General features: G+C 41.9%; 1 protein-coding gene across 3 annotated transcripts; it reads left to right on the forward strand.

Moving 5' to 3' along the window:
- Positions 1–10,309: 10,309 nt before the first annotated feature.
- Positions 10,310–35,544, forward strand: RHOBTB3 (Rho related BTB domain containing 3). 3 transcript variants are annotated; one of them, XM_021546204.4, is made up of 12 exons: positions 10,310–10,874; positions 11,020–11,236; positions 19,224–19,416; positions 21,233–21,384; positions 22,194–22,305; positions 23,073–23,441; positions 25,718–25,830; positions 27,367–27,478; positions 29,852–30,025; positions 31,199–31,365; positions 32,462–32,558; positions 35,188–35,544. In XM_021546204.4, the coding sequence occupies exons 1-12, from the start codon at positions 10,471–10,473 to the stop codon at positions 35,301–35,303; spliced, it is 2,226 nt and encodes a 741-aa protein (XP_021401879.2). In that variant the 5' UTR covers positions 10,310–10,470; the 3' UTR covers positions 35,304–35,544. The 3 variants fall into 3 exon arrangements, with proteins under 3 accessions (XP_021401879.2, XP_085423849.1, XP_021401880.2); XM_021546205.3 differs by having other exon boundaries at positions 10,777–10,913; XM_085567723.1 differs by lacking the exon at positions 32,462–32,558 and having other exon boundaries at positions 10,329–10,874.
- The last annotated feature ends 36,545 nt before the right edge of the window (positions 35,545–72,089 follow it).

Raw genomic sequence — 72,089 nt, forward strand, 5'->3', positions numbered from 1 at the left:
GACAAGGCCCAGACACAGGTGCCCAGAGAAGCTGTGGCTGCCCCAACCCTGGAAATGTTCAAGGCCAGCATGGATGGGGCTTTGTATGAGCAGGTCTAGTGGGTGACATCCCTGCCCGTGGTAGAGTTATTGGAACTAGATACTCTATAAGAGTCCCTTAAAGAGGGACACTTTCTGTGATTTTGTGATTTTATGTGATGTGATATTCTGGTTACTTTTCCTATTGTTTTTTAATAGCCTGATGTCTGTGAAACTGAAGCAGAAATAAACATTTGAAATGTTTCCTTGTTTTGGTATAGAATATTATTCTTCTATTTAAAAAAGTGCCAATTCTCTAAATGAAACAATAAAAATACTAAATGTGGTTTTGACATTTACCCAAACACTCTCCCCACACCTCCCTACTGCAAAACAGAAACAAGAAGGAACCTAAAATTTCCCTAAGGCTAAAGAAAATAAATCTTGACTTCTTGTCTTTTGAAGTTCAAATGGGACAAAACCAGAGCTGTTCTAAGTTTCCTTCCTGAGATGACAGATAAACAATGAAGCACATGGTGGCTGCCCCTTTTGCAGAGCAGCAGTTCTGCTCTCCCACAGTGGTGACAGGCTGTCTTGTTACCACAGCTGTGACATATTTACCCTCTCCTTACCTGTATAAGGCAGCTTTTTAGAAAGCTCCCCAGGCCTCCCTGTCCCTGGCTTTGCAGAACTCACCCCACCGCTTGGTCTGCTGTTGCCTTCATGGAAGACAACGGAGACCTGGTTGTAAGGAACAGCACGGCAGCCCAGTCTCCCCTGGGCCACTCGGGCTAACGACACACGCAGGACACCAATGTGGTGGACAGTCGAAAACCTGTATTATCTTATCTCATGGGTTTAAATAGTCTTGGGGGACTCTGCTACGTCAGGGGGGGTTGGCAGGGTCTCTAGGGTTAGTCAGGAGTGGAAGACTACTTGGTTAGGTGTGGTTACATTCTTTGGGGTAATGGATGACATGTTGAAGGGTGAGAGGGAGATGGGGGTCTTTCTTTTCGTCACATCCCGAAATCTTCCGTTCGCCTGTCCCTATCTACTACAGTCTGCTAAGTCTCAGATTTGCTTGACAGCTGTGTCTAAAGGGTTTTTGTACCAGCAGGTTCAGCTGCAAACACAGGTTTACAGTCTTTGGCCTTGTGGAATGCACAATAACAAAGGAACAAAGCACCTATGGAGACACTTTAAGGGGTTTTGTCTCTATTCTGGCATTCTTAGTGGGTGGGGGGTGGTGGTATGAGAATCCATTCAGTACATTCAGAAGCTGCCTGCAACTTCATGATTCCAGTTGTCCCACCCTCCAACAGCATTTTACACACTTTTGCAGGCAGATCTGCACCAAAGCCAAACATCTCTGCTCTCCCATCTCTGGAATGCATTAGTTGCCCATCAAAGATGGTGGAGGAAAGGAGGAAGGAATATCATTTGTCACTGTCATACTCCTCCAAGTCCCTTTCTACAAGAGTTGCAGGTGGGAAGAACATCAATTTATTTAGACAGAATTGTTCCAGCTGAAATTAAAAAAAAAAAATAAATGCAACTTCACATTGACAAACTTCTGATGTTTAGTTTTAAACTGCTGGATGACATGCTCTGCAATGTCATCTCTATACCTCAGGAGTGATATAAACATTAATTATGAGTGAATACTGCTAACAGAAATCACTCTCAAGATCTTTCATGTATCACCCATCTCCAAGTTTCCTCACATCCAGAGAAATGGAATAATGGAGAATTGAGTTTCCAAAACAAGCTTCTCTTCCTCCTTGTAAGGTCTTTTCTAGCCCAGCAGTGCACATCTGAGCTGACTGCAGCTGTGTCCCATCCTGCTGAGTGTGGGGCATATGTGATGCTTACTGCTGAGAAGGGATCTTGGCATGGCACCCTGTGCTACCTGGGAATGCACAATAGTCATGGGTTTATTTTTTTTAGGATTAAGGGGAGCTATGTTACATGGCTATGCATATATATGCAAATTAGGCAAGGTTTCTGAGTAAACAAAGGTCTGTCTGCCAGGAGGCAGTGAGTGGTGAATTGTAAATGAGGTATCTTCCAGATCCTGTCTTCCTTCAGATATTCGTCCTTTTCAGAGCTTGATAATCTAGATTCCAATGGAAAACAAAAAAAAAAACCAAACAAACAAAACAAAACAAAACAAAAAAAAACCCAAACAAACAACAAAAACCCCAGAAGTTTTAGGATGAGGAGTATTGTAGCACATGTAAATCAGTGGTTCAGCGGAGCTGCTGCCTCCCCCTTGCCTCGTGCCACTTTCAAATAGGGAGTTGCACATGGACAACTTGTTGACCCTGTGTTCCTGCTCTCTCTGGATGGCTGAGGAGTTGCTTGTGGCCAATCTCTTCCTTCTCAAGTGGCTGTTGGCCCTTGTCCAGCACACTGGTCACAAAGCAGCCACCAGCAGGGAGATCTCAGCAACCCAGCCATCTGTGTGGAGCCAAACCTGCTGATCCCAGCCAGTATGATGAGGCCTCCTATTGAAAGCCATATGGAGTTGATGGAAAAGATGTCTCCACACAAACCCCCTGCAGTCTTTCTGTCCCACCAGAATCTGGGTGCTCAGCAGTCCCTGGCAGCCTCTTCTCTCCAGTGAGTGCTGCTGGGAAAGAAGAAGCTGCTGGAAGAGCATCTCCACACCTACAGTCTTCTGTGTAGGGGACTGCTTCACAAATTTTCAGGCTTTTGGGCTGAGAACAAGGTTTTGATGTGAGCAGGTGAAGATGCTGGAATCTGTCCTTAAGAGCAGAGGACTTGATCAGAGCTGGCAACTCTTTTAAGAGACTATTCTTGAAGCAGAAGACCTTTCCAAGCTAACATGTAAAGAACCAAGCAAGATGGATAACCACAGATAAGCAAGGATCTTCTCCTGAAACTGAGGAGTAAGAGGAAGACACTGCCAGTGGGAGCAGGAACTGGTGACCTGGGGAGGGTACAGGGATACTGTTTGGATATGTAAGGATGGGCTCAGGAAAGACAAGGTAAAAATGAAACAGGGCTTGGAAAGGGGTGTGAAGCATGACAAAAAGGGATTCATAAGGATATCAGCTGGGAAAAACAGCCAAGGACAGTGTACCCCCGATAAATGAGAAGAGAGAACTGGCAACAGCAGATAGAGAGAAGGCTGAGGTTCTCAGTGAGTTCTTTGCCTCCCACTTCACCGGCTATCAGGTTTCCTGTGTCTCTTGATACCCTAAGGCTGCAGGTGGGAGTTGGTGAAGTGAAATCACCCCCATTGCCAGCCAAAAGCAGGTTCAAGACCACCTGATTGAAATGAATGGCCATAAGCCTATGGGACCTGGTGAGATCCATCCCAGTGCTGATTATGATATTGTTGCCAGGACACTTTTGTGATGTTTGTAAAGTCACAGCAGCCAGGCAAAGTCCCCAGTGACTGTGATAATGAAAGCATCATTTCTATTTTTAAAAAGGGAATAAAGGGACTACTGACCAATCTGGTGGCCTTCTGTCATGTAGTGACTGCAAGGACTGACAAGGGAAGACTGACTAGTGTCATCTCCCTAAACTTCTGTAAGGCCTTTAACACAGTCCCACATGGCATCCTCATGTCCAGATTAGGGAGATATGCAACTGGTGGGCATGGGTGGACTGCTTGATGGATAAGGAATTGGCTGAGTGGATGCAGACAGAGTTGTGGTCCATGGCCCAGTGTCCAGGTGGAGGCTGATAACAAGTTGCACTCCTCAAGGTTGTGTCTTGGAGCCAGTGCACTTTAGTGCTTTTGTTGTTTTGACATAGACAGTGGGATTTAGTGGACCCTCAGCACTTTTGCAGATGACACCAAACAGGTTGGTACAGTTGGCACAACAGAAGGATGGGACCCACCCAGAGGCACCTGTTCAAACTTGATTACTGGGCCCATGACAACCTCATGAGGTTCAACAAGGCCAGCTGCTGGTGCTGCACCTGCGCCAGGGCAAACCCAGGTGTGAGCACAGACGTGGGGAAGAAATCCTTGGAAGAAGCCCTGTGGAGAATGATGGATGCTGATAGATGCTGGTGGATGAAAAGCTGAACATGAATAACTCATTTACAAAGACACATTTATTTATGTGCTTTCTTAGGAAGTTACATATCATACCACATAGAGAATTATGATGCAGCAAAGGCTTAAGCAGCCAAACACCTCTGAGAGAGGCTGCCCCTCTGAAGTAAGTAATATGAGGGTGCAGGATAATTCAAGAGGCTACAAAGCTAAAATTAAGTTAATTTCTCAAAGCAGTAAGGATAACATTCAAATCCATGAAGAATATTCAGTTCTCACAACACACTTTTCATCCTCTTTTGCTGAAACCTAGAAAATAGCAGTGAAATCATAACAGAAAGGAAAATAAGAAATTAGGAAAATAAATTTAAAAGGGAACAGCTGATTGAAAGACTAACTCTGAAATGGCTCTGTGAAGTTTAGTAAATTGAAGGGCTTTCTTAATTTTTTTTAACTATGAAACGATCATCCAATGGCAGATGTTTAACACCTGTATAATGAAAGTTAATTAACCATGTACTATGTCTTTTGATTCTGGAAAAGTGCAGTTGTACAAAAATTAAGATTATGATTCATTGAGACCTACAACTTTGGTAAGTGAATAACTGTTTTTAATGCATAGAGGCTATGGCAGATATTTGTAAATCTATGTATAGTCTTTGTTCTTTACTTTTCTCTTTAGTTTTCTCTTCTTAAAATGGATATTTACTCATGTGTTTTGCTGACATTATTAGATAATTTTCATTTACCATAGCTAATGAACATTATCTGCAATGTTTTTAGTAAGAAAAAGTGGAAACATGATTTTAGTAAGAAAAACTAGAAACTTATACATTATTGAAAAAGCATGTAGGCAGACAAAGGGCTGAGCTTCTGCAGGAGCACATTAAAGCAGTTTGAGCACTTCTCCCTGTAAAATTATTGTGCTGGGTCACTCAGTCTTAAGTGCTTCTCCAGGGGATTAAAATAGCTCAGAACTTTCAAAAAATGCTGAGTGAATGCCATCCCTTCCTTGGCCCCAAATAACAGCAGCATCTCTGGCCAGGGTGGTACTTCTCTAAGTGCCTTTTTGGAGAGGACACTCAGGCAGCAGAGATTTGTTGAAGGGGTTTGATCAGAATGTCTGGCCAGGCAGCCCCAGAAGGGATCCTTCCCTGCTCTCTAGTGAGGATCATGTGCCACTTCCCCATTCTTTGTGGTGTTTGCTCCATGCCCACCTCTCCCTGCAGCTCAGCCTCAGCTCAAGTCCAAGTCAAGGCATGGGGAGGGGTAGCAGGGCAAGCTGGGGTCAGGTGATGCTCCTCTGCATGACATAATGGTGTATGTCTGCCTTGTGGCAATGGCTTCCCTTTCTAGAATAGCAGAAACAATATATGAACTACTTTTTTTTTTTTTTTGATCCTTTGACCTTTACTGTAATGCAATTTGTAACACTTATTAAATTATGACATAAGAACTGCAAGGTGCAACTCTGCATCTGCTGGGGATTTTCACCAGTGTGAGAGGGGTTTCTTCTGCAGCATGTTGTACTTTCAGCCCTTCACCTCTGAAGAAGGTTGGGACATTTAGGCACCCCATGAGATGGGTCCCCACCTCATAGCACAGGACCTTGTTTCTTTCACTGCCAAAATCAACAAGATTGTCAAGCAATTCTTGTGTGGGACATCTGCAGCAGCAGACCTGGCTCTTGTTTTCCACATCTCACCCTCACAGGGTTAGCAGCTTTCCACAGCTTATTAGTTGCTTGCACAGCTCTGTTCTGCCACAAAATGGATCTGGTTTTAAATTTAAAAGTGTCATATATTTTTCTTTCTCTTTCTCCTCTTATAGATAATTTCCCACTCCCTTCATATTTCTGTTTCAATGTTGTACTGATGCTTATTCCTTGGTACTAAAATTAAGAGCCAGACATGGTTAAGGGATACAGGGTTTTTACTTTGGTATTGAATAAGGATTTTTATGGTGTGACACGCCTCCAAGGTGGAATACTCAGAAATGCACACACAGAGTAGATCTCATATACAACTTTATACACCTTGTAAATTAGCATATCTATCAAAGATGCTCTAATGAGAGACTTGAATGAATAGCATGATATCTCCTTGTCCTGAAGTATTCCCACAATGGCCCTAATCCTAGTTTACAGGATGTATTCTAGAGGGGACCTAGATTTCTCAAGATAGTGTAGGATTTCTGGCCTCCAACTCTGAGTCCTTTAGGATGTTTGGTCTTGTGGCCCAACAGAATACCAGGACTATGCTAAATTATCAGATTTAAAGAATTACAAGTATGCATGCTAAGGGCACTGAGAATAATAAAAACTATATAAAAGAAAAGACAAAAAATTGTAGTGGCATCAGCACTGGTATTACTTGATCTCATTCACTAAGTTTAGAAAAAAAAGTAGTAAAAATATATGTTAATTAATGGACAGGATCAGATAAAATTTTTGAGAGCAGTCATAAGAAACTGGCAAGAAAAAAAATTGTGTCTGGGGTCTGGGTATCATAGGAGGCCACCATATATTCAAAAACTCTTTTAGCAAGCTCTGGGTAATGCCAAAGCAGTGGAAGCAGCTACCACTCCTGGTGAGATGACACAGTCTTTGAGAAAATGAGATCCAGGGATAAACACAGTCTCTTGGGAAGCTGTTGGAGAGGCTCCAGTGAAGTTCAGCATCACTGGCTTCTGGAGGGAGGGTGGTAAGTATGCCAATAAAGGAGGTCATGTGAGCAAAATAATCCTCTTGCACTTTCAAAAAGCTTTGAGAAGCTTTTTGCAAAGCTTATTAAACTTTGTAAAGAAAATAAGTTGCCACAAGATTGGATGAGAGGTTGGTTTTGGAGTTGAAAGCTGGTATAAGAAGAGGAAGTGAGGGACAGGGCTTAGTGGTCACTCTCCAGGAAGGAGGAGATTTATGCAGTCAGGGGATAATTCAGGTCAGAAGGGACCTCTGGAGGCCATCTAACTGAACCTCCTCTCCAAACATGTCTAAAGGGCTAAGGTTATGCAAGGACTTCTTTAGTGAAATTTGAATATGACCAAGGATAGCCTTTCCACAACTTGATGCAAAAGTCTTAGAATTTGAGCTGTTTTTTCTTGATGCCTCCATCTGTGACCTCTACAAAGCAGTGAAACCTGTTGGGCTGGAGAGGTATTGGGCTCTGACTGTAAGTGCCTGTGCCATCCCTGAAACAGACTTGAATGTGCAGGGTGGGGTAGAGCTTGGTGGTCCTCAAGGTCCTTTTTAAATCAAACCATTCTGTGATTTATGTGTGAAATTTTTTTTAAAAAATTGCTTCCAAGTTTGAACAACACTACATGATTTTTCTGGCATAGTTATGCTGAGAAATACTACTGGTCCTGAGCACTGTCCTTCCATTCATTTCCCATACACACACAGAGATGTCTTTTATTAGTGGGGATGTGGCAGATGGCTACAACAGAAAACCTTATTTTTGTTTGCTGGTGCTTTGTCAGAGCAGATCTTGGCTGGCAGATCCTGCAGCAGCCGTGTCTACTCTGGACAAGCACCAGTAAAACCAAGCCTATTGCAGGATTTTTTTTTCCCAGTATTAGGAGAAATAGGTCTATACAGCAAAGTGTATTAGTGTTATTTGGAATTATATTCTATCTTTGAAAAAAAAAAAACTGGAAATTTACCTGTTCTAGAGCAACACATTTTCTCTTGCACCTAAAGCTGACTACACCAGCATCAGCAGCAGCAGCAGGAGCTTTGTGCAGTGTGCAATTCAGCTAATATGCAGGTTTGGCAATGACTTTGACTTCAAGTACATTAAATCTCCTCACTGTCCTGAAAATATAGGCTAGATAATTCTGGATCAATGCAAGTAAGGCTACAGATTCCACTAGGGAAAAATCCTCCTCCTTGACTTGCTTGCACTTTACTCCTTGCACTAGCAAATATCATTTCCCTTTGTCATTAACAACTGTGTATTTGTTTTCAGTGCTTTATCTGAGGTACTCACCAGAAAGCTACAACGAGAATGGTTTGAAAAAAAAATGTTCCAGTGCAAACTACACAGGACCGAATAGGTGATTGTTTCCTGGACCTTGTCAAAGACTCCCTTCTCTGCAGTTTAGTCTTTGTTAGCAACAATGGCAAATGTCTGCTGGATAAAAGGTTTGCTGATCACAGGAGGGGATTCAGCTTTCTGATTGCCAAAGAGAGAACAGTCAAGCAATCCTCTGTAATCCTCTCAGTTAAACAATCTTTTACGGCTTTCCCTTGCATTGCCCGTATAACTTGTAGAATGCATCTAGGGTAGGGGTGCCAAGCAACTTCCCTATTTGTGGTATTTATTATCCTGCCAAGTTTAAATAATTTCCTTTCCTGTTTTGTTTTGTTTGTTTATTTGAAATGCATTGCACAACCCCTGAGCAATGCAAGCAAAAACAGTTTACCTACTTTGACAGCAGAACAGACAGCATTCTCCAATTTTAATGCTTGCTTTTTAAATATTGTTTTCAGGCATCTGATTGCTGGAAAACTGTTACTAAAACAGTTCTGTGTATTTTAGTATGCAAGCTTTAAGTGCTGTTCATCAGCCGAGATGTATCTTGCATCCACAATCTGCACACTTTGCCAAAGCTGATACTTCTGTCAGTCCTAAGTAGTTTCCTGGGTGGTTGAAGGAAGTGAGAGGAAAACAAAAATGTTTTCTGTGACCCTCCATCTCAGTTGGTACTCCTACCCATGTCACCCCTGGGCAGGACTAGGTCTGAAGCAATGAATAAGCTATGTTAATTGGAGTTTGGGTTAATTGGGTCACTCCTCATTAGTACTGCCTTATTTACCAGTTCAGTTTTTCTTGGTATTACATCTATATATGTGTCCACATCTGCACATGTGGGTGTGTTGCATTTATAATATGCATGCATGTATTTTAAACATATGCCTACATGAATCTGTGTATGCATATTTATGTCTGTATATGCATGTTCACATTTATTTATGTATTTAACTATCTATGCATTTAGTTATACCAGGTCAGGCTCATTAGTGATGTGAAGAACTTTTCTTGCAAAGGTTTCCTCATTTTCGATAGGTAGATTGCTACAAGCATAAATTTAAGAATTCCAAGGGATCTTCAGTGACCTTTAAAAAGCACACAAATAGTCATGGTTGAAAAATGTTGAATGCTCTGTTGACTCACAACATCATGTACCCAGGGTTTGGGCACCACTGAGACTTTGGATATGGACAGTGGTACTTCACAGTCAGAGGATCATCTGGGGAAAAAAACAGTGGTTTACTGTGATACTTTTTAAAACTTACCTATGAAATATGCATTCTAACTATTTTCCAGGATGAAATAAAACCACAACTTCAACTTGTCATTTGTCTTTTAGTTTTCTAGAGCAAAGCTAGATTGAAAAGCAGAAGCTAGGATGGGATAAAATGTGCAAAAACAAACAGGTTAGGAAATTATCTGTTGTTTTGTTCTTTGGGTTTTTTTCTTTTTCAGTAGTCCCTGTAGAATTTATAATAAAAGTAAAAGTAATAAATTAGCATTCATTAGCAGATAATAATATTTTTTTATCAAAACAGTCTTGCCATTCAGTACTATACCGATATAAAACTTTGTTAGTGACATCAAATGGCATCTCCTAAATTTGCAAATAGTGGAATAGTACTTTTCTCAAAGTATGGATTGTTGCAAGTAAAGCTCTATTAATTATTCTGTTGATAATAGTATCAAGTCCTGTTTTGAATGAGTTCTTGCCCATGGGATTAACAACAGCATGTGTTCACATAACACAGAGTCTTGTGTACTATCTAGTATGCCTAAAATATTTTTACTCTTTTTTTATTATTTTAGTGTATACAGTGGTATGTGACAGCAAATAGTATTTTTAGAATGGATTTGGTATATTTCCTGTGTAACTCCTTTAGGTAACCCTGCGTTTTGGGTTTTGGGCTAGGTGATCTTCAGAGGTCCCTTGCAACTTAAACCATTCTGTGATTTGTGTTTGTTTTACTACAATGGAAGAGCATCCTTTTGGAAAACTGTGCTTTAAACATCACATGAACACTAAAAGGCGTGAGTGGCATTTTAGAAATTGTATTACTAATCAGCCTACTATTGAAAAGATAGATATTATTTAAATAGTAATGGAAAAAAAAGTTTAAATACTTTAAAAGAGAAAGTTTACACTGTTCTCTCCTTTTTTTGCGGCAGTCCCAGGTCCCTCCCCTGGTGCAGAGAAGCGGTGGCACCGTCCCCTGCTGAGCGGATGTTGGTCCTGTTCCTGCGGGGCGGCAACAGAAGGCGTGCGGGGTGGGACACGGCTCTGCCCCATCGCCTTTCCCTGCCCCTGCTCACCTGGCTGTACCTGCCCTCGAGACGTCATGTCGCTCTGCCATAGCGTCTGCGGGGCTGGCTGACGTCAGGATGCGATGGCCGGGACCGCCCGGCCGGACGCGACATCGCCTTCCGCGACAGCGCCGGAGCACCGCGGCTACCGCAGCCTGCGGTGCTGCTCATCTGCTGCTGCTGCAGATCCCGATCCTGCTGCAGATCCCGATCCTGCTGCAGATTCCGATCCTGCTTTTGCCGCTGCTGCTGATCCTGCTGCTTCTGCTGCTGTGGCTCCGGCGTGCGGCTGCAGTCCATCGCCCGGAGCAACCAGCACCGAGTTATCCAGCCTGGCCACAGCCGGGGGAATGTGGCAGGAGTCCCCGAGGTCACCGCAGCGAGGCTGAACAAGCCAAACCCGCTGGGGATTTGCAATGCAATCAGCCTTTCCAGGTTTCTTTTCCGCTTTGCTCCCACCCTGCTGTTGGATTTGAGATCATGTATGTGTTTTGCTGTTGATTACAGGAGGGTGTTAAAATGTAAGGAGGGAAAAGGATTCAGAAGGATTAATATATTAGTTTTGATTTTATTTTCTTTCCCTTCATCTTTGTTAACACAACTTTGTCTTTATTATTTATATTTTAGGTCGGTTAATATTGTAGCTTTTGGGAATGAAAGAGATGGTTTTTCTGAGGACAATCAGCAGCCGAGTCTCATCTGGAGCTATCTCGGGAGAAGTGCTCTCATTTCCCAGATCGACAGCAGCTTGTCTGCCAGTCACGTTGGAAATCCAGTTTTTACTGAGTATCAAGCCTGCGTATTTGGAAATGTCAGACTGGTGGTACACGACTGTCCTGTCTGGGTAAAAGATCCATCTCACTCTTTTTAACTACACTTAAAAGTGTGAGCTGTTTTAGTAAAATGAAAGCATATCCTAATTTTAAATGGTTGCCATTGTTGTGGGATTTTTTTTTTTTTTTGTAGTTTTATTATTGCATTTAGTAATAAATCTTCAAAAATGTAACCAGGCAAATGCTGGGAAATCTCAAAGGTGCTATAAAAAGGTTCTCATAAACAAACCTCTGCTGGGCCTTCCCTGTAAGAAGGTGGTTTTTTCAACTTCTTGCTTAGTGGAAATTTTGTGAAAGATAATCTAGAGGTAAACAAGAATGCCTTCTTTGTGACACTTCATCATAAACTCTCTCTCCAAATATTTGTCAAAAATAAAATGACATTTTATTTTTCTGTAAAAAAAAGGCAATAAGTTTTCCAGCTGTGAAAAACGACAGATTAAAAGTTTCGATAGGTTGCAAATACCATGTAGGGAGTAATTTTACTCCTCTTACAAAGAATACTCACGTATTAACATTATTGCCTTTATCTGATAGTAAATAAAAAAGATTCTGGCACTGTTGCAAGTTGTTGGCACTTGTGTTAGTAAGTGAGAAAACTTACTTTTGTAAGTAAGTTTGGAGTGTGAGCAGATCAATGATTATGTAAGAAATTATACTGATAATCTAAATTAAAACATATTTAATGACTACTTAGTAGACTTAAAAAAAACCCTCAGCTTACCAGCTTTTAGAAATTAAAACAATAATCAGTTTCAGCACTATAATTCTATCCTTTGAGTGATTTTTCTACTCCTGTAAGGGAAACCTTTTGTAGAATCTGCAGGAGCCATAACAGCTCCATGAAATTATCAGAAGCCAGCAATCTTAAAATGAAACAATCCAGTTTAGCTGCTCTTTATTTCTTTTTTGCCAGAATGGACTGGGGATCCTGTTTCTAATCTGTGAAACTGCACGTGACCTACACATGCAGTTTGCTGGAGTCACTGGAGTGCAGCAAAGAGTAAAATCTGAATATAAATGAAGTCTGTAGGGCTTCAAAGGCTGTTTCAAAGGGATGAAAGGAGGTGGGTAAGGCAGTGGGGGCAGCTGGAGAAGGAGAAGCAAGAACATAGACTGGAGACAAAGTTGATGAGTTTTTACATTGCTTTAATTGCATTTGGCTTTCTGCAGAACAAGGTTGTTCCGTTCTGAAGACCTTGTAATTTCTGCCCTTCAAAAGTTAGCTTGTTATTATCTGAGTTATTGCATTTCTGAGGCCTTCAGTTTTTTCCCCTCTATCAGCTAAAGGAGGCAGGATATACATTACTGAGAATGTTGAGGACAAATTAGCATTTTTCTCTTCATGGAAGACATGTCAGATAGCAGGACTGGACTCTGCAGCAGGTTGTCATGCATAAAGCAGTGTCCTTGGTAGGGTAAGGCAGAGCAGGACCATTTCCCGCAGCCTGGGTGCTTGAGATTCACTATGTCACAGTGGCTCGTTCAGGGCTGCTAGCCTGGAGAAACAGCACAGAACAATTCAAAAGGTTGACAGATGTTGCTTCAAGCCATATTCTGCATAGAAAAAGGATTGATGTTTCATGTTACCAAAGCACAGAGGTGGTGGTATGGGGGGGCCTTGCAGTATTTCACCATCTGAGCACAAGGCAGATTTGCATTTTACCTGGGATTTGTACCTTATCTAGATTAAATGCATATGATCAAGACAAGAAGGTCCTAGATATGAACTTGGCAGCTGAATGCACTGATAGCTGTGAGTCTCAAAACTCAAGGGTGCCCAGCTGCTCTTTGTCCTCCACAGCCATCAGTCTGGAAATGCAGTGTTGATGTGGTTTTACTGAGTACAGCTCCACAGTGAGTGGGGGGATCCTTTTGCATAGTAGATTGTGGTGCAGTTTAATTTTCTTCCATTTCAGTCTGCACCTGTCTGTCAGCCCAGGACACTATTCAGCCTTCTGAGTCTGCAGAAGGGTCAGCAAGACAGGTGTCTTTGGGAAATTACAAAGATAAATTAATGATTGCCAGCATGCAAACTAGCATGTTGTGAGGAGCTCTCCTTCCCCTGGCAATTGCAGGGTGCAGGATGTAAATGCTGACTTTGGGGACCTTATAATATCACAGGGCTGTAGAGATAGCAGTGGAACACCACACTTTTCAAAATCTGAAGGCAAAATGTCAGAGTTTCCAAGGACAGATTGCTCTTTAGTGTGAAGTGCTCAGTAGACAGTGTGTCACTCTCTGGGTGTACCAGTATGTCTTGCTCTGGCAGAGCTGTGTACTGTGTGCAGGGGACAGGCTCACAGTGCACCAACATTGTTGCAAATCACCCGGCCTCAAAACGTTTCCTCAAAAATGCAAACCTAGGGTAGAGAAGGCATCAGGAACTAAGCAACTAGGGAAGACACATGTGTGCTAACATCTCTGCTAAATATTGTGGTTTTAACAGCTGATCAGTTGCTAATGCATGCTTAAGCTACTCTATAATAAGGCATATTGAGAATGTCCCCGTTTTTCTAATTTTGGAGGGGTAAACCTCTGTATGGAGCGAGTAACTCATAAGGAGAAATTTGCAAGATTAATTTTAAGACTAGCTTTGAAAAAGACTGCTTTAATTGACAATCTGTGTTAGATTTGATAGTCTTCAGGTCTGACATGCCATTTTGTTGACTTGCCTGTATTTTACAATTCCACTTGACCCTAAATTTTTTTAGGCTTCTGCAGAAAAAATGCAGACAGAATTTTTAATATCTAATGGCAAGTGCATCTTCCTCAAGTCCAGAATTAAGCATAGCATAGAAGCCGTAATTCATGTTTTGATTCATTTAATTACAGTGCTAGAAAATAAATGGCAAAATAAAAAGTCCTTTGTAAGTGTTCCCTACTTGAAGTAACTCTTGTTCTCCCCTCTCTTACTTGGAGCAATCCCCTTAGGATATGGGAGTGTTTCTGTCCTAGCCTGGGGGTCTTATTGTCCTTTTTAACTTTTTCTACTAAGACCCACCTGGTTTTGTTTGTTTGTTTCAGTTTTGTGGCTTTTGTTCGGTTTGTTTGGGTTTATTTTCCCTTATGAGAAACAATACCCCCAGAATTTTTTTAGCTTTCCCCTATTTTATAAAAACTGCTCAGTTTCTAGAGAATTACTGACATTATCAAGTACAGAAATGTTAAAAAATACAATACATATAGAGCAACTGGGTTTTGGAGATTGCCTTATACTGGGTGAGATACTTGAAGAAGGGTGGATGCTCTGCTGTGTCTGCTCAGAGCCTTGCACAGAGCTGCAGACCTCCATGAGGTTCACTAGTACACAAATATATTAACTGCTACTTAAATATATTAACTACAATTTTAAGAAGCTGTTCTGTGAATTTTTTTTCTAATTCTGCCTTACAAAAATCTCTTTCCCTGAATATTTTAGTTTTTTTTTTTCTTGTTATTTACTGTACCAACAGGAGTAATCCCTCAAACACTGTGAGTTTTCTTATGTCACCGATATCACCAATAGTGTTGTTCTCTGGATTTTTCCTCTTATCATAAATCTTGTGCTCCTTGTTCTGCCAAGGCTGGCCAGTCTTTATCATGTCTAAAGGTACAGGAATCTGAGCCACTTTCAGATTTTATTTGCTATTTTTAGAAATCTAGACATATTTATTGCTTCAGTAAAAAATGACAGCTAGTAACTTTTCATTTTTCAGTATGTCATCCCTTCTCATTTTTAAGCTTGAGTGCCTGAAGTGGCAATTTACAACAAATGATCATATCCTGGTGAAAAATAGTTTTAAATTCATTTATGAGAGGATATTAAAGGCCAATATGAGCTTACTTTGTTTCATGAGGGGGATGTTGAGGAGGATTTCTGAAGGGCACACTTCCATCTGTGCTGCAGATTACTTATCTGAGTAAGTTCAGGGGCCTAGTAAGTTATGGAGAGTACACCCAAAAAATTTGCCCTGCTGCAGACTGATAAGAAATTGCAGAGGAATCTTGAAAAAAAACGAGGAAGGTTCTTGTATGTGGTGTGGAGAACATCAGTGTGATGGAAAGGGAAACAGGTCTGTAAATGGATCATAGAGAGGAATAATATCGCTGGTTGGGGGGTTATGTATGAATTATGAATAGGACAGGACTGTTAAGGAATGTGTCTCAAGCTGTTTATTTTTTAGCATTAGTCTCATTACATGCTTATGACAATGGGAAGATGCCAGTAGCTCACATCTTAGGCAGCAGACTAAGAACCTCATGTTGCAATTTATTTTAAAAGCTTTTTGACTAATCACACAAAGCAAAAGCATAATGACAGTTTTACCTAACCACCATATGTACACATACCTTTGGTTAAAACAATACTTGCTTGTTTCAAGTACAATACTTGTTTGTAAGCCTTAAGATGCAATGCATAGAGCTCCATTATTCAGCTTAAAACTTCTTAATATCTCACTAGATATACTTTTTTGCAACTTAGGGAGTTATTCTACCCAAGCGTTAATACACAGACCATTGTTCTATTTGTCCTTTCTCTCTACTTCTTGTATAATTTTTCTGCTGACAAATCTTATAGCTGCTGCTCAGCTCTAATCACCATCCTGCTGTCTCTGAGGCCTGCCTTTGCAACATGCCCAAACACTCTGATTTTAAGGAATCCCACAGGATAACTCTCCAATGTTCGCAATGCAGTTCTCTTGGATACTGGGGAAATCCCCAGAGAACATTCCTACGGGGTGTCCAGGCACCATTTTCCCCACAGAGTAGTTGGCATTGCTGCTGCCTCAGACCCAGGGCTGGGATGGTTGGACATGGGGACACTTATGAGCAGCTTTCAGAAAGAATGTGGGCATTGCAAGGGCACTTGTGTGAGAAATTTCATTGCCATTGAGAAAGACAGTCATAAATCATTTTTGACAAAGCAAGTATTGTTGTCTTAAGGGATCATGTGATTTTTTTGGAAAATCATATCTTAAGTGCCTCTGAAAGCTTTATTTTCAACATTTAATCTTGAGAAGTATAATTTACTAACAGCAAGAATATGTTATGAGACACTTAGAATGAAGGCGTGCAAGGAAAGAATGAAGATTTTTCCTAATATGTCCTGAGTGGAACAGCAACAGAAATATAATTAAAATTATAGTAATAAGATCATAATAAAATAACCTTAGCTGTGCAGATACTTCTTCCTTTTGCCAATGTCTGACTTGTGAAATAGAGCAGGAAGCATGATGAGGAGTAGCTGTTATAAAAATTTCATAGATGGAACCTGAAATTAAGGTTATTCCTGCATCTGAATGGCTGTTCTTCATCTGATGACATTCCCTCTATCATTTTTGCATGAAAGAGTCTCTAAAAGCAATAATAAAGGAGTCTCTAGATGCTTTGTTTCAGGGATGCCTTGTGCCAATAACCCACTGTCAGAGATATTTTTGGAGAATTTTCCTGGCACATGAGATTTAGTTCCACTGTACAAAGGAGTGAGTGAAAAACAATATACAAACATATCACAAAACCATTATACAAACAATATAAAATACACATAGTAAATTCCATAGGAAGTTTCCATAAGAATTTTTTATTACTCATGCTTAAAGCTGTGCAGTTACAGTGTATTTGTGCACCTGTGCTCTACTCTTTGCTTATGATACCACCCATTGTCTCCAATCTTGTAGAGATGGGCAGGTGCAAATCTGGGCTGATCTTGAAGACGGACAGGTGGAAGGAAATTGCAAAGGAACAGATGTGCTTTCTGTCTGCCAATAGAACAGAACAGAACAGATAAATATTCTATGCTATTTTTGGGGTTGTATTGTATTTTTCCTTTAAACCTGTATTGTGTTAAATGTATACAAGTCTGTTAAAAATTCTCCATTGAGATCTTCATCAACTGAAGTGTAGTAAAGCTGTCCCTTGAAAATTCTCAATTTTTGCCTGCTTGTGTGTTCAAGTTTTCCAAATGTCCTTCTAGGTGGCTGTTTTGAAGCATTGTAGCTGGTAGTCCTACTGCTAGAGGTGCTAAATGTGCATTTATGTGTAAATGTTATATTATTAACCGGGCCTAAATGATTGTATTAAGTGCTAATTGAGGCTGTCCTAAGTCTGGTATTATAATAGTTTCTGACCAAGTTGTCTCAAAAAAACAAAGATCGAGAGTGGTGCACTTGACCTACTTTATTGTCAACATGGTTAATCATGTGAGAGATATTCCTGATAAATTGTTAATTGTGGTTTACTTACTGCAGAACAAAAATTCCTCTTACAGAGATCAATGGGAATGTGTACTGTAATTTATTTCCTGAGTTATTTCTTTGTAAGGTCAAGACCTGAATTGGGAATGATGTGAACTGACACTTTAGGCAAATACTTGCTGACTTTCACTTCCAGCAAGGTCATGCTACTTCTTGTAGTTAAGAGCATTGTAGCTACCTCACCAGATTTTAAACAATGAACTTTTTGAAGTGATCAAAAATAGTTATGTTGACAACACAAGCCATACCACTTTTTGATATTACTAATCATTTATGTACTTGACTCCCATTTGTAATGCTCTTATTTCTGTGACTTGCTTTACAAAACTCAAATTGCTCCCCACTACCCAAACTTTGATTTGTGCCCTTTTGTCACTTCTCTGCTCATTTATTTCTGTTTTCACATTGTATTTATTTCATTACTGCTAATTTCCATTTTTTTTCCTCAATGTCCCAAGTTCTTCTAGTTTTGCCTCACATGCTATGCAGGGCTCCCATAGAATCTCAGAATCATTGAATGATTTGGGTTGGAAGGAACCTTAGAGGTCATCTCATTCCATCCCCTTTGCCATGGGGGATGGGTTGCACAAACATGTGCTTGAGAATTGCTAGTTCTTTCCTGCCATGGGCAGGAACACCTTCCACTAGACCAGATTGCGCAGAGCCTCATCCAACTTGCCCTAGGGATGGGGCACTCACAGCTTCTTAGGGCAAATTGTGCCAGGGCCTCATCATCCTCTGTGTAAAAAATGTCTGCCTTATGTCCAACCTAAATCTACCCTCTTTTAGTTTAAAACCATTGTCCCTTGTCCTATTACAACAGGCCCTGCTGAAAAGTTTATTCCCATCTTTCTTATAAGCCCCCTTTAAGTACCAGAAGGGCAAAAAAAGTCTCTCTGTTCTAAGAGGCAATGGCATTTTGTGTTTCCAGAGGTTTTCTTCAGTTCTCTGGACCAGTTCCAGACTTCTCTCAAGAGTTTTCAATTCAGCATACATTCAAAGCCAAGGCTTCCCCTGGTATTTATGAGCTACCTTCTGGTGAAGCAGAAATTACAGAGTCACAGTTCCATGACAAATACACAAGTAATAACCGTATATTGCTTGTGGATACAGCACAGCTGTAAATTAGCAGAATATCCAACAATTTTAGAGTTAAGTCCTCAGCACAGAGTTTTCATTTCATTCAAGTGAAAATTTGAATGTGAAGTTGAAAAAGAAAGTTTAGGTATGTGATTGAAGTGCTTATCCTGAAGACATCAACACCTGGTAAAGCTATGTGGAAGCTCTTATAATAAAAACCACTCTGAATTATTAAGTTTGTATTTAAAAGTTCATAGGTAAATAGGATAATTCTGTGTAACCCTTTCTCTAAAATGGTGTGCTTAATAAGTTTTTGTATGAGTTGCTGAAAACCTCTACCAATGAAGGTGTTTTTATTTCCTAAAGGAAACAATTTTAAATTAAGTAATTAAACCAGCAAAGCTTCTTCCTGAAAAGAATATTCCCTGACAAACCCTATTTTTAATTCTTCTTGCAGAATTCCTGAATTCATTGAAAATATTTGTGATTTATTATAACAAACAATTTGCTCTCCAAACAAGGAAATTACAAAGCTGGAAGTCTGTTCATTGTTGCATGTCTTCAAATAAGATCTAATCAGACAAAAACAATTATATAGAGTTTTGCATTAAGAATATAGAATATTTGATCTTTTTCTTTATAGACAGTAAATTCTTGACTCGTGGTTTTTTTTTCTTTTTAGGATATATTTGACAGTGACTGGTATACTTCCTGCAGGCTCATTGGAGGAGCTGATATTATTGTGATTAAATATTCTGTCAATGACAAGACTTCATTTCAAGAACTGAAGGACAGTTATGTGCCAATGGTAAAAAAAGCCTTAAATCACTGCTCAGTTCCAGTAATAATTTCTGCTATTGGTGCAAGAAAAAATGGTATGTATCCAGCCTCCTGTAACAACAGATAAAATCTCATTTGGAAGTTGGGTATAGTGCAATTTCAGTAGAAGCTGGTTGTTTTTCCAAGCTGCTAACAGAAACAATTAGTCTGTCAGGATGACAGTAATATGCATATGTATTTTGGCCCTCTAGACTGATGTGCTGGCAAGAACACTGTGCCTAGTCAACCCCAGTGATGAAAGGCAACATATCCTTCTTCGACCTCTGTAATGACTCTTCTTGTGGAGCCACCACACATGAGGATTAAATCTAATAATTTGGATTAAGCAACATATATTTGGGTATAAAGTATCCCTAGAGTATGAGATTTAAATTATATCCTGCATTCTGAAAACAGTGGAGAGTGGGTAGGAAAAGCCTAGAAATTCTCTGGGACCTTTTTCCTAAAACAGTGACTGAAAACCACAATCCTAGCTTGTCTTTTACTTCATGATACTTTACTAAAATAAATGTTTCTGAGCATCCCTCCTTTTAATGAGTAAGAAACATGATGAGCATAGATGTAGACATTTATTTTTGTACTATACATAGAAATATTAATCCATATGAAATATACTTCCTCTGTGGATGGAATGCTCAGTGTTGCTAAGGTCTACTTATAAATCTTTTAGCTCAGTGACAGATATAGGACAATTAAAGAGCTGCATAACAGTTAAATATTTATTTTTTTCCATTTAGTAATTCAGTGATCACAACCAAAAGTTTTCATGCTCTGATTTATATAGGAGTAATAAATCTCCCATTCTAAGGGCAAGGTCTTTGTAAATTGTTTGTATTCCCCAAGCATTTCCTTACACTTTGTGTTTAAGAACAGGATGTCACCAAATTGAGTAGTTTTTTTGGTTTTTTTGGTTTTTTTTTTCCACTTAGTTTTTTCTGTGTTCCTCCCTAAATAATGTGGTCATGAGAGACATCAGGCTGGACTCTGGATTTGCCCTGGGACCTGTCAGAGCAAACTGCTGTGTATACACAGAACCTTTTTGTTTCTCGGAGGTATTTGTGAATACAGCAGTTTGCTCATACAGATTACTAAGATATTAATCCTCTGTAGTGGTAAATGCTGCTGACAAAACAAATTATTAAAAAAACAACAGAAAAAGCTGTTTCATTACGTTATCTATAGGTCTAGGCAGAGGACATTAGCGCAGAGCATGCACAGCACATTTGAAAGCACATCCATTGCTGGCATATTCTTACTGTCATTAAGCATACCTGACCCAGTGTGGCTAGAAGATTTTTAGCATTTAAATGGCATAATCTTAAAAGTACCTATTTTGTTTTTTTTAAAAATATATGTGAAATACATGTAAATTAATCAGATCCTGCAGTACATACAAACCCATCAAGGGTTTGGTCTGGAGTGAAAATTTTCTTCTTTCACTACTGTGTGTATTTCCTGCATGGACAGGCCACAATAATTCAACAGGTTTAAGGGTGACATTCATGAATGATAACACCTGAAGGCTAGTACAAGACCTGGGCATGAAAAGGTATTGAGCCAAAGCCAAATCTGGCATCCATAAGTCTGGCTGGACTCTTCCACCTTAACAAAACCAATAAAGTAATGCTAATGTAATGTATGCAGAGGTTTGTATATTGACTAGTATTTTGAATTGATTAATATGAAGCTGTGTTTTTTTTCTGTAATTATAGATTTCTTATTATAAAATTCCTATGTTTTAATTTCCCTCTTTGTTCTCCTCTAAGTAATATATCTTTACAGTTATTTAGGAATCTAAGAATTCTGCATTATTTGGCCAGAATGGTTCTTTTTCATAACTTTTTACCCCAGGAGTGTCTTGCACCTGTCCCCTGTGCACTTCAGACAGAAAGAGCTGTGTCACAACCTCCGAAGGAGTTCAACTTGCTAAAGAACTCAGAGCCACCTACCTTGAACTGCACACTCTTGATGACTTCTACATCCAGAAATATTTTGGAGGAGTGGTGAGTGAGAATCTGCAGTTTTGGAAACAGGGTGGAACATGCATGAGATGCATGACTGATGTGAGAGCTTCAGAGAGCCAAGGGAGGCACACATATGGGCCCTACCACCAAGTGCCAAGATCCCACCAATGCAAAATTCAAGTTAGATATTAGAAAGAAATTCTTCACTGTGTGGGTGGTCAGACAGTGGAACAGAATGGTCAGGGGAGCTGTATTCTTGGCAGTATTCTTAACTGCATTGGATGGGGCTTGGAGCAACCTGATCTAGTGGAAAGTGTCCCTGCCCATGGCAGGGGGATTGGAACTCAGTGGTCTTCTAGGTACTTTCCAAGCCAAACCATTCTATGATTCTATGAGTCTATGATGCTATCTGAATTAGCATTACCAAGGTTAATCTGGTTTTAAGTAGGAAGATTTAGGGAAGCCATTTGACACACTGCGGTAAGTTTTCCACTTGTATTCTTGTCCTTTTTCCTTGCTGGATAACACCCAGCTAAATGAGACCATTCCCCAAGATACAATTAGTATCTAAACAGGTTGGTAAATTTAATATCTTTGTGTCTGTCAATTCTAGGAAGATTAAATACACAAGAATTAACCACAATCATTTGAATAAATAGTCTTTTAAATTGTGCTAGTTCTATTTAAATATGGTAGCTTCTTGTTAGGAGTTTTGGGACTCTCCCAGATGACTGGTAATAATGTCAGTAGCTTTAGCCCTGCATACAGAAGCTGTTATACCCCTTAATTTGATGTATAGGTTGTTATTAAATAACAAGGGTTTTAAAAATATATATTTCTTGTCTTAGCTGGAATATTTTATAATCCAAAGTTTGAATCGGAAGTCATCTGAAAAAATGAAGAAAAGGAAAAAGATGCAGAAGTGCCATCGAGTCCAACCACCTCAGCTTGAACAGCCAGGTGATCATTGATATCTGGTCCCTAGTATAATTCCTTATGTGTGTCACTTTTTTTACACAATTAATATTTTTTCTACATATTTTAGTAACAATTGTTACTATGAGCTGTGCTATCTATTGTCAGCTGTTCTGATTATGTTGCATCATCTTTTAGTGATGATTCAATTTACTTGGGGATAATTGTATGGCAATATATAACTTTGCAATGGATTTCTAGCTTATTTTAGATATAACTAATAGGAATGGTTTTCTGCTGGACTTGATAAAAACTTTACATAAAATCTTAACAGACAAATTACAAAAGAAAGTTGTTAGCACATGAATTATTATTCTACAGTATAATCAAATAGTGTTTTTGTTTGCTGCACATAAAGCAAGGGAGAGAAGTACACACCTTTATGTGATTTCTGAGCATCTGATGCATTTGTTTAGTAAAAAAATTACTGACAAGTAGTTACCTCTAAATCTGTAGTTGTCTCTTTTTCCATGTTCTAAAAATTTGCTCAGACCTCTTAGATTTGGAATACACAGTCTAAGTTTCTTTATAGTGTAACTTTCATGAAAGGACAGACACATAGCATTAAACTGTTTCTTAATTTACTTACTGTACTAAGTATTTCCATTTTTAGAGAATTTTACTCAAGATATTCAAACAGCATATAAGAAATATTTTTACTGAATATCTCCTTTAAAAATTAAACTGACCTAATAAGGTCAATTGTCCTGTGGTTAGCACTTGCTAAGGTTGCAACCTGAGCTCTTTTGCAGAAAAGATGCCGATCCTGAAGGGCGAAGCCTCGCACTACAATGCAGACCTGCACAATCTGCTCTACTGCTGCCAGTGTGCAGATGTGGCCTTTTACCCTGAGGACCTCAGCATGGCGGTAGAGGCTCACAAGATCATCCTCTGCTCTGTCAGCCACCTCTTCATGCTACTCTTCAGGGTGAAGAGCCCATCCAACACCCATGACACCTTCATCATACAGCTGGCACAGAGCCTCTTCACAGTGGAGGTGGGGGATCTCTTCCCCTCCTCCCTCCGTGATGTACCACCCTGTGTCCCACCAGTCAGGGTAGTGGTGAAGGATTCTGTCTTCTGTTCTTGTCTCCCAGACATCCTCCACTTCATCTATTCAGGTACCTGCTGGGAACAGATCTGGCTACTCATTTCCTATTGTCTCATGAAGGAATACATGCATCACACTAAGGAACATGGCTTTGCTGTCGCTAGATGATACATCACCTTGTTTCCATACCTATTTTAACCCTTGTGATTACTATGCACAATGGAAAAAAACCATCACCTATAACAAAAACTTAAATTATTGTAATTCCAGATCTAATGGGCCTAAGTTAAATTAGTCCATAGGCTAGCATCAATAATATCCAAAATTTTGCCAAAAAAATTTGGCATTTGAGTCAGTTTCAGATCCTAGATTTTTAAAATACATGCAAATGGTTGCATGTTCTAAACACAGGGGCAAGAGTGCAGAGTTACTTAAGAAAACTCAATTTTTATTCTGAGTATGGTGCAACTGAAGAGAAAACAGTGATAAGTGGCTGGAGTGTGAAGACTTCTGATGTGTTGCATGACTTTTGCTACCAGTTGGTACAGGCTGCGACCTCATCTACCTAATGCCAGCTATTAAAATGGCACTGATATTTTTTTAGATTTTCAGATGTTGCTTAAAAGTCTTCAGCAGAAATATTTGGGGTTTTTTTCTGGAAGTAGCCAATGCCTGTTTGTTCTCCATGAAATATTTTTCAGCCTGTTAGAGAATCTTTCAGCTTTCAGTTGGAATTTGTACATCAAAGGCAGTTCTTTCCAAAATAGTAACAAACGTAAAGAACAGATGAAGAAGTTTTTCACTGAAAAAAATCCCTGAATAGATTTTTTTTTTTTGTTCTTATTTATTGCAGGAAAGGATGGGGGATTAAAACTGGATTTTCAGCAGGGGATAAATACAGTATTTTTAATTCATAGAATAATTTAATAATTTGGGTTGGAAAAGACCTTTAAGATTATCGAGTCCACCCATTAATCCATCACTGCCAACCAAGCCCATCACTTAAATCATGTCCCAGTGTGCCGCATCTTTGAAGTGCCTCCAGGGATGGTGACCCTACCACTGCCTTGGGAACTTTTTCCACTGCTTGATAATCCTTTAGGTGAAGAAGTGTTCCTGATATTGAATCTAAACCTCCCCTGTTGCAATTTGAGGCTGTTTCCTCTTGTTCTGTCACTTATTACCTGGGAGAAGAGACTGTCCCCAGCCTGGCTACAACCTCCTTCCAGGCAGTTGGCCAGAAGGTGGCAAGTTCACCCCTGAGCCTCCTTTCCTCCTGTCTAAACATCTTTGTAAATATCTTCATCTGTTACCATCTACAGCTTGTGTCTAGTGCCTTGTGTGCACTAATTTTCCCTTTTTACTTTCTTTTTTGTCAGCCAAAGAGCTGTGAAACTGTGCAGTTGTAGGCAGAGCTCTGCCTTACTCTCAGCTCCCAGCCTGAGGGTCATTGTGGCTTTTGGTGCCCCTGAGACGTGAAGGTGCTTGAGGTACAGGCTGAGAAGAGAACAAATCATGAGTTTTCAGATTGTTCAGGACTGTGACATGATGCCCATGAGGTTATAAACCCTTATCCAGTGTGGTATAGATGGGAGATAATTGAGCTGAGGATGCTGTGTGTTGTAGGGACTGATTGAGCCTCTTGACAGCAGAGCATCTTCAGGGCTGTGCTGAGTTGGGCTTGTCACTGAGCTTGATCTATTTCTGTCTCCTTTTTGTCCTGGATTAGAACTGAAAATTTCCACAAAGTCCCACGGTGCACCTGAGACTTACACCAGCAAGCTGCATGAAGATAAACTATCTTTGTTTTTACTCTCTTCATTTTTCCAAGAAAGCTTTTGAGACACTTCAGTGAATGTCATGGCTTTGTCTGGGAAAGCAAGAATAATTCTACTGCAAACTTTGTGCTGATTATAGCTATGAGGACTGAGAATGTAACTGTGCATTAAATTTTTCTAGTTCAGAACCCTGTAGAACAATGAAGCCAGCAGCACAGGCAGAAGTTAAAAAAATTCCATAAATATTGAAACATTAAGGATTTTTTTTTCTGAATCTCTACCTGCAATATGTAGTGACTGAACTGGAAGTAATTAATACACTGAGTGTGAAAGCAAGTGAGATGCTCTAGTCTGTTGGTACTTCGTTGCACTATAAAAAGTACCATGGAAATTTCATGTGCAAAAATTGCATTGTACCCTTTCCTAAAAGCAAAGGTCTGGGTGATTTATGTACAAACCCCCTACCATTTCTGCAGGATGTGTTTGGCATTGATGTCATTTTTCCTCTGCCTGCTGAGGTCTGTGCCATGCTGATTTATAATCTGAACTCCCCCTGGTTTTGTGGTAGGTGCTTTCCAGTGGGAACTATTAGAAGAGGACATAAGAAAGAAGCTGAAGGATCCAGATAAAATAGAACACGTGCTTGAGAAAGTAAAATTCATCCTGAAAACTCCAGGGAAGGTACATCTAACTCCCTTGGGTCACCATTAGTTACTTAAGTTTTTGAGGGATTGTTTTGTAGGCAAGGTTTTCTTGTCAGTCTTTGTTTTAAAGTCATTTTGGATCAAACAGCCTGTAGTATTTAATGCTTTCAGTGTGTTGTTTGCAGGCACATACACAGAGATCCACATGTAACATGCAGAATTAATGTAATTGGTAAAAATCACAATAGCAGGTATTCTAAAAGGATTACTCGTATTCACAGCTTTGAACATTGTCTGTCAATATGATTATGGGTTGCTAATTCCCATGTAATAGAGGCTGCCCAGGAAAGATTTGCTCCTGAACATAAGCCAAAAGTTAGGATTCTACAGTAGATCCACAGGGGTGGTTTCTCATGTAAGTTCTGTGTTTGGAAAACTGTCTGTAACTCAGTAGAAGATCACACAAAAAAAGTAACATATTATTATGTTAATAAAAAGTCACAATGTAGAATTAGTTTTAATATAGAATTCATTTTTACAGACATTTTTTCTTGGAGCATATACATTCCCTCATAATATAGAACTTGCTCTAATAATTTCTGTTGATTTAGAAGGGCAAATCTCTCAGATTCTCTTGGAACAATACAATATAGACATCAAAAAGTCACTGAACTGTTTTCAGCTTATGACTGCTCTGTCTTAGGCTTACCAGCCCACAGCTAAAACATTTATAGGTTTGGCCTTGGAGAGCCTGAAGACTTTTAAGATAGTGAGCCTGAACTGTTGTCATTTCTTTTATTCTTTTTTTATGCTTTCAGGGTACTCTTATTTCACATTTAAGCATTTTTTGGAGGCCAAAAGGAAGGAATTATGATTTTTCTTAGTAAAACTAAAGAATTTATAAATTTAGCATTTTAACCATAAATTCAACTTCATCTGAATTTCACTTGTCACAATCTAGCAGCATGATTAATATTGTTTCTTTTAGCAGCTTTAGATTACATTTTTAAGGTAAGAAAAACAAAACTAAGAACTAACTGAGAGTACTGGGTCTTGGAGGGTCTTAACACTACCAGGTTATTGTAAGAGGAGTCTGTGCTCCAGCCTGTGAGCTCCCCCTGCCTCTGTCAAAGCAATTCCAGGGCAATATAAACATGGAACTTCCAGCTGTCTTGCCTCTGTACATCACACTGTGGGGTGGATGTGTATCTCATCCCTACTCCTCCCTGAGCCCTCAAACCTTTTGCTGCAGCATTGGGTCTGGACAGGGAATGCATGCAAAGGTTTGGACTCCAGAAAACTGATGAAGCCCGACCTGCCTGTAGGGAGGTGGGGGAGTTTTGTCAGAGGTCAAGATTACCAAGAATAGAGCTGAGATGTGACTGTGAGGGATAAGAGACCCCTCAGAGATGCTGCACTTCCTGGAATAGGAAATTAGAAGACAAAAGGTGATTGCAGAGGAATGCACATGCCAGAAGCTGTTGTTTATTTTCCCATATGAATGATGTCCCATAATATTTAGTTCTGTGGGCATCCACACATGACAGCACTTTATTACCGATTTATTTTTCAGGTAAACACTATAAAGGACTGCAACTCTCACCAGATAAAACGTCTGTATAATACTTCTCTCAGGCTATTCTTCAACACACCTGTGCTAGCTGATGTAATCTTCAAAATACAAGGTACAGTACCTCTGCTCACTTAGCCTCCAGTCTTTATCCTTGTTCCCCTCTTCAGAAATGTAGGATATAGAGGTGACCATGTTCCATAGCATCAAAACTAAGGAAATAAGAGTGCTTTGCTGTCACTGTGGAAAGCAGGGAAAGCTTGTCACTATGGATGCCCTGTAGCAGTGTCCACTCCTAGCACTGTTCATGTGGGCTGATCCTGTAGGAATTCCCTCTCCCTGTCACGGAACATTGTCCCTCCCTGATTTACACTATTTTTTATTCTCTTTTATTATATTTTTGTTTACTCCATTGTGTTTTGCAGTATTTTATTTTATTTTATTTTAATCTCAATCCTGTTCCCAGCTGCACAAGCACTAGGACACACTAAAGGGCTCTCCCTAACATCAGACCTGGGAAAGGCTTGAGCTTTATCTCTGTGCTTGTTGCCCCCATTGAAAAGAGCAGATTTGGTGGTTATTGGCTCCTGCCAACATTGCCCTTGTCCCCTCAGAAGCTGACAGGGACTTGCTTCACTGTCGTTGCCACCAGGGTTTGGTGAACTGCAGATCTGGTGCCACTGACACCTACCACATTTCACTGCCTGATGTTCTGCAGTGTCAGGATTCAGTGTCTTGTGTGGAAATTAAATGTGTTCATTGTTGCAATGAAAGATGCAGTATGAGAAATGTGTTGCATACTTTTGTGAGAATAAAAATGAGATGGCTTTTAAAAGCTAACACTATTCTCCATCTGTCCATACTCACCCTTCATGCAGAAATGGCCTTCTAGAATTAGATAATGTTTTAATTCTTTTCAGATGTATATCTCAGGGACAAATATGAAGCATTAACTCCTCAAACATAAGCACAGAAGGACAAGCAGACTCTTTCTAGGTGTTCTGTTTAACACTTAGGAAAGACGCCACAAAAATATCTTTGTAAAGGAGAGGAAAATACTGATTTTGAGCTCAATGACATGAACAACTCACCTCAGTGTCCCTCTTCTGAGAAAGTCTTTGTGGAAAGCTGATGAAACCAGAACAACACTATATATTTTAGAGAAAGAAAACCCAAATCTCTGAATGGGTTGACAAGTATTTTTAACAAAGCATGCTTATCCACTAATAAAATGTGAACTGTTTTTCTAATAATTGATGACAAATTTTTTTCTCTAATTCGAGTAACTGTTTCAAAATTAAATAACTACTAAGAGAAAATGAAGGCAGTAATCTTAACTAGACAAACAAATTTGTACGTTTTTGAGCAATTTCTTAGATACTTAGCACTGCTTTGAGTTTTCTAGCCTAGGGAAGTATGAGAGCCAGGAAAAACAGGAGCCCATTATGTCTGTGTAAATACATAGAATGTGACTGAAGATTTTAACTAGTCGATAAATGTCCATTCACAAGCACATAGAGGACACATAGCATGCATCTTAGACATTTTGAAAGTAGAAGTACAGGGAGTAGAAACAGAACAAAAGACAAAAAATGCCAGAAGGCTTCAAAGAATTACTCAGGTGTCAATGTTGTGGTTAAAGATATAATTAACTTCTTTCTAAGTACATACAGTATATTGCATGTCACTTGATCTGTTTATTATAATTTTGATTAAAACATTTACATCCAACTCCAAATGCTTATTTTGGTTTTGGTTACTGTCCTGACTGGCACTTGCTTGGCACTTCCTTGCATACTGAGCTGGACTGCTCAGTCCAGGTGGACTCTGCAGCCTGAAAGGCCTCTGCCACCCTGGGCTTTTGGCCTCTCCAGGTCTTCCAAATGCTGTAGTAAAGCAAAGAGTTCACTTGCAAATAGTAGAAAATTAATAAATTTCTAGAAAAAAATCATCAGTGTTTTTTTCATGAGACTACAATTAATGAAATTCACTTAGGCACTGTATTTAACCTAGTTAAATTTATACTTACTTACTGAACTCAATGGAATTTCATCTGGAAAAATTTGCCTTTTTCTGCTTTGTGTGGTCATTCTGTACAAATATTAATTATCAGCAGGGTTACTGGTAAACATAAATGACTCTTCATAGAATCACTCATATTGGAAATTATTGCATAACAATTCATAACACTTCATATTATGAAGTGGGCTGGAGGTTCAGTTAGTGTGAACAGATTATTATCAGTTGGTTTAGTCTATTGCATTTTGGTTTAATTAATTTTTTTGTTTGTTGATTTTGTTTTATTTTACTATTCATTAGTCATCTTAACTAGTATGGAGTGAGTGTGTTCTTAGTTATTGCCAACTTTCAACACTTGAATCATTTTCAGTGAGATGAAAACCTCCTAAGAAGACATGAGCTTTAAAATTAAGATCTTTCTGTGTTATATAAAGTCATTGTATATTTATTTTTGTCTTGCATCCTGCAGGTTCAACTGTACCAGCCCACAGGGCAGTTCTGGTGGCTCGCTGTAAGGTTATGGCAGCTATGTTTAGTGGCAATTATCTAGAAGCAAATAGCATTCTGGTTCCAGTGTATGGGGTTTCCAAAGACACTTTCCTGTCCTTCTTAGAGTACCTTTACACTGATTCTTGCTGCCCAGGTAAGGAAACTGTAAAATATAGTTCTATATCTGTAACTTATTTTTCCATAGCAGGGCATTGATCAAGAGTAATGTAGCAGTGCCTATTTAATTGAAAAATGCCAATATTTGAATGTGCAATGTCTCAAGAAAGATAACTTTTTTGTATTGTGCAATAAAAAAAGAAATCTGTCCTATACAAGTAAAATAGAAGAAATATTTCTAATAAAATTATTTGTTTTGTGCTCACAAAACAAGACTCAAAGAAGTTGCAATTTCACTTCTGATCCATTATAGTATTTATAATTTTCTTTTTACATTACAGCATTACTGCTTTCTAGTTTGGATTCTGCATTATATTTAAAAGTTGTCACTTCTTGAACATGCATAGAGCTGAGTTTATAATAAACAAGGTTAAACTGCAGGAATACCTTACTTATACACATGGTTATCTTATGTGTATGTAAGCCCAGAAAAAATATGCCAACAGGAGTGTTTGGCAAGAAAAATTGAGCTAAAATATTCTTTATGTCCCAATCTTTATCTTTCTTATGAGAAGGAAATCTGAATACTAAATCTAAAACATAATTTAAATGTCACTAATTTTTCCTTTATATAATGAATAAAACTACATATCAAAATATGTAGTTTTGCTTTTATTTTCTTTTGAAATAGTTATTCTAGCTTGTTCTTAGATATTTCATGTTTCTCTTTTCACTCCACCTAATATTTCCTTGTTTATCAGTTTAAAAATGCAACCACTGTGCTATATTTAAAAAAAAAAATGCCTCTCTTTTTCTGTCTTTGGACTTTGGCTATATTTTCTTTTATCATAAAAGTGCTTTTCTGAAAGAGAACTTAGCAAAATCCACACATTAATTCTCAGTTACTCTAAATAGATCAGCAGCACTTGACTCATCGTCTTCAAGATCCACAATATTGACAGCAATTCTCTACATCTATCTGCCAGAAAGTTCTTAACACATTTTTCTTCTTAATTGAATATCTTATCTGGAAAAATAAGGGGATACAGCAAACAAAAATTTATGATAATAAAAAAATAAAACAAGGTGATCACAGCAGTCTGATTTTGTGTTTGTTGTTAGGTATTTAAAATTCAATGTGGTGAAAGTAGTGTTGGTCATCTTGTCAAAAAGGTAAAATACATGTAACTTTTGTTTTCTTGGTTTTCAGACAATATTCTCCAAGCGATGTCTCTGCTGATCTGTGCAGAGATGTACCAAGTGATGAGACTCCAGCACATTTGTGAGCTTTACATCATCACGCAGCTTCAGAGCATGCCTAGCAGGGAACTGGCTTCCACAAGCCTCAGTATTGTTAGCTTGCTCAAAAAAGCTAAGGTACTTATTGTATATATCAAATGAGAATATATATGTTGATTTAATAAGTTGTTTTAGAAATTTAAAAAATATTTAGAGCAATTTCTGTTTCCAAGGAAACATATTGGTATAAAATTTGTTTACTAGGGATAACTGGTGACACAAGGGTGGCCAGAAGAATCTTTTAGCCTTTAATCATAGAATTGCCTCCACTGTACACAAGCCTGCTTCAGAGCTTGACAACCTTTACCACAAAGAAATTTTTCCTACTATTCAACCTAAACCTCCCAGGCATAACCTGAGGCTGTTTCATCTTGTGCCGTCACTTTTTATCTGGGAGCAGAGACTGACCCCCACCTGTCCACAACCTCCTTTCAAGGGAGTTGTAGAGAGTGATAAGGTCGTCCAGAGCCGCTTTTTTTTTTCCCCGAATGAAATCCCCACATCCTTCAGCTACTTCCCATAAGATTTGGGCTCCAGATCCTCTAGTCACACCCTCATCTGTGGAATTTCCTTTATCATGGACACACTGCAGTAATTCAACTTAACTACAGCTTCTTCCAGAAAAGAGGGGTTTTAGGCAAGTAAAGATAACACTCGTTCTACTTTTAGTCAAAAAACTAAATTATGTGGCATGCAGGTGACAAAGGAGATCCAACTGCATAGAATATTGAGAGAAATGCAAAAGAGCAGGAAAAGAAAAGATTAGAGGCTGAAAAAATAAAAACAATAAAGGCAGATTTGAAAAACAGAAGAGGAAAACAAAAACTAAATTGCAGAATATTGCCTTAATCAAATAGGATTTTCTGCTGAAACAGGAGACCACAAAACCAACATGCCACATTCCTTCCCTCCAGTCCTGCGAAGCTCTGCCTCTGTGCAGATGTCAAAATTTCCAAGATGCATGATATCGCAGGTGTTTTTTCTATCTCTGTGAGAGGGACTTTGTTAATTTGTTCTTGGGTGTTCACCTGTTTACGTATTTCCATTAAATAACTTTTCCTTCATTATCTTCCATAGTCAACACTTTATTTAGTAAATTGCTTAAACGAAAAATATTTTTATATGTGAGATGTGGTTATGTTTTAGATGTTTTGTCTTTTCCTTCTTCCCACAGTTTCACAATTCTGATTGCCTTTCAACTTGGCTTCTTTATTTTATTGCCACTAACTACCTCATCTTCAGTCAAAAGCCTGAATTTCAAGAACTTTCAGGTATTTTTCTGTTCATTTTGAAGAGACACATGTTTTATATTTTTCCAAGATGAAAAGTGATGTTCTGGATAATACCATTTGTGCATGAGAAAATAATTAGGGTTTCTTTAGGATATTTCAGCAGGATGTTTCACCATCCTGCTGTGGGATCAGCATACAACATGACACAGCCAGCCCTGCATCACTATTTTTATGGTTCCTATTGGGATAGCCAGGTTCCCACCCATAACTGAATTTGCTGGAACAGTTTGGTCATCGTATGTCAATGTCCTCATGTTATCTTACTAATTTAAATCAAGGTAATGGGTCATTTTTGAGACTTCTTCAAGTGCTGGGGTTTTCCTTTAAAAAAATAGGATTCTTACAGTATGCTCCAGCAGATCTTATAAAATAAAAAAATGATGGCCTGTTCAAATAAATAAATACATCTTCTTCCAGGGATCTGGTATTTATATTTCCAAACATTTGTATTTGCTTCTGGTGGTGTAACTAGAAAGTTTTGTTCATTGCCTGTGTGATTTCCTTCACCCTGATGAGGGTTGCATCTCTTTGACCTGGATACATTTCTTTGACCTGTGACACCTCATCACCTTTAGGTTTAGGACAGCAACACAGCAGCAGGCAGTGGCTCTCCAGGGGCTTTCCAAGACCTGAGACCTTCACAGAAATGCAGAATTAGCTGAGTTGGAAGAACACACAAGGATCAATGAGTGCAGCTCCTGGTCCTGCACAACACCATCCCCAAGAGTGAAATCATGAGTATTTTCCAAAAGCTTCATGAACTCTGTCAGGCTGGTGCCATGATCATTGGCCTGGGGAGCCTGTTCAGTGCCCAAATACACACTGGGGAAGAATCTTTCCCTAATCCAGCCTAAACCTCCCTGACACAACTTCAGGCCATACCCTTCAATCCTCTCACAGAAAAGGAGGGGCAGACACTGATCTTTTTTCACTGGTCACCACTGAGAACAGATCAGTGTCTTCCCCTCCTTTTCTGTTCTGCTTCTCTTCTTTCCCTCACAAGGAAGTTCCAGACCCTACTGAGGTCTCTCCTCAATCTCCTCCAGGCCAAACAGACCAAGTGCCCTCAGATGCTCCTCACACAGCTTCCACTCAAAGCTCTTTACTGCCCTTCTTTGGACACACTAATAGTTTAATGTCATTCTTATACTGTAGCACCCAGTCTGCCCCAGACTTGAGGAGGTGTCATCCCAGTGGCCAGCAGAGCAGGACAGTCCCCTCCCTTGCCTGGCTGGCCATGCTGGGCCTGGTGCCCTCAGGACACAAATGTCACTCCTGGCTGCCAGGGCACTGCTGACTCAACTTGTCATCGACCAGAACCCCCAGGGCACTTTCCAGGGCACTGCTATCCAACATCTCATTCCTCAGTCTGTCCATACATCCAGGGTTGTCCCATCCCAGGTGCAGAGTCCAGCACTTTCCCTTTTTGAACTTCCTATGCTTGGTGATCACCCAGTCTTCTAATCTATTGAGGCCTCTCTGCAGGGTCTCCCTGCCTTTGAGGAAGTCAACAGTTCCTCCCAGATTTTTGGCATCTGCAAATTTGCTCAGTGTTTCCAGTCCTCCATACAGGTAATTTATGAAGATGTTGAAGAGCACAGGACCAAGGATGGAAGCCTTTGGAACCCCATTAGTGACAGGTCCCCAGTCTGATGTCACCCCAGTCATTGTAACCCTTTGTGCCTGTGAGCCAGTTGTTCACCCTTCACACGATGTGTTTATCCTACTATGGGCTGGACATTTTGTCAAGAAAGATCCCATGAGAAACAGTATCAGAAGCTTTATTGACATCCAAAAACATTACACCAACTGGCTTCACTTGATCAATTAGGTGGGTTACTTTGCCATAGAAGAAATCAGATTTGACTAGCAGGATATTCCCCTGAGGATTGAAGCCCTGCCTTGTGCCCAGGTTAGTGCAGTTTGCCTGCCCTCAGGCTCTCCCAGCTGTGAGCTTCTCTGCTGTGTCTTGGTCTGCAGCCCTCAGGAGCCAGGAGCAATGGATGCAAGCTGACTCTGGAATATCTGGGTTTAAGGGGATGAAAATGAATCTTTCTGCAAATGTAGAGGAGATTAATCTAAAAAATATTGGTAAAAGACTCATATACAACTTTGTCAGTGATAAAAAGCACATGCAATAGGACATTAATATCTTACTGAATCTTAGCTTCACTCATCACCTTGGTTTCTTCACTGATCTCAAATCAAACTATTGGTACAGGAATTTATATACCCTTTATAGCTTTATACTGCTTTATAGTTCTGCAGCTTAGAAAAATCCTTGCATACCACATATGACTATCCTCTAGGGATAAAATATGCTTGTCTTTAGAAATATCTCTTTGCTCTCCTTAATGAGTATTGTATTCCATTTTTCAAAAAAACTTTTTTATTACTAACTTACTAACAAGGAAACATTTTGTGTTAATTCTTATCTCTGTGCCGTAGCAGAGCTCAATGCAAAACAGTCAGCACTTACCTTTACTTTTGTAGCTGTATTTATATCTTGAATCATGTTTTTTATCTATTTTAAAATATTTTTTTGCAGCCTGTGCACATATGCTCTATATCTATAAATTATATATAATTCCTTTATTTCTTTTTCTAGTGGAAGAGCGCAATTTTGTAGAGATGCACCGATGGCCTTCAAATTTGTACCTGAAGCAGCTTGCTGATTACAGGAACTATATCCACTCTCAGAAATGCCACTGCACAGTAATGTAAAGAGGCTGAATACACACAAAGTGCATCTCAATTGCAAAATTTCAGATTGGGGATTATCTAGAATATAAAAACCACATAAAGAGTGAAACCTGATGCTAACCTCCTCTGGGAATTACGTTCTTTGTTTTGCTAACAAATCACTCTAATTTTTACCTTGAAGCATTGAGAAATGTATGTTGAAGATTTATTTTAAGCACAAGGACTTCATATTCATGGGGATTAAATGTATTACAGGACAGTGCTCTGACTGGTATCTGTTCCCCCTTCTAATTTCCTTTTTGTTTATTTTATTGTTTTTCATAGTTATTTGTGGCTGCTAAACTGAATCTGTTGAAAATAGACTGGTTTTGTGTATCTGTGCATAATAGAAGCATAGGGTTACAGTAACAGTGCAGGGAAGCTGAGAAGCCAGGTCATAATTTTTTCATATACTTCAGGATGCAAAAATTTTCTGTAGCATTTATTAGTTCACAATATAATGGGTAGGATTGTAGTTACTATTAATTTATTACTCCAGAGAAAGCCTGTTGTTCTGTTACAACCCTTTGATTAAGTGTTTTAATTCCAGAGGAATGCCATTGCATCACAGTATTCTCTAGAGCCTCCAAATATCTAAAGAATGACATGATTTTTCCTGCCAGTAGGTAGAAGAAAGCTTGTTTTCACAATCTTCAGAACACCATCTTTGTTAGTGTGGTCATGTTGTATTTTTCCCCATGAAGAATAAAGAGAGGGAAAACTACATATGCTCAGAGCATATCCGTATGGTACTAATGGGCAGGGAAGAAAGGCAGAGGGCTTAACAGTCTTTCTTGGGGTTTGAGCAAAAATCTCAAAAAGCCACTAGCAAAAATGGCTTTTTTTGGGAAAAGTGTGTCTAATAATCATAGTCACCACAATAGATGTTAGATGTGCTGGTCATGAAGGAGATGACCCTCACAGATTTGCAAGTGCTGCCACGGATGTTGGCTTTTGTGAGATGGAACTTTGAGATCAAACCTCCCCAGCAGGGATTAAGTTCAAGTTTAATTATCATCATGTGCTCATGAGCTACACCATGTGAGACAAACGTAGCTGTGGATCCTTTCTGAGATACGAGAGAAAAACACAGAATATTATGACTTACAAGATCCTTGCAGTTGCTATTTAGCATTTTCTTGACCAAAATAACTTGTCATGCTGCTGACTTGTGTGTACATAGTATGTGCTAATGCCAGAATGAACTGAGCCTTTTCCTGAGCATAGGTACATTTCTAGAACTAAAATCTAATCAAGGAACTAGATGCCTCATTATCATTCTTGTATTTTCAATTCTGGTTTATCATCTACCTTTGTAATGTGGTTTGTAGCCTGAGACTGTCGCATTTCTACCACATCAAATGTACCTAGAAACTGCACTTGTGAGAAGAAGGTGGAAAAACAAATTGCTGGAGCTGAATCTTTTTTTTTTTTTAAGTATAAGAATTGTTATATTTTTCAATACCATTTTATAGATAAATTGTTCTTTTCAAATTCTATTCTGGAGTCACTGAGATTTTTTTCTTTTTTTTTTGGTGATATTTTCCCTATTTTTGTATACACACAAAATAAAAAAGAGTTTATGACTCAGATGGCTGCTGCAGACTCAGAATTCCAAGGTTAGTTTTAGGCAAGAATGATTAAAAAAAAAAAAAACCAAAAACAAAAAAAAACCAAACTTTGCATCTGCAGATCCTAAAGTTATTTAAAAGATTAATATACCTATCTACATCTTGCATATAGAGCCTAAAATATACAGAATGATAATGCTTTTTCAAAATCATAAAAGAAAACTGAAATCATTTAACAAAAAAAATTAGCAGGAAAGTAATATGTATGGAACTTGCATGTGAAAAAAGTAGTTTTTATAGTCATATAGTTACCAAAAATTTAAGTAAAAATTAAATTACTGGATAGATATGAATAAAATTTCAGTAAGTTTTTTGAAGCTTAAAGTCATGGAAAAATTTGTGCATACAGTTAAACTACAGTTTGTCCAGACATCTGATAGCATCTTTGGGTGCTTCTACCAGAATCCAGCTCAATTACCAAAAGTGGGGATTAAATGCTTCATACTGACATCCTGTGTAAAAGTGACACAAAAGCTCTGTGAATGTTGGTCTAAGCTTCATGTAGTCCTGCATTTTTAATATTTTGAAAGCTTTCCCAGTTTTTTCACTAGGAAATTATTTGTGTAGAGATAATACATAAGAAAGTACTGGTTTTAATTTTCTGGAAATGTTTTATAGATTAGAATTTAAAAATTTTAAAAATAGGCTTAATGAAATTATAAAACACTTTATATCCAAACCAGAGAAATATTTTACTACTATGCATTTTAGTCAGTGATTGCTACAGGTTTTATACAGAGAAGTAATGCAGGTAAAAACATTTCGTATTTATTCAGAGATTCAGAGATTGATGCTTACCACTTTTCAGACAATAAACCAAGTTTCCATTTTACTGTGTAGCCCCATAATGCTGCCTGTATCTGGTGCAGATATGTTGTACTTGCAGATGTAGACCATCTGATAAATTTTAAGTCTTAAAAGAAATCTTACTAGACATTCTTATTTTCATTCTCTAAGATGATTTTCTGTAGAAATATATGTATCTTAGAGCTATTTTTAAACCTTTTTAGCATTTGGAAACATGACTGAAAGTAGATAATGATGTTTTGTGAGTTGCTATTCCTAGCTGGTTTTAGTGGAGGCTTTACGACTGTATCCATCACAGATAGTCAGGAATTAGGGCAGTACTGAATTAGGTATTTATTTATAATTGTGTATGGCATAAAGTAAAAACTGCTTTGATATAAACCCCCTACCTTATACTATGGTATAAAGTAAAGATCAGGAGCCAATTGGAAAAAAAAAAAGTTATTTAAGGAAGTGGTTTAGAAAAAATAAAATGTTTCTGGAATGCTTGCACTGATTCCAACACCTCCCAAACTCCCCTGGCACTGGCAGCATTGGGATCAAAGGAAGAGGTCAGTGGTGAATTTGGATGTCCCTAGGCAGTACCAATAGCATTTGACATTATATATTTAGGCTTAAGTTTAAGTAGAGATGCTACTCCTGAATCCGTCATTAGAACTAACTCTCAAAATTAACTTTTAACAAATAATTTTTTGAATAATGGATTACACTCTTAATTTTTGCTGTCCTATATGTGTTCTTGTCCCAAACTAGCACTAAACTTATAGATTAAAAAAAGTTTTCTACACTAGTAATGTTTTCCACATGATAGTCATAAAACTTTTGCTATTGTCTTTAGGCCATGGTGTGGTGGATTTGAAAACAAAACCAAACTGTTAGAAAAAAAAGTAATTATTTTATTAGGCATGTCCTGAAACTCTTGTATGTTTTTCTTTTAGTGTACCTAAATTACACATTTTTAGATTGAATATGTAAAATTTTTGATACAAAATTAAAAAAAAAATCTCTAATTGGTCTCATGTGATTACTTATGGATATGTATTAGCATAGTTGAGTGTTACACTGGTGATATTTTTTGTAGCTTATTGGTATCATAGAACCATACTGGCTTGGGTAGAGCCATTGACTTGGGTGGCAAGAGACTTAAAGATCATCTTGTTCCAACACTCCTGTCATGGGTAGGGACACTTTCCACTAGACCACGTTGGTCAGCCTCACCTTGGACACCCAGATCCTCAGCTAAGCACCCACTGAGCCACAACAGCAGCACTGAGCACTGATGGAAGATGCATGCAGTGTCCAAAAAGCCAGTGTGTTCAGGTAGCAGTGGGAGGAAGGGTTTGGTTTACAAAGCATTGAAGAAAGAGGGAAGAAAGATAACAAGGAAGGGGACATCAGACAGGAGTGGATCACCAGTCTTTAAAGGTCCAACATTGATCCAGCCAGTTCCCCACCCAGGCTCTGTGGGAATACCTTTTTATAGGTAAGTATATGTAGGCTCCCTGCATGTTTTTTTTACCTGTCAGACTTTTCCAGTGGTTCTGAAAACAGGAGGCAACAAGGACACTATTATGACTCTTATCCCATCTTCACTGACACTACTGTAAATCTGTGGGAACCTCCTCATCTCTTTCCTAAATGCTTGTCTGATGAAATTTTTACTATCTTGTGGCAAGTGCAGAATTGCAAGAAATTTACTGTGGGAAGGGATGGATAGGTGGATAATTAGAAATCATGTAGAGGATTGGCACTAACTTTGCTGTAGATGGCATCCTCATTCCAGGCTTGTGACATGGTATTCAGCCATGATGGGTTACCTCGGTTTGTGCCTGCTTCACTGCAGTGGTATTAGAGGAAGCTCTGCTGGTGGAGAGCAAGTAATGCAGTATTTGCTGTCCTTTTAAGTCCACAGCATCTCTTACAAAACACTGCAAAAAGTGGTGTCAGTACAGAGACAGACGTATCAGCTAGTCCAAGTCTGCTCCAAAAGCCTCAGATTGAAAACAAAGAAGCAAACACCTAAGGCAGCAACACTTCGCCCAAGTACAGAGGGTAGTTTGTGGTGGAAGGCTGAATTCTGGTGACAGCTTTAAGTTTAAAAGGTTTGCAGTTATTCTTCCTCTCTGGGTTAGTACTTCTCACTTTCCAGTAAAGTGATGTCCTCACAGAATTAAATTTTTACTGCATGTATTTCGCAATCAATGTTAGTATTATGAAAATAGCTATTATGAAAGCATGTATCGTATTAAGTCTTGAAGCCATTCTTAGCCTCTATATGTGGCTGTCACATTTGGAAAGGAGGAGGAGGTTCAGGTCAGGTGGTAGGGAAAAACACTCAAATCTCCAGTATTGAGATCCATCCCTTTTCTCAGTTCTGCTCCACTCCCAGCTTCTTATTCAAGGACAGCTGAAAACAATGGCTGAGCACAACAAGAATCCATTTTCATCTTGTGCAGGCTACTGGTCAAGCCCTTTGTGTCAGAGAAGCAGACTTGGTGGAGGAAAACAAGCCCTGATTATTTTGTGGCTGTAAGGGTAAAGACTGTTTTAGATTTTTTAACCTGAAAGACTTTCCACGTGACCTGAAGATTCACCTGGGAACTCCAAGCTGAAGACATTAAATTCTCACTATTCTTTGCTCAAAAGGATAAACATTGAAGGCCTCGTTATATGCTGTAAATGCAAAACAACAACTACCTACATTCCTTTATATGTTCAGCCATGCTCAGTTAACAAGTGAAATCAGCTGGACAAGCCTGGGCCATGGCAGACCCATCCTTTTGAAGACCAAGGATATTCCAGTACATATAGAAAGACTTTCTAAAGACTGGGACATCTTTTTATTCATTAACCTGATGAGTTCTGCTTTTTCCTACACCAAAATCTCTGCAGCAGCGGGTGGGGACCACTCCATGAAGCCTGCAAGCTGGGATGCTCACATCTGTTTTGAACCACAGGTTATCCCAACTGTGAGCAGGCATGGGACAGAGGAGTGGTGACAGGCTTCTGGTGAAACCAGCAGGGTTTCTGCCCTGTCCCACTCCCAGGGGTCTCAAGCATCCTTCTGGTCTTCAGGGATGCTCCTGCTTTGTTCTCCAGCTGTGAGTTTACAGAGTTGGATCCAAGCTTCACAAAGCCTCCTGAGCTCATACAGTAATTTTTAATGGCCATATAAAGCAGCTTTCCAGCAACTATAATTATTGAATTTCTCTTTAAAACTCATTGAAGTACCTTGCCTCCAACACTTCTCCCTGTGTTTGACAAAACTGTTGCAAAGATCTGAATATTCCTTGGCTCACTGACAAGCTGAGGCTGTGATTTACAAGCAGTCCTGGGAGCTGCTTCAGCTGACAGCTTAGAGCAGCCCATGTGCACTCCTCTGTAACCCTCCAAAGCAAGGTGATTTGGGGACGGGGTTGTACAAACTTCTACGCCTTTCACCACATTATGCAAAGAGCTTGCATTAAAAAGAAAGGTCAAAAACACTCCTATACTTATCATAAAGCATTTCCATTTGCTACAATATTTTCTTAAAACGTGCACAACTTCATGGTAGAGGTAGTGGGCTTCCATCCTATACTGATCAATTTATTTCAGTGGACAAACCTAAGACTTGAAGAAAAGAAGTGACCAGAAAAAACCTACTACAAATACGACACAAGCAACAATGAGAGAAGAAATTACCAATAGGGAGATTTCTTTATTGTTAACATTCAATACTATAATCTTTCAACTTCTTAAACTTACTAAACTTCTTTGAACTAATCTTACATTTTTAAGCAATTATGTACTGCTCAGTGCTAAAATAACTTACTGTCCAATACTAATCTATAAAATCCTAAACAACCTAACCTTTTAGTTGAAATAAAAATCTAGAGTTCATAGATGTTTCCTTGCTGAAGCAAGTTTCTGGTGCCAGTACTCCACTTACTGCTGATCAAATTTAGAAATGCAGCTATGAATATGGGACAGCTTTTTGTGGAGCTTCTGTTTTACTGGCACCTGCTCTTCATTTCAGAGTAGCTGGGGCTACCCTGTGAAGGAGAAAGCAAAAGAAAATTAGGGCATGCAAACACTTTTGCAAAACCTAGAATTTGATGTCCTTTGCTTTAAAAATCCTTGAGTCAGACTCAGCAGTTACCATGACCCTGCAGGTCTGGTGTCACACATACCTGTTGTAACTGCTGATAATCTGCTAGGATAAGATGATCCAGATTCTTCAAGAAAAAGATATGAAGGGAAAAAAAATGAAGAAAATATGAAGACTACCTGCATATAGTCTTGAGATTCTGGCCCACCAGCACAGCTATTTTTTCGGTGCTGGATTTTTCCAGAGGAAGAGCTGCCTCTCCTACTGCCTTTTTGGAGGAAAACTACACCCTTTTTCTACAGGATCACTACTCCAACAGAACCACACCTGACACTCCAAGAGGACTGCAGCCACAATTCCAATTGGACTGCTACCAATACCCGTCCAACAGGGTGTCAGGTTTTATTCTGTCTTTGCCAGTGTTGTTTTGGTTTACTGCATTGCTTATTTTATCTTATTATATTCTTTCCTAATTTAGAACTGTTATTCCTGCTCCCATATTTTTGTCTGAGAACTCCCCTTAATTTCAAATTTATAACAATTTGGAGGGAATGGGGTCCACACTTTTCCATTTCAGGGGAGGCTCCTGCCTTTCTTAGCAGACACCTGTCTTTCCAAACCAAGACACACAATCTTCATGGTTTTATCCTTCTTTACCTGGTAGGCTTTGGAGCCTGGAGTCAAAGACTTCCATTGTTCCTGTAACTGTCTGAACTTCTTTATGGTCTCATCAATCTGAGAATGTAAATTCCTGTATTCCTCATACTCTGCATTGAAGTCATCCTTGTAGCACTGGCATTGCTCCAAGGAGACAAAGTCTACATATTTTCTAATGGAAAAAATGAGACCATTTTTCTATGAGTGAACTCTAAGAGAACATTCCAGTTTATTTCTATACCATAAAGCACACATGTAATTTTACATCAAGCACAGGGAAATGTCAAAGTCAGTCATGCAAGCTTCAAATCCACATCATGACTGACAGATTCTACTTTCAAGCTCATGTGTTTCAAGGGAGTGTAGTCAGGTAACTGAGAATCTGCCACATCTCTATGACACTTAGTTATTAATAGTTTACATTGTAAAGGTTTTCTTTATTAGCAAGTGGAGCACATTTAGAAAAAATTTGCCCTCATTTGAAATGTCAAATGACAAACAAACACAGCAACTTCAGGAAACTAAATTATATTCTCTTCCTATGTAGGAAAAAATTAAGTTACATTTATTTGTGAAAATTCATCTGCAAAATATTTTTGTCAGGGACTGCATTAATGGAGTTGAGTGCACAGAATTTGACTTTTGAGCTACATTTTTGTCTGTCTAACAGCAAAGCAGAGTTAATGATAATTGATTCTTCTAGTGGACAGCAGTTATATCACTGACCATGGAACTGAGGCATTTGTAATACAGCCACAAAAACAAACTCTAGACAAGTCTGAAACTACAACAAGAAATACCCAAACAATATCTACTCCTGAGGAGGGCAAAACTCACTAATACTAAAAGCCACCAATGGGAGTCAAACCTTCTTCAACCCGTTCTCCCTCAAATCAACAGGTGTGAGGTTTATCAAGCTCATGATACAAATCCAAGATGAAGTGGCAATGGGAACCGTAGATGCCACATCCCAACACTGTCACACCAAATCTTCTGCTTCTCTGAGCCTGAAGATCTGGTTCTCTTTGAATAACAAAATATCCATCCACATGGAAATAAATCCTTCAAATCATCCTGAGATAAATATTTACAAGCAATAAATTTTTAACAAGTTAAAATTCAGTAGAGACAGACAACAACATATGCCAGAGATGCATCCCAGGCCAAATGAACCTGACTGTTGTGCAGGATAAGTTTGAAAACTACAGATGCCGTTCAACATTTTGAGAGGTTTCTGAGAAGCAGTAGCTTGGACTACTGGCCTCTGCCCAGTGACATTTCCTAGAAAGAGCCCTAGCACAGGCCTTACTCCAGTGCTCCCCTGCAGGGCCAGGCTTGCCCTCAGCCTTCCACAGAGCATCCCTGGCTGTATCCAGTGTGACCCAGGGCCCTGCCACATCTGCTCCAAAGGCCACAGTTGTCCCAGAGTCCCAGAGCTGCAGGAGTCCTGACTGTTCTTGCCAACATCACTGCTCTAAGACAAGCTGGGAGCAATTTCCAGTGTTTTATACCACACACACACAATTCTTCCTCCCCTCCTGCACTGCAAATACGATGAGAGGATGCAGCACCACTGTTGCAGCTGAGCCTGTGCAACTCCACTGCAGGGAGGGAGAGCCTGTCCAGGCTTAACCCACCTCAGTGTTCATTCCTGCTCTGAACCTTGGAGGCCCAACAAAACCTTCTGAAAATGATCCTTTCAGCACAGGAAAGAGCTTGACACTGCACCCCACTGAGAGTGTTAAGAGTTAATTGCTATTTTATTCACCTCAAATAGTCTGGTTGGTTGCTTGTTGCAGATCATGTGGCAGCAATGGAAGTATCTTTTCCATTTCCTGCAGAAAAGACGAATTTTGGCACTCTTCATCAGGAGATATTTAAAAAGCTAAAAGATCCCATTGGAGAGTCTTGGCAATGTCCTTCAGAGCTTTCTTCTCACAGTAAATTACTCACAAGAACCAATAACATTTAATATTAGGGCAAACACAACCTTCTCCACAGTAGCCAGTCCCAGGGTTTAGAAAGAGGGAATGGTCACTCTCTTCTACAGATTGTGCATTACCAGTATGTTAGCCCCAGCTCAGCTTTTCTTATTTGAAAGCATGAAGTGGCATCTGCACAGCCATTCAAGTCATGCAGCAACAGATGCAGCTTTACAAAAGACAACAGCTTGAGAGAGTTCAACATTGAAGTTCTAACAAGAAATAAAGAAGAAAGCTGAAATTCTTCTCATGCCATTTTTTTATCCCCACTTCCCTTCCAGTTCCAGAGGCCCAAGGTTCGGATAAGTGTCTGCACTCTTGTCAGCAGAAAGCCAGTTCCATTCTACAGGGCTTACTGGCACTAAGGCTCCAATAACCTGCAGCCAAAACTGAGTGCTCCTCAATAACAAGGCAAGATGGGGTTGGAAACAGCCCTACACTTGTTGCCTTTGCCTCTTTTCAAAAGCATTCAGGAATAATTGTGCATAAAACCTCAAAGCCCTCTTTCCAAAGAAATGTTGAAGAATTATGATCATAATAAAAAGAGCTGCCATAAGGAAAAGTGATCTAAAATAGGAAGGAGCACTCAGGATGTTGGTAATTTCTCTCTGCTTTCCATTTGAGGTTTTGAGGCAAGGATCTTCCATTGCCATTGTTTACACAAAGAAGTCCTGTTAAAACTCAGCCATCCTTGCCAATCTTTAAGCTCTCTAAGCCTTAATTCTTGAGGAAACAGCCATTGTGTCATGTTCCACTTGGTTTAGTTGATTTTAGAATTAAAATCATTTCATGATAAAGCAGAAGTATAAAAAGAAGTGTAAAAGTGGTGATAAAACTGGACATAAATACCAATAGTCACAGTATGCTTAATACAACTTGGAAGAAGAGCTTTGCTGTGAGCATTTCATTTCCAAAAGTGCTTTTGGTCTCATGGCTCCATCCACGTGAAAGCTTCAGCCTAAGCCCCAACTAAAAGCACAGAACAGATTTTTTTTCTGCGCTAGCTGGGGAGAATTTTGTTACTGGCTCCTGAAGAAAGCAGGTCATCTCTTTATAGATTCAAGCAGAAATCCTTCCAAATCTTCCCAAGGTTTGCAGGTACAATGTGTATGTTCAGAAGAAATGTGGAAAGACCATGTCAAAGCACCTGTCTTTACAAGCACACCACCACTTGTAAAAGGCATCTGCACACCTGCCTCCAAGCTAAACCCAACTTGTACTTTACAAGGTCAACCTCCAAGAGACAAACACACAGGTTTAACAAAGCAGCTGAACTCTGTTGTACTGCATGTGTCCCTGTCATCAGAAACCGGGCATTTCTATTTAGCTTTTCAATGTTGTTTTCAGTCTTCACCACTTCCACAACTTTTGAAGAAAGAAATTCTGCAGCTAGGATGCTGAGAACTCACAGCCCACTTCAAAGCAGAACTCCAGAAAACCACAGCCCAGGTTTTATAGCATTTGGAGTTTCCATAAAAAGGCTGAGTTCAATGAACAACAATGGAATCATTGAGATTTGTGGGAAATTATGGAATCCATGGGGAAGATTCCATCAATAACTTCCTTTCAATTTCCTTGAAAAGAACCTAACACAGTGTTCTGGCAACAATCACTTATTAACAACCAAGACGAAAAAATTAAATCAAGCAAAGTTTCCCATAATGACCTTATGAAATTCTCTATGAGGCTTCCTCACAGTCATTTTCTTTCAATTTCCCAATTAAATTTAAAGGATAATGACAGTGCCTAGGTATCCCAAAATCAAAACATTAGCTACCAAGGCAGGGAATTTAAGTCCAAATTAGTCTAATTAGTTTCAATAATCTAAGGTCCAAACCTTGACCTCAATGCTCCAAACTGCATCCCATCAAGCAGTATGAGAACAAGGAAGGATTGGCAGGTTTCATCCATGTTGCTGTCATTTGCACAAAGTCCAGTAATATTTCTGTTTCAATCATCACTACTGGCAGAGCTTAGGACAGTGGCTGGACAAGAAGAATAGGGAATCACCTGAACTTCACATCCTTTTGTTATATGTAGTAGATATAATTCACATCATTTCTAATATGATATATATGATATTGAATATTTGTTAGAGTATACACATTTATATTAGGATTCCCCCAACCTTCGCAGGCGAGACTGGGTGTATAGTGGAAACTAATTTACAAGTAAGAAGGTACACCTCGCCAGGAGATGGGCCATGTCTGGGGAGATACCGGAACCCCAGGTGCTGATCATAGACATCATGAAAATCCTCAGGCAGATACATGTGAATGCAGTGTTCCCAAATTCCTGTAAATTTCATCAAGGGATTCAACAAACTCCGGACACCAAATTGTTCTCCTTCATTGCAAAAAGGAAAATCTTATTAACATATAGACTCTGAATAGAAGAAAAGACTGATGGCTGAAATCTTGGCCTCAGGCAGAATTTTCCCTATCAAAACCACTTGTCCCAGGATGGAGGTGTGTGGGCATAGAGGAAAACCTCTGCTGAGGCTGACCTCTTTGTTGCACACCCAGGGCCGACCCCAGGCTTGGCTCTGTTCTTTCCTTGTGGCTGGCTAGATAGAAATTGATTGCAAAATAAATATTTTATTTTTTCATATTAATTTGGCTGGATAAATTTTCATTTATAACACTTTCATGTCACCTTAACAAATTAGTATGCTCTAAGAGCATCTGTGCATTTGATAGAAGAATGGGAAAAAATCATGTAGGTACCAAACTCATCAGCTTGGATTACTTATGCAGCTTTTCACTGCTTGTTTAGCACACTTTTTCTTTCCTAATTTATTATTTTAATTAACTTTGTCATTAATTGTTTCATTAATCATAAGCAGTATATTGATTACAAGCAGTGTATTAGTCTTAAGCATTGCAATTTTCTGTTTTAGAGAGAAGGCAGCTGAGTGTCTTTTCACAGTCTGTTGTTGGATTGTTAGATCACTCAAACTTTTAGTTTTGCTGAAGTAACCCTGATAACCTTCAATGAACAAAGCCTGAGGGTGTAAAAATTTAAAACCTTACAGAAACCTGGAATCTAGACTTTATAGCCCTCCAAGAACATGTAGCAGAAGACAAAGAAGAAGCTAATAAAGATATTTCAGCCTCAGAACTCAAAACAACTTGTCTGAGAAAAAGATAATAAACAGACTGAAAAATGTGGACTAATTAGAACATGAAAAGAGACATCAATATCCAAGACAAGATAGAATAATAATTAATGAGGAGAATGATGTAATTTAGAACCAATGAACAGTCATTTCTTTGTTTGCTAAAAATGTATCAATAAGTGGAAAAGCTTTGAAAGTGGTGTGCATGTAAGCTGGAGTTTTCCACTATGCACCAGTGCCAGGAATAAAGTGATGCCTACTCCTAATTCTAAAAAAATTACTGTTTGAGGGTTTCATTTATCCTTACACTTTTGATGACTCTGGTATAAATATAAAACAATGAGAAACACAGGCATTTTGGCCACAAGCCATTCCCAGAACATGAATTTCCTGAATGTCACAACATGGGCAACATCCCACTTCCACTGGCGCCTCCTACATGCCATGCCTGTGAATCACTTCCACATGGGCAGCTGCCTCAAAAGGGCCCTTGGAGCACCAGTGGGGCTGCAGCCCTGCCCAACAGGTCCCGTGGGGTCAGCAGCACCTGACACCAACACCATGGCCAAGACCCCCCCCGCTGGCAACCCACAGAGCCCAACACTTGCTCCTCACCTGTTGGTCCTGAGACCTCTGGGTCACCCTGATGGGCATTGTAGTGCTGTTGGGGCCCTGCAGAATGCAGTGTGGATTGGAGCCCTGTGAAACACTCTGGATCATGCCCAGGCCACTGCTCCACCATCCCTCTCAGCCTCAGGTGCTCTGGCTCCCACAGAGCCACTGATCCTGCTGAAAAATCTGCTAAATGCAAAATAGATGTTAGGAAAATGTGTTCTTTGATTTTCTGATGTTTGTCCTTTGTGGCTTTCAAGGCTCATCAACAAGAAGGGAGATGAAACAAGAAGTAGCCAACAAGCTCTAAGTTACGGCCAGGCCTTTGAAAGGCAGGTTACTTCTTGGCTGAATTGTCTTGCTGAGGTGGAGGGCTTGGCAGGCTTCAGTTACCTCAGACACAGGGGAGGTTAACAAGGCTTTGGAAGAAGGATGTACCCCTGATGGTGGACACAAAGAATGGAGACTTTATGAGCACAAGGACGTTTGGCAGAACCCCCAAGGAAACAAACTGATAAAGCAAATGCAGAAACTGTGCTGGATCACCTCCTGTGAGGTAAAAGGCCATTCCAGCAGGGGCAGACCATGGCCATCCACTCAAGAAACCATTGACATAAAAGAAGGGAGCGACTGAGCCTGCAGACTAATGAACATGAGAAGTGAGAGGATCATTACCCAACAGCAGACAGAATACTAATTATGAAGAGAACTAGGGAACTTGCAGTCAATGAACACTAATTCCTTTCTTTGCCAAAATGAATACTAAGGCACTCTGGTTCTTGTGGTGTTGGCTTTGTGAATTTGTCCCTGAGCCCTCCCTTTTCTGCACAGAACTGTAAATAATTACCTCCACTCAATGTGTGGATCGGCCTCTTGAACAACATGTGCTAGAACCAACCAAGTTGGAACAACGTTCGCTATTGCTCTGACACCTCTGCTCTTGAACCAGCCATCGAAGGGTCTGACCAGTCCTGCTGTGTGCTGGTGACAATGGCCACGTGTCCTCAGAAACAGGGAGTTCCATGCTCCAGGATGGGCAGGATGTCACTGAGGAGCAGGACGCAACACACTCGGGGCACAGGGAATGCACAATGGCACACGTGGGGAATGCCCTGCCTTATCCCATGACTGACTCAGCTCATTTCCAAGTGCAGAAAGGGGTGCTCTGGCACACAATCACTGCAGTTATTGGTATTACCAATATCATCCTTGGCTTGTGTGGCCCCTGCAGCTGAACCAAATGGCTGAGCTACCATTCATTGGCACACTGGAGGAAATGCCCCACACTCCAGGCCTGGAGCCCCGACCCAGCTTCTGAGTGGCCAAATGACCAGAAGTCCCACCTGGGGGGTTGGGTCCATGAAAGCCGAGGGGTATGTAAGGTTCAGCATGAGGCCACATGTCCTGACGCTACCTTCATCTTGAAATGTCTATCTAAACACTGTTGGAACTCAGGAGTTTTCATTTATGTGTGTGCTTTGCTGTATATTTTCTCTCTTTCTCTTCTTCTTCTAATTCCCCTCTTATTGTAACATTTTGAGTAACTTAACATCAAACTTTTAAAGTTTACGAAGTGAAATGGGTCAAGTTAATGCTCTGAGAAGTGTTTTATGTTGATTGAGTGTTATCCCAAACCTTTTGCCAAACCTCACTGATTTTCTAGTTTGCTGGTAAAGTTTTTTGTACCTCTTGAGAATATCTGTTTGGTTTTACTCCCATGCCTTTAACTCAGAGTACAAGAACCACAATAACCCCCTTCAAAAGCCCTTTCAGCAAGTGGATTGGAGCCTTACAGATGGTTGTTCTTTCTCTCAATTCAATCAAAACATGTTTTTTTGCCTTTTCTATGCCATTCCAGCCTTTGGCCCTCATTTGGTTATCTTCTTGCTAAGGACAAATTTCAGCATTAAATGCCAGCTTTGCTGGGGAAATCAGTATATACCTTCAAAACAGCTCTGACCAAGCTCCATAAGTCAAATGGCCAGGTACATTTCACCAAAAAGAATATCTCAAAAATGTAGTTATCATGCTGGCATGGTAGCGTGGAGGAAGGTTTTAGAAAGGCCTTGGGAATGGTAAACTGAGGAAAAGGATACATTCATGTATGCCCCATTGTTTTAGAAAGGCCTTGGGAATGGGAGACTGAGGGAAAAGATACTTTTATGTATGCTCCACTGTCTCAGGAAAGTCCCGCTTCAGCATTCCTCTGTAGACCCCCTTCTCCCCACCCCTGAGCAGTTCCCATTGGGCCTGGCCCCTGGGGTGGTTCTGATGTGCCTTAGCTAAACACTGTCTCTATTGTTTAAGACCTTATCTCTTAATTTTGCTGTATAAAACTGTATCTGGGCAATAGCCCAGGGCCTTTGGTCCCTGCAACGCTTCAGGCAATACAATCTATCTGGACAAGCATACCATTGGTCTCTCTTGGTCTCTTTATCTCAAATCCTAGCGGCGACTGAGGCAATCCCGCAGCTTGGACCGTGCTAACCCAGACGCTGCCTGGTAAGCCCAGGGCAGCGGGACCGCGGAAAACCCCGGCCCCAAGAGGGGACAGCTAGCCGGAGGGTCCTGGGGGGCCGGGGAGGGGCGGGGGACAGCAGCAAGTGACCCCCGAGAGCAAAGTGGCAGTTGAAAGAGAAGCAACAGTCATCCATGCCTTAATACTCCGTGGATACATCTTGGGCTGTGGGCAGGGCTTAGGGCTAAATGGGACGCCTTGCAAATCTCTCCCTATGTGCAGTTCCCAAGTGCAGCACTACAGGTGGCTAGGGAACTACCAGTAACTTTCAGATGCATTTGCTGGCAGCCAGAAGTGAGAATTCAGGACTCTGAAGCTGTAGCCCCAAAGAGCAGTGAGATGTTCAAAGGCACCACCTTTGTTTTAGCACTTGAGAGCGAGTGAGCACATCCTTCTCTGAAATGAACTGCTGCCTTTTGTGCCTTCCTTCTGGCAGCTGAGAAGGACAAAGCCTGTCCCAGGTGCAATTTGCATGCTGGCACCAGTCTGCGCTTCTTGTGCCTTTGCTGCACAGCTCTACCCAAAGCTCCAGCCCCAGCTTATCAAACCAGAGGTGAAAGCCCTTGAGTGCAGCAGAGTCTGTGGCAGCTGTTGACATTTTCCTGTCCTCCTGTGGCAGTGTCAAGTGCTCTACAAACATCTCCAAAAGTCCTACAAACAAAATAGCAGCAAAGAAAGAAGAGGCCATTTACATCTTTCAGAGAAAGACAGCCCACACAGGAGATCTCTGCTGTAAATGCCTAAGACCTGCTGGACACTGGAAGCATGGACATATTTTTGGCAATGCCTTCTGAACACACTTAAAAATTCTGATCAGCACTGACAATCTAACCCCAGTGTCTGAATATGTTTGCAGCTTGTCTGACTTCACACTTGATGGATATTCCACCATCAAACACCTGGTGCATAGTTTTGTAAAATTAACATTATTGGACTCAACCACTGCCAATATTTTCCAGTTCAATGTATTTTAAAATGGGATTTTCCATCTTCGTCATTCTCCCTGAGGGAAACAAAATGCAAGATGCGCACTTGAAAGCAGAGATCCCAGCTTCCAGGAGATACAAAAGGCAGTCCCACTGTTTGAGGCTCTGAGCCCTTTATGGTAAGCTGGCTGACAACAACAGGAACAAGAACAATAACAAGAAGACAGGCAGCTCCACAGCACAAGTGGCCAGTACAGAGACTGATTTTCTAGCATCCTTTGAACAGAGAGACCTCTTGACAGCAGATACACAGGGAAGTACAGGGAGATACATTCAGAGGAGACAGAGACCAGAAGACAACAGCTACAAAGGCAAGTAAGTTTGTCATCTAGAAACATTAAGGAGAGCTGGAAATAACAGAGCCTTTGTTTTCCTGGGAATAAACACTATGAGATTCAACAAAAGGTTCCTATTCTACCTGCTAAGATTAAATGCACCTTGATATCTAGAATCATTTCCTCTGAATAGATGCCAAGTTCAGAACAGGAAGAATATTACCAAGTGTTGCTATCTTCTCCATCTTGCAGCAATTTGACAGAAGAATGCACTGGTATTTCTACCTGAGGCAGAAAGTGCAATTGCATTTCCAGCCAAAAGTCCATGAGGAGTGGGGCAGCCAGAGCATCCTGTACAGATACAGGCCTGCAGCTGTAACTTGAGAGGGTTTGGTTCCTCCCCAGTGCAGAGGGTGCAGCTTCTGTGAGTGCCCCCCCTTCCCAGGTGCCCATGGATAGGAGGTGCAGGGGTATGGAAAAAGGTGGGAATGTCTGCTGGCAATGGAGCGCAGCAGAAAGTAAAAAGTCCAGAATGTTCATGGAGTGTGTGATAGAGAACTTCTATAACACAGATGGTGGCTGAGCCAGTGAGGGAAGGCACTGCTGGACCTGCTGTTTGTGAAGAGAGAAGGGCTGATGGGTGACAGGATAGTTGGAGGTGGCCTTGGGCTCTGATCACAAAATGCTTGTGCTTGATTCCCAGAAAAGGAACTAGAGGTGTTGGGAACTAGTTTACCTGCAAAAACCTGTGAATTCTTTAAACTTTAACAGAAATTGCTTAGTCCTGCATTTCCTCACACCAGTGATTAATGTGTGCAAGTGGATATCTTAGCTTTGAGAATAAAGAGTGGGCCTACTGAGGACGTAGCTGTAATTCATTCAAGGAGAAGAAAGTGGTTTTAGGAGGCTCTGAACCATGGAAGGAGAATGTGAGGAATGGGATGTTCACCAAAAGACCACCAGAGACCCTCAAGAGACCCCTTCGCTAAATGTCAATAATTGTGGGGAATTTAAACATGTCAAATACTTTGTGGCAATGTTCGGCCTGTGAGTTTGAGCAAAGTAAGAATGTGTCTTAGTTCCATGGATAGAAACACATGGGTGTGCATGTTTCAGGGAAGTGATTCCCCACGCACTCAGCACTGAAATAAAGCAATGCCTCATTTCTAACCCTGTGCTGTGTGGATCAGGCCCTGCTTGATAACTTTCATTTTAGTCATTTGTATTGAAGCATAAAGAACGGTTAAAATGAAACCTTTTCCATCTGTTTCCATCTTGTTTACCTGTTGCTATCATGCTGGCATGGTAGTGTGGAGGATTCTTTTAGAAAGGCCTTGGGAATGGTAAACTGAGGAAAAGGATACATTCATGTATGCCCCATTGTTTTAGAAAGGCCTTGGGAATGGGAGACTGAGGGAAAAGATACTTTTATGTATGCTCCACTGTTTCGGGAAAGTCCCGCTTCAGCATTCCTCTGTAAACCCCCTTCTCCCCACCCCGGAGCAGCTCCCATTGGGCCTGGCCCCTGGGGTGGTTCTGATGTGCCTTAGCTGAACAGTATCCCCATTGTTTAGACCTTATCTCTTAATTTTGCTGTTTAATAACTGTATCTGAGCAATAGCCCGGGGTCTTTGGTCCGTGCAACCATTCAGGCAATACAATCTATCTGGACAAGCATACCATTGGTCTCTCTTGGTCTCTTTATCTCAAATCCTAGCGGCAACCGAGGCAACACCGCTGCTCGGACCATGCTAACCCAGCCGCTACCTGGTAAGCCCAGGGCAGCGGGACCGCGGAAAACCCCGGTCCCCGGAGGGGACAGCTAGCCAGAGGGCCCCGGGGGGCCGGGGAGGGGCGGGGGACAGCAGCAAGTGACCCCCAAAAGCCGCATTTACCTTTTGGGGGTCCAAGGTTCTGTGCTGCAGGTGGCCTGGATATGTGCAGAGAAAGGCAGCCCCCACAAACCCTCTGGTTTCCCCACAAGTTGTCATGCCTTGTTCCCACATGTGCCCAGCTCTGATAGGGGAAAGAGACCACAGTGCAGTGGGAACATCCAATACACATGCAAATACATGGGGAGATTTGTTAGGAATTACCTCAGCTGCTATGCCAACAGCGCTTTCTCGCCTGGTTCTGTGCAATGCTTTGGGCCATTTTTTTGGTCTAGTTTCCTTTGCTTGGGTCCCATCTGAGTGCTCAGTTGGGGTACAGGTTGTAGGTGCTTGGGGAACTCTTGTAGTTACTCTTGGATCCCTTGAACAACAGGGTTTGGCCCACAAAGTGAATTTGTGCTGCTTTGTGATAGAGGAGAACTTCCCTGGCTATTTTGCATTTGCTGTATGGAAGGTTGGTTATTGCTCTGCAAAATTCACAGGCCAATATAGAGTGCTTGCATTGTGATGTCAGGGCATGGTTGCCATGTGGTCATGGTGACATCAGAAGGTTGTCTTGGTGCACGGAAGGCCTCAGTGTCAGAGCAGCCCTAAGGCTTGCTCAGGACAGGAGTATCCTCCTGGTTGAGGCGTTTGTCAGTGGGCAGCTGCACACTGACAAGAGCCTTGTTTTTTTAGTGTTGGAGCACAGCCTGCAAACTTGCACAGCAGTACTACAATGGTTGAGGAACTCACTGCTGCACTTTTCACAGCTTATGGCATTTGTTATTCTGGCTATTACATGGCTAACCTGGCATGTAAGTAGAGATTTTCCATGGGTGTAACCAAACCTGGCTTTTATATGTGTTCCTGCTGTTTCTTAATGACTGAGTTCCTGATTTTGAAACAGAAAGAGCACTACGGTGCCACTGGTTTGGTAAAGCTCCTGTCAAGACATTCAGCTAAAAAGGGGGTGTCTGTAGCCACAGCGGCAGCCTTTGCAAGGGAACCTGTAGGGGTTCTGCTCCCTCCACGGGAGAGTCTGACGCAGCAGAGTCTGTCATTTCCTCAGTTTGCTGGGTCAAACAGGACAACTTCCAAAATGCAGAGTGGGAGGCTTTCTCAGAAGGCCTTCTAAAGACTTTGTAGTTCTCCCCAGAATTGGGGGAAAGCTTAATTTACTCTAAATTTTGTCATGAAAGGATCTGGCTGTCTAGCTTTTGACTGTCTACCTTTTAGTGAGTGCTAAAATAGTGATTCCCTTTGCAAGGAAGTGCAAACTACAAAGCAGTGAGTGTCTGCTCCAGAACACTGGAGCTCTTCCACAATACAACTAACAGGGCTCAGGGGGATTCTGGGGAAGCTTTTCTGGGCAACTGTTTCTAGCAAGTTAATGAGAAGTAGTGTGTTGCTACTGCGCTGGCCTGGTGGGGGAAGGGCTTTAGAAGGGCTTTGGGAATGAGAAACTGAGAAAATATTAATTTCTGTATTTCCCCACTGTTTTGAGAAAGTTTCACTTCAGCATTTTTCTGTAACCCCCATCTCCCCACCCCTGAGCAATTCCCATTGGACTTAACCCATGGGGTGATTCTGATGTGCCCAGGCTGGACACTGTCTCTATTGTTTGGACCTTATCTCTTAATTTTGCTGTATAAAAACTGTATCTGGGTAGCAGCCCAGGGTCTTCTGTCCCTGAACCGTTCAGGCAAGACAATCTTTCTGGACTGCATACAAACTGACCTCTCTTTGTCTCTTTATCCTGAGTCCTTGTGGCGACTGTGGCACCCCGCTGCTTGGATCACACCAACCCAGACACTGCCTGGTAAGCCCAGAGCAGTGGGATCGCAGCAAACCCCAGTCTCCTGCGGGGACAGCTAGCTGGAGGGGTCCCAGGGGGATGGGGAGGGACGGGGGACAGCCACAAGTGGCCCCCAAAAGCCACACCTGCCTTTCACAATTTGCCCAAAACCCTCTGATTAAGGATTCCCACACCAAGTAGTATTTAGCCAAAAAGGAATGTCTCCAATATATTGTCTTCAATTGCAAGTGACCTAGAAAAAAACTTAACTGTAGTTTTTTTCATAAGGTATTTCAGCTGTGTATATTCTTCTCTAGGCCATTTTTTTCTTCTTTCACCTCCCTTGTTGATGAGGATCTCCAGCTGGTGATGCAAAATGTGGACAAAGGCACTTCAGAGGATATTGTTGAAGACACTTGTGTGGCTGAAGGAGAGGTCCTGGTTTCAGCCAGGACAGGGTTAATTTTTGCAGTATCCAGGATGGGGCTTGGTTGGGTCCCAGATGTTAATCAGTAACACCTTACTTTCAGGACCACCTCATGTCCTTGCCAGAAGTGGGGGACATGACTCTCTCTCTTCTTGGGGAGGAAGTCCCTTCTGGCTGAGAAAATGTAGTGGACAGAGCAGTCCTGCATGTATTTATTGTCAGGGCATTTCTGTGTAATTAATTTATTTTCTTACACCTTTAGTTATTATATCAGTGCTATTACTGGTAATTTTCTTACCTCGTTGCTGTTTCCTGTAAACTGTCCTTATCTCGACCTGTGATCTTCACCTTTTGTGCTTTCAGCTGGAGGAGGGAAGGGATGTGGAAGTGATGTGGCAGTGTTTTTAGTGGGAGTACTAAACTGGAGAGCACCATTTGTAAACTACACAGCCTTAATTGATACCCAGCATGCACTAGGTGTTGAGATAATAACAGATCTGCCCAGAACAGGTTTGACACCAATTTGATTTAAGCATTTGTTGTGATAGGTAGAGAGCCACTAGTTTCTGAGAGAGAGGATAATTCAGATCCTCCCGAAATCTGTAATGTGTTGCAAGATGGTGCTTATGTGGGAACTTTCATGTGGGCTGAGTTGTGTCGACAAATGCACTTCTGGAAATGAAACACTCTTAGTAAAGTTTTTCTTACAAGTTACACCGAATATACTGTGACTATTGATATTCCAGCCATGCTCTAGGTCTAAAACCAGGGACAGACAACTATAGAGAAGCTCATGTGAGCCCTATTATTAATATATGCAGCTCTTCCAAGTACTTTATTCTGTGAACAAAACTCTGTAGGACTTTTTCAACCCCACACAGTTGGTGTTCTTTGGTTTTTTAAAGATCTACTTGCAGCAGTGCGGCAGAAGCTGCTGCCTTCCCAAGAGCATCTCCTCTAGGAAAGGGATAGCTCAGCAAGCGCCAGACACTCACACTACATGTTGTATCTTGAAAGTTGACTGCTAAAAAACAGGGGGGAGGGTTCTTTCTTTGTAGTTCCAGTTGCGATTTATTGGCCAACATCCTGAAAGGCTTCAGGGAAAAAAGAACTAAGAAAAAAGAAGGATCTAGATTTTTTTATGGGACAAGGGAGGCAGAAAATCAGATCTGAGGGTCAATGGGTAGAGGGAATAGGGGTGGTAAAAAGGCGGGGTTTCAAAGGGACAACTAGCTGGGATTCAGCGGAGGAGTTGTAAGGAATGGGGACGAATAGGAAAAGCAGGAATGGGAAACATTCTAGAACTGGGGAGGCGAACAGGGATGATGTAGCTTAATGAACATATAATGGCAAAGGAATTGTGGGAGAGCATCTTTTTGTCTCACTCTGACCTAAAGGGGTGTCTCCTCCCAAGGCATCCCTGCTTTAGCATCTGTGTTCTAGGATGCAACATCTGCTTATCACAAGTGTCAAAATTCTGCCTTTTTGCAGGACTTAAAGCAACTTGTACTGCCTCCATACAACCTGTACCATCAAGGGAACAACCAGACCATTCAAGTAAAATAGCAGTTAACTCTTGCCCACTTTACAACGGGGAGTAGTCGCAAGCTCTTTTCTGTGTTGGAAGTGTGTGGAAGACCACATTCTGAAAAGACAGTATCTGTGAAGGAGACAGAGCCGTCCTGGACTTTTTTCAAGTAAAGGGAGAGAGGCAGCCATCAGAGCAGGGAAGGAAGATGACCTCTCCTTTCTTTACACATGTTGGCCCTCCTCTTACCTGCTGGAGGGCACAAAGCCACTAGAGTGGATTCTTCAGGTGCAGGCATTGTTGGAGGGATGAAGCTTCTGTTTTGTTCTTTGGGGAGCATTGCTGGGACTTCATCTGGAGTGTCTCTTCCTCTCATAAGGACAGACAGCTGGAACAACAGAGTTTGGAGGTGCAGGAGCAGCTGGAGCAACAGGCAAACTTCCTGGCAGAGGTACAGAAGGGACAGGAGAAAAGGCTGCTTGAGATGAAGCAGTAAATTGCCATCATGCAACCTGAATGAGAAAAGATAAGAACCAGAGACAGTCAAGAGGCACAGAGTGTGAAAAGAGGGTTTGTGTGTTGTTTTGGACTCCTCTGGGCTCCTTATGGGCACTGCTTCTCTGGACACTGTCTGTCTGTCTGGGATTGTCTCTTAGCTGATCCTTGGTAAATACAGGAATGAGAACAAACTGCTTTTGGAAAGCGTCAGCACGTCAATCTTGGTTGCCACACAAGTGGTGTGTGTGACCTTCAAAGCCATCCTCTCTTTGTTTCTGTGCAGCTCCAGTGCCAGAATGTTGCTCTGTTTGATAAGGTGTGCCGGCTGCAGGGAGATCTAAACAAAAGCCAGCAGCAGCTACAGCAGCTGAGGCAGGAGCTGAATGAGAAGCAGTAGAATGGGCAGGTGAGCCTGACTAGCCAGGTAGCAGAGGGAAGGGCAGTGATGGGGGCATGAACTGGGAATGTCAGGAAAGGGGAAGGCAAGGATGATTGCAGGCAATGAAAGTACAGAGCTTGGCAGGCTCCAGCACTGAGCACCAGGAAGAATAGCTAGGATGGAAGGGTTAGAGCTGAGTAGAGAAGCAGAAGGAAGTGGCTGAACACCAGTGCTTTTAAGAGTGCAGAATAGGAAACCTGAGCGAGACTGCAGATGCCAGTAGGATTCCTCTTGACAGAATACCAAGGACAAGCTGCAGGCAGAGCACAAAGAAGAAATGGAAAGGATGCACAAGGTCCTGCTGCAGTACAGGCTGGCTGAACAAAAGCAGGTGAGTGAAAGAGGAGGAGACACTGCAGTCATGCAACAAGTGGTCTCTGCTTTTGTTGCCTTTCCCCTGAAGAGCAGCAGGTGGATGGGGTCAATGTGTCTGACCATGATGCTCTGTGGTCTCCATGGCAGCTGATCAGAATAACACATACAGGGCTGCTGAATCTCAGCTGCTGCCCTGGGCAGCAGGGCTAGTGCTTTGGCCGGTGGGCCAGCAATCCTCTGAATGTATTTCTATTGGCCTCTTAGTGCTCTCCTTGTTTTTTGATGGGTTTGTTCAGACGAGCATGGTGACTCACAAAGATTCTGAAGAAGTCGTCCCTGTCCATGGTGAATGCAGTCCTCAGAATGGAGTGAAGTGTAAAGTTGTTTGTTCCCTTTTGCAGTCTCTACTATGGCTGACTGTGACAAGCTGTAGCCTCTGACTGCTTGTTTGGGTTTGACTGGAGGCGGAAGAGTTGACAGCTCCGCTTGTGGCCTAACACCATTGCTGTTCCTAAGGGCTTGCCTTTGAAACACTGTCTGGGGCATCTCTGCCAGGCACCTTTCTGACACAAACAAATTTCTTGTCCCAGATGGAAGCAGGATCTGCCATCAAAGCTGTTGCTGCAGCAGTATTCTCCAAAGAAGCCTCCTCTCTGCAGCCTGAAAACCTGAGCATGAGCAGTTCGCCCTGCTCAAGCCAGGAGAGACAGAAGCAGTTCCTGAAGCTGCTGAGTACATCCTGGGGATTTCTTGTGCAATCGAGCAGTGTATTACAGTGTGTGTGCCTCAGCATCAGCTGTAGCACATGTTCCTCCTCACTTTGGTGTTAGACAGACATTTTGGACTCCCTATAGGAGCCACTGTAGTGCTTGGATGCACCAGGGAGTGCTTGAAGCATTCCTTTTGCCTTTGAGGGCAGCTGGGCATGGGTGGGCTTTGCCTGAGCTTCTCTGTACAATAAAGACAAAAGCAGGGATTGTGTCCTGAGCAGCAGTAGCCTGCAACCCAGCCAATGACCAAGGGAACATGTGTGTGCTAGTCTAGCCAAAATGATCAGAACAGTTGGCTTCCTAGATTCCCTTTAGACTCCTGACTTGTCACCAGCTATTGGAGACTAAATACTTCAGTGAAATTGATTGGCTGTGGGGCTGGTTTAATGCTGGTGTTGTTTTTATGACTCAGTACTTCTATTCCTTCTACAGCTGGTTTTGATAAGAATCCTACACTTTGGTTAGCCTGACCTCCTTGAAAAGAACATCAGGTGAAAACGCAAATAAGAGAGGAAGAGGTATTTTCAGTATGCCCTAAAAGTTAAAAAATTATATTCTTAGAACAATCTCAAGAAATCAGAGAGGAAGAGTTCTTTCCAAAGTGCCCCAAAAGAAGAAAAACAGAATACATTTTTTACAATCCCTGTTTGATATTTTAGTTGTATCCTTAGGAAGGTGCATTAAAGAGACACATCTATGTGGCACAATCAAATAGAACTGCCCTGCAGGCAATTCTCAGGATGAAGCCTGCAGCCCCTCTGCTGCATGTTCCTCTGGTACCAGGCATGTTGTCACTGCTAATGCCCAGCTGGTAAATACTCCTGGAATACTAAGCATTGGCCTCAATCTCTGCACAGATCGTACTCTAGGAAAACACACCAAGGCCTTGCTGATTCTGCAGTACAACTGAGTTGCTTCTTGCAACTGGTAATAGCTGCCAGTGCAGTGTAGTCAGAGAATAACCAGTCATGTACAGAACAGAGCCCTGTTTACTCAGTGTCTGCCATCAGCTGTTGGGACAAAAGATGGATTGATCTACTCCTCCATAGGTCTGAAGTCAAAGACAATCATGTTCTGTCTTGAGTGGGGTCAACACCTTGTAACAGGGCTCAGTCTGGCTCTGGTTTCTTCATAGTGGCTGTCAGTGGCCATTTGTGGGCTTTGCCAAGCTTTTTGTCATACCTCCCCTGCCACTGACAGCTGGTGTGACTGCAGAGACTGGAGCCTTCCTGAGCAGTGAGGATTCAGCTGCTGTCCTGTTGCTGCAGTTTCGCCTGGACTCGTGAAAGGATCAGCATCTCATTTGTACAGGTGTCTCTGTCACGGCAGAACCTGAGGAGTGGCGTTGTCCTTGTTACCCATCTTGGCTGTACCTATTTAGGAAGATGGGGCACATGAGTGGTGTTCAAGGGATTGAGTCCAGTTACTAGTGACTGCTGCACCCCAGGCTGAAGACAAGGACTTGTAGTTCTTCACTAAATGGGGAATGGGCAAAGTCGTCTCCAGAACTTAGCCTGCTCATAAATGAAGAGGGTCCTAATTCTTAGAGCCATTGTTCTTGGTTATAGGTCTCTAAAAATGTCAAGGCATTCTTTTGGCAAATTGCTGAGAGGTAGAGAAGGTCCACTCCTGTCCTTTGCAATATTCTTTCTGCTCTGAAAAAAGCAGCTGTTGATAAAAATTAATCCAGATCCCAGGGTACATTGAAACTTTGGAAGTATGAAACCTTTTGTTGAATCTCACAAGAGAGTGTTTCTTCCCAAGAAAATGAAGTGTCCTGATTTTTCAGCACACCTTCCCATTTGTAGATGACAACGACTTGCTTGGTGCCTGTTCTTTTCTGGTCTCTGTTCTGATGGTTTTTCCATGGGCTTAGTTTCCCCTCAAGGCAACCCTTCAAAGGAATGTGGAGAATCAGACTCTGTGCAGGCCAGGACTTGCTGGGGCTGCTGTTGTTGTTGTTCTTGTTGATTTTATTGTTAGCCAAATTGCTCAGAGCCCCAGAGAGTGGAACTGCGTTTCAAATCTCCTGGAAGTCAGGATCTCTGTTTTGAAGTTTGCTTCTTGCGTTTTGTTTCTTTCAGGGCGTGTGGTGAGTGTGGGAGATCCAGAGAAGAAGTACACTGGATGGAAACATATTAGCAGTGGGTGAGTGCAGCCATGTTTACTTCTACAGAACCATGGGCCAGGTATTTTGGTGGTGCAGTATCACATAGGAAGTCAGGCAAACTACAAGCATCTTCAGGCCCTGGCTTTAAATTGTCCCTGTCTCAGTGCTGAGGCAGTACAAGACATCATGAAAGATAATTGGATGCTGACAATGTCTTGCCTGCCTCAAGCAGCAGGACCTAAAAGCCCTCCTGCTAGCCCTCAAACAGGTGGCACCAGTTTGCCTATTTTCCCAAGAGACATGGTTTTGTATGATTCAAAGATATATTGCCACACTCATGAAGGAAGAAAAACCTGAGAGAGCAGTTTCCCACCTGACAGCTGTCAGATAACAGCTCTCAGTAGCATTTCTTTCCAGTAGCATTTCTTTACAGTAGTTTGCTGAAAACAATTTTCAGTGGTCAGGAAAATAAGAAAGGCTGTTTGGTGTTGCCTGAGTTTGACAGGTAGGATTAAAAGAGAGCAGTGAGAAGACCCAGCAGGACTGTATGTTTCATTGCCTGGAAAGGCACCCCACAGGCACAGACACAACAAGAGAACAGCAAAGAAAACCCCCGCATGCATAATCTAGTGTGTACATTTCAGATTTGTAGCAGCCCTTTTTCTTCCTGTTGCAGCCAGCTTTTCTCTTGGACACTCTGCATGGCAGAAGGCTGCTGGGCTGCTGTGCCATTGGCTGAAGAGTAGACAACTCCTGGTGTTTTAGAGACACTGCAGGCAGTAGAGAGCTCCTGCATGGGTTGCTTTTTGCTTCTCAGCACTGAACAACTTCTCTGTTCTTGACACTGTTCTGTTTCAAGGGGGTTTGGAACCATTTATAAGGCCTTTGATGCTGCCACAGGATGAGCAGTTAGTGCCAACAGCCCATGCAGATTTTGCAGTTCTTGAATGCTTTCCCTTCTGATATGATCTGTGGCCAAAGCTTTGGGCTGACTGACTTTGCTGCAAAGGCTGTTCCACAGAAGCAGCCTGTTCAGAGGCAGGCTGCAAAATGCATTTTGGACAGAATTTGTCCTTCATCCCTACCTGAATGAATGCAAAGAAGGTGGTGTGTCTTTCAGAGAACGATGTGCTGGCTTGGACTTTCTGCATAAATATACATAGATTAGCTGATGGCAGGAGCCTTCATTCCAGCCCAGTTCCTCTTAAGCCCAGGTTCAGACACAGAAAGGATTTTCCATTGTTTCCCATCACATGGTTCAGTTTGAAAATATAATGCAAGACCTAAAGTAGTAGAGATCTTGTCTGGAGCACAGTTTTGCCTTTCAGTCCTAGGGAACCTAGTTCACACACACATACACATATGCACAGACCAATGAGAAGAAATTGATGAAGAGCCTTAAATAATACAACCTTGTGTTGATCCTGTGTCAGAGACATTCCACTACAGAGATGCTATTTGTACGGAACAGACATGGTGGTGTCTTGGAGAGTCCTGCTGCTCTTTGGGGCTGTAAGTTCAAAGTCCTTAATTCTCATATTTGGCTCTCAGCAAATACAACTCCATCTTCCTCCTAGTTCTTTATCCACCTGCAGTGCTGCTCTCAGGAACTGCACTTGGAAAGAGGTCGAGGTGGTGTCCGAAACCCCTAAGCCTGGGGCACATCCATAGCGTACCACAGAAAGGGTTATTCATTTTGAAATCCACTAAATGATTTCAAGTCTAAACCATGTTCAAGATTGTTCTTCAGAGTTGCAAAACCCAAACTGAAGAACTTAGGATGTGCTAGGATTGTAACTTTACTTTGAGTCGCCTTGGAGTTCTTTTTTGGACAGATTTTCCCCATCATGTATGTGTGTATTTATTTTGGCACACAATCAAGAATGGCAGCCATCTCTGAAATGCAGGTCAAAGCCCCTAGAAATGCTAATGTATTTCCAGTTTCAAGTTATCTTCACAGGAGCAAAATCAAGTTTGGCTTGCAAAACATGTGTAAATGATGATAGTAGTGATAAACAAAGTCTGTTTGAGAAGTCTGCAGGTGCAGAGAGTGCTATTAGAATTTTTTGGTTGATGGTTTAGAGTCCATTTCTACCAAGCTGACAAGGCATCCAGGCCCATGAGTTCACGGAGAAAGAGACTCTTGTAATGTCTGCTCCTAATGGCTTTTAATGTCATTGCAGGTGGCCATAAAGCAACTTAATCTCCAGTGCCAGGGCTGCAAGGATGTGTTGAAGGAAATCCTGGTCATGAATGAAAATAAGAACCCCAATATTGTCACCTACCTGTGGCTGCCCTGGACCTTTGTCCCACAGGGAGGACCACTGTAAGGACAGTCAACAGGAGCCCTCGATAGCTTAATTCACTGTTCCACCGAAGGACGGGATGACACTTGGATAGCTTCAATTCAAATTCAAGGGTTTATTGAAGGGTGAGGCAAACCAAGAAAGTGACAGACAACCACAAAAGAGGAGAGCTGGCTCCAAGAGCACCTTCAGGGGAGGGGTCAAGGTATAGAACCAGAAAAGGACAGGAGGAGTCAGGGTACATGTGGACCCTGGGAAGAGACTTGGAGGAGGAGCAGGCATGAGGTGACATGAACAGACCCAATGAGAACAAGGGGAAGGAGTAGTTAACTGGAGGGAACCAATGGGAAAACAGAGAACAGGATACTTTCCACAACTGAGGGATGGCATAAAAAATGATTGACATGAACTAGGGAAGACACCACATGTGATGGACATTGGAGAGGCAGGAATCCTAAAGCAGACTCCTTCACACAACTGTGGTCTCCCAAGGGGAGCTATTCTCGGGACCACCTCCCACACCTACCTAGAAGGGTAAGTATTCTAGCAGAAAATTGATCTCTCAATTAGCATCAATCTAGTCCTGTACAAGGCATGGGAGGAGATTGTATTTTGTCCCCATGAATGCTTCCTGGCAGAAATAACTTGAAGATTGATCTCAGAAACCTGGCTCTCTTACTAAGCCAGCAGCATGTATGTTCACTCGCTGCATGTTGTTTTGCTGTTTTGGGGCGTGATTTTTTCTAAGTGTTGGAGGAGAAGTGCCAAGAAAACATCACAGAAATTATTTCCCTTGCACTGTTCCCACTGTTTTACATTGCCTTGCATGCCAAAAGACTAGGCTAGGAGAGACATAATTTGCCAGGTTTGAAATTGTTTTTCCTCTTTGTGACTGTCCTCTCTGCAAGGTTTTCCAAAGGGTGTTGGCAGTACAGCGCACCCACCTGCTCTGAGTAAAAGCTGTGAAAACTGTGCCTCCTTGCTGCTGAAGTTAATGGGGCAATTGGTATATGAAGATGATGAAGCAGCTGCTGGGATGTGTCCGCTTCCAGATTTATCTTTGCCATCACAAAACTGCCATTTTCCCCTGCTTGCCACCTAAGCTGTCTCCTTTTCCACAGATGTGCCTTCCTCATTTACATGATACAGATTGCAAGCACTGGATAGCCTAGGTGGAGTGTGTCTTCACATGATTCCATCTTCATTTACCAGTGACCTGGAAACAAAACTCAGCTGTAGTCTTTTCTTCCATACAGCAATTTAGCTGTGCACATTCAGCTCCGCTCAGTTGCTTTCAATCTTGTAGCTACCTTGTTAATTAGACTGTCCTGCTGGTGTTGGAGTATATGGAAGGAGGCTCCTTAGCTGATGTGGTCAGCATGAAAAGGATGGCTGTGTCGGGAGGTAAGGGGTACTGCTTGTGTTTGGGATGGCTTGGACAGGCTTGTCCTTTGAAAACGCTGCAAAGTGAGTGATTCCATGTTCCATGTTCAGAGCTTTCTTTCTGTGTTGCTCTTATGCTTCAGAGAAGAAAGAGCATCTGGACTGATCTGCCTGCTAGTGTCCCTGCCCCTACTATAGTCTGTTCTTTACTCTTATATACCATTGTTGAAATCTGTCTAAATTTCATTTATATTTTCTGTTCTGCACTTTGCCTCTCCAAGCCTTTGCCCAAAACCTTTCTGCAATACCTTCTTTGCCTGTAAGCACAAAGATGATGGTGTCCAAATTTTAAACCAGCAGCAAAGCCAAAGAGAAACTCATCTGTCACCGTCTCAACTTGAAAGTATGGCATGGCACCCACCATAGTGCTTGCTACTGAAAACTGATAAATGAGCTACTTCCAAGTCTGCTGTCAAGGAAGCCCTATAACCCTTGTCCTCCAATCTCTCACCTGACTGATCCCCTTGTTACCCAAGGCAGGGACTTTTTCTCTTTTGGCAAACAATTATTTGTCCTCCAGACGGGGAGAGCATGTCCACTGCAGCAGGGATCATTCTGACTGGATTTGCAGAGGACAGTCTCAAGCAATGACTGATGTTTCTCCCTCAAGTGTTAATATACCTTCCCTTGGAAAGATCCTGCTCTCCTAGTGTCACAGCAGCAAGCTCTTCCTCTTGCCAGCACTCACTGCTCCTTTGAGATCTGTGAATCTTCAGGAGCAATCTCCTTTTCTGTGTGATGGAATAAGATCAGACTAACTTTTGGCCTCCTGTTTCTTTTTCCTCACCCAGTGCCTGCAAGGCCTGGCTTTCCTTCATGGCAACCAGGTGATCCACAGAGACATCAAAAGTGACAACATCATTCTGAGCCAGGATGGCTCCATCAAGCTGGGTGGGCATTCTTGGTCAGGCGCAGCACTCTGGGGAGGCAGTGTGGGGATGCTTTTGAGTGGTTGCCAGATGCCCAGCAGTGGCACTGGTGAGAGGGCCGGGAGCACTCTGTAAGCCCAGGGCGCAGCTGTAAGATGCTGAGTGGCCTAGAGAGCAACAAGGTAGCAAGAGTAACTTTGGTTTGTGTGTGTGTTCCCTCCAAAGGGAGAGAGTTTCAGTGTAAAGGTTCCGGTAACTGAAGAAAAGCCATGGTGGGAATCATGGAGGGGTTGCTAAGTGGACAATTGCCCATGTCCTTGGCTGCAGTCCTGAGGAAAGAGAGCCCTGCTGCTTTTCCAGCTCAGTTCGGCACTGCATTTTGAGATGAAGCGTGAGGAAGCCTCTTCCTTGGTTTCCTACTTGAAGCAGTGTTTGTTTTTCTCAGCTGATTTTGGCCTCTGTGCTCTGCTCAGCCTCCTGAACAGAGGTCGATGGTCGGTATCACTTGCTGGATGGCAACTGAGGTGGTGAGAAGAGAGCCATATGGCCCCAAAGTGGACACCTGGTCCCTTGGCATTGTGGGAATAGAAATGGCCAAAGGAGAGGCTCCCTATATTCGAGAAACCAGTGACAGGGAAAGGTGCAAATCTTCTCAGAGAGAGGCGTCCTTAAGGTCTGTGTCCGTTAGACAAATTCCCATGCCCACAGCTTGGAGTGCTTCCACCAAGATCCACTTCTAAAAACATCCCCGGGGCTCACATCAGCTGTCAAGGGAAGATATGTTGCAGCTTGGAATAGCTGGGGCTGCACTGGAGCCTTTTCTCCTTTGGGAGAGAAGGCTCATCTCTAACCATCTGCTAGGCAAGAAATTGACACCGCAGACTAGAGCTTAAAAGATGGTTTCTAGGTGAGCACTGAAGGATATGGAAGAATCACATAGTCTCATGTATCCTTTTGCTTCAGGCTAACTACCTGATAGGCAAGCAAGGGGTACCAGATCTGCACAAGCTCAGGCTGCCCTCTGGCTTGTGTGAATTTCTGGGCTGCTGCCTGCAGATGGACATGGACAGGCAAGGCTCTGCTGAGGAACTTCTGCAGGTACAAGGCAAAGTGGCTGCAACCCAAACAGCTGTTCCATGTTAGGGTTTGTTCCTTGGCCAAACTCCATGGCTGCAGATAGGTTCCCCCATAATATCCACTCTGGGTGCTTTTGCAATGAAAACCAAGTAGGACCCAAGACTGGTTGAGGTTAGAAGAGACCAGTGAAGGTCATCTGGTCCAAAACCCCAGCCACTGGCAAAGACATCTTTAAGTGGGTCAGGTTGCTCAGAGACCCATCCTTGAATGTTGCCAGGCTTGGGGCTTCTCCCAGCTCTCTGGGAGCCTGTGCCAGTGTTTCAGCACTCTTCTCACAAGCAGTTTCTTCCTTAGGGCCAATCTGAATGGAGTCTTTTAGCTTAAACCATTCACCCTTGTCCTCTTAAAATTGGCCCACTAAAAGGTATGTCCCCATCTTTCTTAGAATACCCTATAGATACTGAAAGGTCTCCCTGGGGCTTGCTCTTCTCCAGGCTAAACAAGTACAACTCTCACAGCCATTCCTCAGAGGACAGCCCCTTCCTTCTTGTCATTTCTGTGGCCCTCTTTTGCTCTCAGGTGGTGTGAGTTTGCAGGCCCCAAGCTGGGCAACTCTCTGGGGACAGAAGGCAAAAAGTCCCACCAAAGCAATTCACTAGAAAGAGAACAGAAGAAATAATTGCTTTTGTGAAGTGTTTTAGCAGGAGCAAGAACCTCTTGCCCTGACTCGGCTTTTCTCTATAAAGAGCTTTTTTATTTTTACCTTTTATTAATACTTTTTATTTCCAACAGTGTCATAGGAGCCATCCTGCTTATTTTATGCCACCTGAGATAGCTGAGATATCAAGGGTATAATGCTTATCTCTGAGAGCTTATAAGACCTGGCTTGAAGAAAAACATTAAACAATCTCTTGTTAAAGGACTTTTAAGTCTAATCAAAAACTAAGCTACCCAATTAAGAAGTGACACCTAGAATATTTCTCTTTCTAACCCAATAACTAACCCCTAAAGACCCGCAATGTGGATTTTTCTACCCCATTACAAAATACCACCTAAACCCAAGAAGAAAGAGGAAGAAGAAGAAGAAAGGAACTCGAGACAACACCCTGTACCCTCCATCTTGTACCCATCTATAACATACTAAAAATCCTAAAACCTAAATGTCTCACCCATGTGACATACTACATTACTATCTACAATCTCTACAATCTATTTCACACTTTTGTGCTTTTTAGTTTACCTCGAGGCTTTGGAAGTTTTATCCATGATTCAGAGTCAAAGTCAAAGCTCCCCTGGGGGTCAGGACACCCTAGACCAGACAGAGAAATATTCCCAGTGCCCTGGGTTTCCACAAGGTGGTGTATTCAGATTTACCTGGTAGCAAAGGAACTGAAATATTGTAATGTCAAGGAATGGGGACTTGAAGAACACAATAAAAGCAGTTCCTGCCAAGTGGTTCTAGATTGGTCTGTGAAAAGGGGGGGGGCTGTGTGGGAGCTCACAGTGAGCATCTGAAGGCACTCAGCTTGTCCCTCCTGCCACACTCTCAGAGGATTTTGCCAGCCAAACGGGGACAGCTGAGCAGTAGTTGTGCCAGATTAGATGTGCTGCCTGGCCCAGTCAAGTAGATGAGAATCGCGGCTTTGCTGCCAGGTTTTGTGGCAGACAATGCCACTTCCTTAGCTGTTCCTGCTGAGAAGGAAGATGCTAGCCAGAATGGGGCAGGGGGCCGGGGGTGTGGCGGGGGGGGGGGGCATGCCAAGGCAGAGTCTACTCTTTCTGCAAGCCCAAGCTGAGCACATCTGCGCCCTGCTGCTTGTGTCCTTGCTCCTGGCTTGCTGCTGAAAACCTGTGTGTCCAGTGGTCCTGAGAACAACACGTGGGATCAATATTTTTCAGAGCCCTTCGGAGTCTCTTGAGGAATGTCTTATGCCCCACATCTCTTTTGGATACTCAAATAGCCCATGTATGTAAAAAAGAGGAGCTGGAATAAGTCTGTTGAGTTTCCTGAAAGGAACAAATCCTTTGGACAGCAAGAAGCAATCCCACAGTGCTGTCAGAACAAAAATCCCAGCAAGTGATGACACCTTGAGGAATGGACTAGTGCAGTTCTCAGCTATGTCTGCCTGTGCTAGCAGCATCCTGGACATGAAGGCTCATGTGCTGAAGGTGCCGTCAGTCCTATGTTTGTGTATTTCTGGGTGCTACAGGAATCCAGCTCGACCCTGTTATGAACTTAATTTGGCAAATAATGGTTCATTTGTCCTTGGTCTCCTTTAATTAGGTTTGTTTTGTTTCTTTATCCCTTTGGGCAGCATGCATTACTCCAATCAGCGAAGCCTCTCTTAAGCCTCTTCTGACAGCCTGATTGCTGTCATCCCTGCAGCAAAGTCATGCAGGAAGCAAAGGAGATGTCAAGGACCACTTCAGCACTTAGAGAAACAAACCACTGAGAACAGGTAGAAATCCTAAGGCGAGAGAGGCCAGGAAACAGGCAGCCATCAGAGCAGGAAAGGAAGGTGGCATCTCCTTTTCTCCCACCTGCTGATCCTCCTTTTGAATTTCTACTTAGGACAGCATTTCTGGAGGGCACAAAGTCACTACTTATGTGCACTTTTCAGGTGGGGGATGGTGCGAGGCATGAAGCTTCCACTGATTATTTGGGGAGCTTGGCTGGCACTTCATGTAGAAGTGTCTTCCTCCCCTCACCAGGATTTGGAAGAGCAGCACTTGAGGCACAGCAGCTGCTGGCACAATGGGAAAATTTCCTGGCAGAGGTACAGAAGGAGCCACGGCCTCATGGGCAGATGTCGCCTTGAGGGTCGTCTTCCAAGAGTAAACTCCTTGGTCAGTGCGGCTAGCTCCTGCAATCCGCCAGACACTCGAGGTGCAGGTGTAGTAATGCAGCTTCCTCCCGGTCTGATGGCAGTCAGGGGAGTTGCTGCCCTCATCCTCATCCGAGAATGAGTTATGGTACATTGCAGCATGGTGCCTCCAATTGACCAGTAGGGCCCAATGGTTGGAGCCCCGGCAGGCCAAGATGGCCGGCTTCTGGCCAGACCCACTTCCGGTTCCGATGGGGCGAGGACTGGAAGTGGGGGGAAGGGCATGGTCAGAGGCAAGGCCCGAACCACCCACAGGGGCGTGGACCTCCCGGAGGCCTGTCCCACCCCCTGAAGGCCCACCCAGGGGAGGGGCCAAGGGAAAGGAGGAGGCAGGTCTTGACACATACATAATCGACAAGGTGGGAGGGGAAGGACGTGGGGGCGGAGCACGATGCTTGGGAGATGGTTGGCAAAAGGGTGGGAACACCTGAGGGTGGAAGTGAAGGGACACCATTTTGAGTCTGATCAGGGTTAGCTTGCAAAATAGAGGAGCCAACCATGTGGCTGACACCATCTTGTCCTATAGCAATGATAGAATTGGGGATAGAATTGGGGACTGAACTAGGACAGGGGTTTGCAGGATTAAAGGAGTGGGCAGGGCTCAGACTGGTGTGGCCAGTACCAGCCTGAGTAAGGGACAGGGGAAGACAGGAGACAGCAGGGAGCTGGTGGCAGCCCTGTGCCTTTAGGCAGGGTCTGTGTCCTCTCCCACCCTTAGGGGAAGAAGAGGTAGGAAAGGAGAGGGAGGGATGTGAAAACTGGGGTGAACTGGGGTCCTGATTTCCCTCCTTTTCTCTTAATAACTTAAAAATTGAATGAAATAATGGATAACATTTCCCCACCCTAAAGTTCCTATTTAGTTGTTCCCTATATATGCATTTTCCCACTTTTCCCCAAAACTGAGGTGATAAGATCTCTTCCTGAGTAACCTCCAGGAAGTATTTGAACAGAAAATGAACAAAATATTTCAAATCCCTTTTTGAAAATGAAACATCTCCCTGAACTAGGGTACCCTTAACTTGGAGATATATCTCTCCCTGAGTAAGGGATAGATGAATTCCCATCACTCAAAAATCCCCCCAAAAAGCAAAGGAAGAACTGAACAAAACAAGCCTCTGAGGGTGTGTGTGCCCCCCCGCCCCTCCCCTGGCATCCTGCACTCACCCAAGTAGACACACACACGAAAGGAAAGGACTCTGTGGGGGCTGGTCAGCTTCTGCCGGTCCTCCTGGTTCACCAAAGGCTCCCTCATCCAGTGATGAAATCCAGGCAGTTGCCAGCAGACCAGGCAGAATAGTCCTTGCACAACCAAGGGGCAGCTCCTCCTAGAGCTGTGCCCAAACAGCACTTAAATCCAGGCACAGAGGCTCACAGAGTCTTGGTGCCAAGGAGACGCTCTTGGGGGACCAGACAACTGACAGTCAGCTGTCCGAGTTGGCCCCACATTGGGTGCCAGCCACGCTGAAGGTGCAGGTGTAGTAATGAAGGATGACCAGTGAAGCAAGAGAGGCCAGCTGCTTGAAATTCCAGCTGTTTATTGAGGATCAACAGAACAGGCCGAAGAGGTCAGAGGCAGCAAAGAAAAGCAAGCCCCGAGTGAGGGAGGGTCTAGGGTATGTAACTGGGAAAGGGTGGGAGGGGTAACTGAGGAAGGGAGCCAACCAGGGAAGAGGCAAGGGGAGAAGCAGGGATGGGGTGATCAGGAAACAACCAATGGAGGGGCAGGGGGAGGATAACAATTTACAGGGGCCAGTGA

This window comes from Lonchura striata, chromosome Z, assembly GCF_050655825.1.
Source record: "Lonchura striata isolate lonStrDom1 chromosome Z, ASM5065582v1, whole genome shotgun sequence".
In the NCBI taxonomy this organism is placed as follows: domain Eukaryota; kingdom Metazoa; phylum Chordata; class Aves; order Passeriformes; family Estrildidae; genus Lonchura; species Lonchura striata.

Bases quoted from the DNA above. Each gene is read 5' to 3' on its own strand.
- RHOBTB3 (XM_021546204.4), top strand. From the start codon at position 10,471: ATGCGATGGCCGGGACCGCCCGGCCGGACGCGACATCGCCTTCCGCGA. The intron at 21,385-22,193 runs GTGAGTGAGAAT...TTCTTGTCTTAG, and splicing joins AGAAATATTTTGGAGGAGTG to CTGGAATATTTTATAATCCA. The intron at 22,306-23,072 runs GTGATCATTGAT...GCTCTTTTGCAG, and splicing joins ACCTCAGCTTGAACAGCCAG to AAAAGATGCCGATCCTGAAG.